The following is a 71,210-nucleotide window of genomic DNA, read 5'->3' as shown; positions in this document are numbered from 1 at the left end:
CGGAGATGGTGTGAATCTTTTTATACCCCAGTGACCCTCCTATTATGTTCGATGTGAGATTCAGGACTCATCCTTAGGTCCGTGACACTAGACCATCCATCTAGGGTTGCCCTTCTATTCCCGACAATGGTGGGAACTCTATGCTCCTTCTGTAATCTTTGTAATTATGTTGATATTAATAAAACAATTTTTTTCTTGTGAGGGCACTAGGGGTCAACCTGATGTATATCCATTATGCCTCGATATTTCGTTGTGTATCATTGAATTAACTTATGGCTTGTTGCATGTTTAGATTTCGAGTTATTTTGGTTGACTTATGTGGAAAGCATCCATTTAAGTATCACACCGTCTATTGCTTCATCGAAAGAAAACTTAGTTCATAACACTTTGCCTAACCCATTCACCAACCAAACCAACAAACTAAAAAGAAAAAAGAAAAATGGAAATTCTTTCAAAACCCTCAGTTTCTAAATCTATCAACACTAAAACTAACATTTTCCCCGGTGCTTTCTTCTTGTCACTTGGCCAAATTTTAGGTTAAGATATAACGCTTATGTGTTTTAGATTTTTATTCTCTTATTAATGTTATTTATATTTTAAAAATAATAGGTTAGTGAATAAAAAAATTCTTTTTTAAAAATTGATAATAACTTTTCATAAATAGATAATATGTTAATTTTTATACGTAAATAATTTATCCAAATGGTTCATCCAATTTTTTTAAGAAGTGATTTTCAACAATACGACAATTCAATCCTTGACACTTACAAATTTTCTTTCTCTTATTTTTCTTAGGTTTTGACCTCTTTTCTGTGAAAAAAATAAAAGGAAAGATTATTAAAGTATCGAGAAGAGAAATGAGAAATGCAATTCATGCTCGTACCCCAACTTTACATTATGTGGGTAATCTTGTTTTAATGTGGTCATATAGTTAATTCATTGTATCTAGCAAATCATTCAGTGAATTATCAAGAGAACTTTGCAAAGGTTAAAGTGTTTTTATCATTAAAGGGATCATCCAAATTTATCTTTTTTCAATTGAGCAAAGACATACCAAAAAGTCGTTTTCACTAAAGAACCATAGCTAGTAATAGAGTTTAACACACATGCTTAAGAATGTTCTTGACCTTTTCAACAATGCTTTCTTCTTTATATAATGTTACAAACTTCATTGTATGCAAATAAAGAAGACCTTTTTTTAGTACAAAAATTTTAATCACATAATGCTAATTCATCAATTGAATGCCTTTGAAAATGTGCTTTTATGCCTTAAAATTTTTGTCCATCCAATTTGCTTTTCAATAAAATTTGTTACAGCAAACTATATGATCTGATTGGTGGTAGGAATAACATCTTACAGTGTGGGAAGGAAAAAGGACAATGGAACTTGGATTTTATTTGAATTATCGCTTTGAAACTTGACTTTTTTTAGACAAATTCCATTCAAGCCTACTGATTTCAATAACAAAAAAACCTTATAAAATACAAAAACTCAATTGATAAGTTGAACACAAAATTCCTAACATACCATCCTTAGTTCATTACCAACAATTGAATGAAAAAATAAAGCTTTTTAGCAACATTCCTCAAGGTGGTATCAAATTTTAGACAGATAAAATAAGCTATGTATTTTACAAAATAGCGTACAAATATATCAATTTTTAAATTCAAAAACGTTATTAGAAATTTCTATGGAATAGTTTATAGAATATATAGTCACAATAGGGCATGCCTTTCTTGATTACTAAAGTTTTTGAAATTCTTTTAAGTTATTAGTGTTTGCCTATATTTTAAGTTATAGAATGATAAATGCCTTATCATTAGTGTTTGGAGTGTGCTCAAAACTGCCTTATCATCTATTTCACTATAAAAAAATACCAAAAAGAATAAATAATTAAAAGAACTAATAATAATTGAGCTTGAACAAAGTAGAGGTTCACGAGCCAATGCAACAACTTAAGTTAAATCAAGCTCATGCAATAACAACCATTCGATAAACCTACACCTGCAAATCACAAATTAAGTGCAACTAAAAATAATAAGCGTAAATCAAAGTGCTAAAGCATTTCCAAACTTTACGCACTCAAAAACTTCATTTTAGTGCACAAATTAACTAAAAATTTATAAACAAATAATAATCAGTAAACATTAGTATTTGAAGCGAAGTTTTAATAATAGTTTATTAGGATCAAATTGTATACATAGAGATCAAATTGTATAATAATAGTTTAATATCAAAAGTTTTAATAATGTGGTCTTTTTTTTCGTCAGTGGAGGTTGTACCTGTGAAGTTATATCTCTTTATCTTTGGACGTATTCTTTAAAAGACTCATTTGCCTTTTTCTCTAGATTCTGTAAAGACAAACGATCAGGAGCCAAATCGATAATGTGTCGATATTGACTGATGAAGTCATGAGCCATATCGCTCCAAGAGCGAATGTGGGTCTTATCCAACTGAACATACCACCTGACAGCAGAGCCAGTAAGGCTATTTTAGAAAATATGCATCAAGAGTTTTTCATCATGAGCATGAGCTACCATTTTCCTGCAATACATGGTGATGTGGGTTTTGGGGCATTTTATAACATCATATTTTTTAAATTTTGGTACTTTGAACTTATGAAGAATAACCACATCAGGGACTAAACAAAGTCCAACAGCATCAGTTGAACCATAGAAACTAATTCCTTTCACAGCCCGTAGTCTTTGCTCTAGCATACTAATCTTGAAGCTTTCCTGAACTTTCATTCTTATCTTTTCTTTTTCCTTCTCTTTTAAATCATCTAGATCAAAAATTGGTTCTGCTGCTTTTTCAGTGAAGACAAGATTTACATAGCTATTATACTGCCTTGGGTTGGAAGCTGATGGCATTCCACGATATGTTAGATATGCGAAGTGTTGTGACAGGACCTCTTGAGCAGACTGGGCTTGAGGTGGGCCAAAATCGAAAGGATATAAATCAATCACCTCTTGCAATGGGGGAACTTGTTGGCTTGTATCTTCTTCAACTTCTTTTCCCTTATTCAGCTTATTAAGAGTATCCAGAATCTTACTCAGCTCACTTTCAATCTTCTCTTGTGCTTTTTCTATCTTTTCAAATCTATGAGAATTTTTTTACTCCATTTATCTTGCTCTAGATCTTGTGTTGTATCGATGGATAAGGTTCTCACTAGATGGAGCTATCTTTGAATCTTTAGCACCATAATTATGATTAGAAATGTTATGTTATGCTTTATGTATGATGCTTTGATGCACGAATGAAATGTACATTTTTTTGAATGAAATCTAATATGAAATGGATGCAATTGATTGTGTTAAAACATGATCATGAAAGTAATGCAGATGCATACAATCAAACAAACAACCTAGTTAGTTCCATGGATGAAATGAAAGTGATGCTGATGCTGATGCATAATGTTACATATGATAATGAAAATAATGCACAAAGTTAAACAATCAAAACGATTAGATAAACACCCTTTTTGTATCTTAATTTCAGGGTATATCTATCATTGGGTAGAAAGGGCTCTATCATAGGTTTAGGCACTCTTAAGGTTCACTATATGCGGTTTAAGGTCAAAGTCTAAAGGTCCTCAAATTGTTCCTTACATCCTTGTCCATCACAGACTAGTAAGGCACCCTAATCTTCACCCATTACAGGCTACAAACGAAAAAGGTTCAATTTGAGTGGGAGTATTTTGCTAGCCACTGCGGAGGCATTAGACCTCACGAAAGTAATAGGTATTTTACTCCCTCCTAAAGGGACGAAGCTCGGGTGTAGAGCTCATATTATGCACATGCATATGAATGACATAATTAACAAAGCAAATAAACATGAATGAATAATAACACATATATACAAAAAGGTTCAATTTTATTAGGCTTTTGGATAACACAGATTATTTGCTGGCCTGACTCTCAAATTCTCCAGCGGAGTCGCCAAGCTGTCATAACGTCTAGATCCGGAGATCTATCGCTAGACATTGACTTTTAGGAGTCGTCACCAATCTTTTTTATCTAGGTGCGATTGGCCACCTAAGGAATCTGTCCCTTCAGGGAACACCTAAGTTTAAGGGTCCCTAAAAGAATAGGTTCAGGTCTACTAACTAGAACAGGGTTCGGGAGTTCGGTTACGTATAAGGAAGGTTATAGCACCCTCACAACGCCCATTAAAAGATGGTATCAACTAAAATTTGTATTATCCAATGAGCCTTAAAATTTTACCAAGTAGTTAATTATTAGAAATTATTTTCAATTGACTCTAATACTTCTAGCAGAAAATTGAGAAAATTTCTTCACCTCAACAGTATGCAAGAAAAACTACTGTTTCACTTGCAGAGGTTCCGTCGTCAGATTATTTAAAGAAAAATCAAAATCAAAATCAAAATAAAAAGGAAGAAAAGAATGATTGTTCTTGTGCAGGAAAAATTGAAACTTTTAACTTTTCCCTAAAAATATTCTTTTGAAACTTTAATTTCGAGGAAAATTGATACTTTCAACTTTTTCTCAAAAATTGATTTTTTTGAAAATTTATTTTTTAAGAAAAATTGATACTTTCAACTTTTCTCCAAAAATATTTTTTTGAAAACTTTGATTTTCAAGGAAAATTGATACTTTCAACTTTTCTTCAAAAACCTTTTTTTTGAAAATTTATTTTTAAAAAAAATTGATACTTTCAACTTTCTCCCAAAAAAATTTTTTTGGAAACTTTGATTTTCAAGAAAAATTGATACTTTCAACTTTTCCTCAAAAAATCTTTTTTTGAAATTTTATTTAAAGAAAATAAAAATAAAAGTAAAAATAAATTAAAAAAATAATGAGAAGTAAAACAAAAATAAAAATAAGATAAAAGAATATTAACTAAACCTAATCTAATAAATAAAAATAAATTAATTAATTAATTAAAAAAAAAAACTTGGAGCGGCTCGGAGTATGGCTTGGCTCGACTCGGCTCAAGAAAAAAAAATGACTCGGGGAAACGGCTCGGGAAAGCAAAACAAGCGCGGGTCAGGAAGAGGGTCGACGTTCGGGTCGGATCGGATCTCAGCAAAACGCGCGGATCCTCAAGGTCACTTAAGGCAAAAACAACGTCGTTTTGGAAAGGTATATAAGGCTGTTTCCTTCGTTTTTTGGTAGAAACCTTCTCCCCTCTCTCTCTTTTCCTTCTTTTTTCTCTCCCTTCTCTCTAAAACGGCCGAAGAACTCCGGTTGAATGTTCATCGAATTCTGAAATTTTTCACCGAAATCTGAGTTTTTCGCCTGAAGTTCGTCGAAAAGTTGATCGATTTCTGGGATCTTTCATCGAAAACTGGGCAGCTCACCGTAAATTTCAAAGTTGGTCGAAATTTTTACCGAAAAATTCAACCTTCGTCGGAAAAGTCACCGGAATTTGAAAATTTTTCAAAAATTTTCAGAAAAAAAATCTCCAAAAATCTCTAAAAAATTTTTGCTAATTCTTAGAACACTTCTAAACATTTTCTTAACTTTCTATAATTTTTTATCCGCCTTTTTTCTCTCAATCAGTAGCTTTTGCTTGTTGTTTTTCTCTCTTGCTTCTGTTCCAGAGGGTCCTTTTTATAGAGATTGATCAGAAGAATTTTTGATCAATCTCAATTCCTTTTTGGATCGGGATTCAATCATTGAATCCAACATGGACTCTTCTGGTTGAATCTCAATCCAATTTTCAGTCAGATAAATCAAAAAAATAAAAGAAAAAATCAAACGAAAATAAATCAGAGAAATTAACAGATAAATTAAAATTAAATAACAAATAATACATAAATATTAACAGGAAAAAAAGAAGAAGAAAAAAAATAATAATAAAAATATATACATATTAATAGATACCTAAATACTCAAGATAAAAATAATAATAATAATAATAAAAGAAAAGAAAAAATATTTAAAATAATAATAATAAAAATAAAAATAAAATAGAGATAAAATAAAAATATAAATACAAAAAAAAGTAAAAAAAAATGAAGAGAATATATATATATATTTATCTATTTGGATCAGACCTAATTGATCTAGGTCTGGATCAAATTGGGTGTCTATACTTTTTTTTTTTGTTAACATTTAAACAATTTAAAAATTATATGAAAAGGAAAACAAATACATGTGCTAAGCAATTGGACCTGGACACGTGTCAAGTAAAAATTCAGTTTTAGGAGACTTCTATTAATGATAATTATAGAAGTTATAGATACGTGTAAAAAAAGAAAAAAGGAGTATTTGAATTTAAACAAATAAGATCCACACAATTCCTTTCCACAATTTCATGCTCGTACCCCAACTTTACATTATGTGGGTAATCTTGTTTTAATGTGGTCATATAGTTAATTCATTGTATCTAGCAAATCATTCAGTGAATTATCAAGAGAACTTTGCAAAGGTTAAAGTGTTTTTATCATTAAAGGGATCATCCAAATTTATCTTTTTTCAATTGAGCAAAGACATACCAAAAAGTCGTTTTCACTAAAGAACCATGGCTAGTAATAGAGTTTAACACACATGCTTAAGAATGTTCTTGACCTTTTCAACAATGCTTCCTTCTTTATATAATGTTACAAACTTCATGGTATGCAAATAAAGAAGACCTTTTTTTAGTACAAAAATTTTAATCACATAATGCTAATTCATCAATTGAATGCCTTTGAAAATGTGCTTTTATGCCTTAAAATTTTTGTCCATCCAATTTGCTTTTCAATAAAATTTGTTACAGCAAACTATATGATCTGATTGGTGGTAGGAATAACATCTTACAGTGTGAGAAGGAAAAAGGACAATGGAACTTGGATTTTATTTGAATTATCGCTTTGAAACTTGACTTTCTTTAGACAAATTCCATTCAGGCCTACTGATTTCAATAACAAAAAAACCTTAAAAAATACAGAAACTCAATTGATAAGTTGAACACAAAATTCCTAACATACCATCATTAGTTCATTACCAACAATTGAATGAAAAAAAAAAGCTTTTTAGCAACATTCCTCAAGGAGGTTACAAATTTTAGACAGATAAAATAAGCTATGTATTTTACAAATATATCAATTTTTAAATTCAAAAACGTTATTAGAAATTTCTATGGAATAGTTTATAGAATATATAGTCACAATGGGGCATGCCTTTCTTGATTACTAAAGTTTTTGAAATTCTTTTAAGTTATTAGTGTTTGCCTATATTTTAAGTTATAGAATGATAAATGCCTTATCATTAGTGTTTGGAGTGTGCTCAAAACTGCCTTATCATCTATTTCACTATAAAAAATACCAAAAAGAATAAATAATTAAAAGAACTAATAATAATTGAGCTTGAACAAAGCAGAGGTTCACGAGCTAATGCAACAACTTAAGTTAAATCAAGTCCATGCAACAACAGCCATTCGATAAACCTACACCTCCAAATCACAAATTAAGTGCAACTAAAAATAATAAGCGTAAATCAAAGTGCTAAAGCATTTCCAAACTTTACTCACTCAAAAACTTCATTTTAGTGCACAAATTAACTAAAAATTTATAAACAAATAATAATCTGTAAGCATTAGTATTTGAAGCAAAGTTTTAGTAATAGTTTATAAGGATCAAATTGTATACATAGAGATTAAATTAGTGTCATAATATATTTTAGTTCAGAGAATTAATCATTAGACAAAAAAAATTAAGAGTCATCACTAATTTTTTAAGTGTGATTGCTCTCAAATCTTATCTTTAAATAAATTCTAAAATTAATTAATTTTTTTTAAAATTTGATCTATGAATCAAAACTAGATTCAAGAATACAATTATATATAGAGAATATTATAACATCTCATGATGTCTGTCTGAAGACGGTACCAATTGATCTTATATTATTCATTAAGCTTGATAAAATTTCTAAAAAAAATTTAAGAAAATTTAATATAGAAAATTTTTCTTAAATTACTCTAATATTTTAGCATAAATTTAAAAATATTTTTTTACATCAAGGGTATTCAAGATATTTACCAACACTATTGAAGAAACTTTGTCGTTGGACTTAAAAATATTATTTATTTATTATTTACTTATTAGAACCTTTTATATTGGATAATTTTTTAAATATTTTAATATTTTAACAGCATTTAAAAAATAATGCCTCACCTAAAATTTTACATCGAAATTGCTATTGTAATTTTCTAGTAATTCCATTATTGGAAGATTCATAAATTTTAATTTTAATTTTAAGAAAAATTGACATTTCATATTTTTCCTAAATATTCTCAAATTTTAATTATAAGGAAAACTTGATATTTCAATATATTCCTTATCATTTTTCAAAATTTATTTTTTATTTCAAAATTTAAATTTTCAAAATTTTTTGAAACAAAATTTTATTTATTTTATTTCATGCTTGTTTTCAAAGAATATTTTTTAAAAATTAGATATTTCAAATTTTTCTTAAATATTTTTAAAATTTTATTTAGGAAAAATTGATATTTTAAGTTATTCCTTAGTACTTTTTTTAAAAAAAAAAACTTATTTCTATTATTTTTATTTTTTAAAAATTAAAAAAATGACATTTCAACTTTTTATTCTTTTCTTTCAACTTTCTTCTAAATATTTTTAAAATTTTATTTAAAAAATTGATATTTCAATTTTTTTAATATTTAAAAAAAACTTTTTTTTATGATTTTTATTTTTTAAAAAATTAAAAAAATTGACATTTCATCTTTTTATTAAGTTTTTTTTTCACAATTATTTTAAATAAATTTTAAACTAAAACATTTTACTTTCCATACAAAATTTTAAAATATTTCTTAAGCCAAACCTCATCAAAATTCTACCAAAAATATAATAAATAATCACAAAATTGGAATAAAGAAATATAAAAATATACAAAAAAATCAAGTAAAAATAAACAAAAATAAAAAATTTAAGAAAATTAAGAAAATGCCACTGATCAATGCGATCAATTGCGGCTTGATTGGATGGTTTGTAAAATAAGACGGTTCAAACAGCTCAGCTCGTCTCTGAGAGCTTACAGACCCATGGTCAGGTTGGATCCTATGCGGGTTGGGTTGACGGGTCAACATGATATTTGTTTTTTTTTTTTTTATGCCTAAAAATCCAAAAAGAAAAAAAAATTTAACTCATTCCATCTCCTCCCATCTAAAGAATATTTACTCTCATCTTCATAAAAAACAGCAGCCACCGCGGTTCCCACTCTTTGGCACCGGCGCCCGCCGCCGTCAGCTAGTCGCCGTTCTACCCCACATTTCCAATTTAGCTTCATCTCTTCATCCTCTTCACGTTTTCGAGCTCGGATTTCCCTAAAAATCAACCAAACTCCCTAGATCTAGTCTTAGAACAGGCAAATTTAAACCCAAAAAACACCGATTTCCACTACTCCAAATGATTCCAACTTTCACTATTTGTTCCCCCAATTGTGCTCTTTATTGGCATGGGCTTATACCCTACCAAATATTCTCACCGCGGTGAACCGCCACCTTTGCCGCCTTAGCGGCCTCTTTATTTCCTTCCCCTGTTTACCTTTTTAGCTTTCCTTACAACCTACTCCTCACTAACAAAAAGAACAACACCAGAAACATTCAAAACCCCAAGCTGCCGAATCACAGCGCCCTTCTATGGTTTCGTTGTTTGTTCTTCTTTTTTTTTCTCATGCTTTCTGGTGCTGTGGTTCCCCACCTGGGGATGTGGTTGTTTTTTTTTTTTTTAACGTTTGTTTCTTGTTTAGGTGGGTCTCGGGTAGACGGGTTCGTGGGTTTGGGACTGAGTTGTGAGTAGTTTATTGGATTTCTTTTTTTGTTTTTTTTTTGGCTTAGCAGTAGGCAATGGTGAAGTGGCTGGAAGGTGGCCGTTTGGGTGATGGGGGTGGGTTTATCGGATCGTGGAGGAGCTTTGGCTCTGTGGTTTGTGGTGGTTTTTTTTTTGGCAGAGTGTTTTTCCGTAAAATTTGGCCTCCAAAAAATTTTCAGAAAAAATTCCCCCCCTTCTCCACTGCTTCAATCTTCAATTTATAAAAAATACTCAGCAAATGGACAATCGTCCTCTTTACATGTTAACTGTCCAACTTTTGTCAATGGAAGAGGAAAACATTCGCAACCCCTCAACTTTTGTCAAAGAATTCCATGCACATGATTTAATAATTCCAACTTTGACAGTGATAGCATAGGTTGGTTATGGACTTTTCCACCATTAATTTTTATAAAAAATAATATATAATAATTGAATCAAATTTAAAATAAACATAATCAAAATATCAATGTATGAATGAATTTAATTTGGACGTATCAAATTTACAGATGAAATTTGAGATTTATTATAATTTATTCGAATAAAATTAAATGTTTTTATAGAAAAAGAATAAGTTGTGTTTTCAAACTAAACACGTATTCTGATGTAATGGTAGATTTAATATTTACCAGAAGAACGTTATTAATTGATTTGCATTGTTAGTTTTTGGAAATTGAAAGATCAAAGTTAATGGAATATAAAAGCAGATCCACACAAAAAAGGACGAAAATATTTAGCAACATAAATTTCATTAATGCACACCAACTTCTGCTCTCGTTGACATAATTTTTAATATCAAAACCAAAAAAAAAAAAAAAAAAATTTTAAACTCACTGTCATACATGTAGAAATCTTTTTTACTCAAATTCCATAGCCAACATTTCAAACCATCAAAAAAAATTTTTTTTTTTTGTTTCAGCTAAAATTTTCTTGAAAAGAAATAAAAATGAAAAATTAAAAGCAGTATACATACAAATAGGAGTAACAAAAAATATGAAAAAAATAAAATTATATATATATATATTTTCTTTTCACTCTTGATTAAAAAAACCAACAAATAATGTGGATATCAACAAAGTCATAAAATCTCATGCAAAAGGCAAAAGAAAAAGTTTAAAAAGAGAAACATTAAAAACTTACAAATTCAATCAAAACCTTAAAATATTGAATCTTTGAAGAATATAAAAGATTAAATTGAGAAAAAATTATATAAAAATAAAATTTTCAAATTGAAATCAAATAAAATTCTCAACAATTTTTTTTTTAAATTAAAAATTTCATTTAAAATTTTATTGTTAAAATTGAAGGAAAATTAAAAAAGAAAAAACATAACTTTGTAAATCGTCTATACTTTGCCAAGGCTCTCCAAAGTACTTCTCTATTTCATCCAAAAACAAAAACAAAAAAAAAAAAAAAATGGCGTAAGAATAGAAAACATGGAAAGAAGAAAGAAAAGTGCGTTCCCTTGAACCTTCTACTGATCTTTCTGCGAAATCAAAAGACTTAATGTGAGTATGAGGACAAAGGTCGGAAAAATGGAAAAGAAATGGAAGAAAAAAAAAGAGAGTAATAAAGAAGCAAAACATTTATGGTTTTGAGAGAGGTTAGGTGAAAATGAAAAAAATTTATCTTATAGACTTTTCAAACATTGTCAAAAAAAAAAAGACAACTATGACTTCCAAACATTTCGTACTCCTTTTCTTCTTCCTCGTTTGTTTCTCTTCTTTCCCATCTCACGCTCGCTTCATCACCGGCCGTCCATCCCCAACAGATTCCGTTTCCGATGGAATCTCCACCGTCAAAAACAACCCACCTTACCTCCTCCTCAAACCGCTGGTTTCGGCGGAGGAATCGTGTGAACAGTCGTATGGTTTCTTACCCTGTACAACCACGGTGTTGGGGAACTTGTTTTTAATCATCGTTTATGGATACCTTATGTTTTTAGCTGCTACTTACTTGTCCAATGGAAGTGAGCTTTTGCTTCAGATCCTTGGTCCCGGGATTGTTGGAGGATTGTTCTTGCCTATTCTTGGAGCTCTTCCTGATGCAGTGCTTATTCTTGGTAACTTTAAATTTTTGTTCGTTTTTAGAAATCTTTTATTGGGCTGTTGGGTTTGCGAGAAAATGTGGTCATGCTCTGCTTGTTTGAAGAGAAAGTTAAAGTTTAGTTACACTTATTCATTATTTGATTGATCAGAAAATGGGTTAGAAAGAGTTGAAAGTTAAAAAAGTTTAGGTCTCGTCTTTTTTTCGTATGAAAAAATTGAAAATTTATATCTTAATTTAGTTAAAATTAACCACGTATGATTACCAAATTTCGGGTTTAGTATATGATTTTTTTTAGGAAGTCAAAGTTGAATTTTGTGTTTTCTATTTAGTGTCTTGTAAAATTTTTTTGGAAGGATTATTCTTCTTTGAAAGTTTGATTCTTGCCATATTGTATGTAATATCATTTTCTTGTTTCTTTTTATAGTTGTCTGCTTTTATTGGAATATCCTCGTTCTTTGATCTTTGGATATTGTTATTATTATTTGCATGATATTACTTATAAAATTCTGCTTCTTGATCATGTAATTTAAACTTTTTTGTATATTGATCTGGATGGACAGAATCAATTATTAGTGATTCTCTGCCATTGCCAAATGTCTCTTAAAAGGGGGTTTCAGTTGCCTTTTTTTTTTTTTTTTTTTTTTTTTTTTTTGTGTCTTCCATATTTTGGGTTTATAACGAAAAGAAAACATGTGGAGATTGAAGTTATCTCCAACAAGTTCCTTGTTTTCTGTGTTTGATAATTTGTGGGAGTTAGACATTAAAAGCACTAGACATATGCATGAGTCACGCATAATTTTTATTTTTAAAAGTTTATTTTAATAAATAAATTTTTATATAATAATAATAATTATGATAAATATTAATAATTTAATTTTGATTTTGGTATAATACAAGTAAATTTTGATAATTTTTTATATAATTTTGATTTTGATAATTTTTAATATAATTTTAATAACCTTTGATATTAGTTTGGTTACTTTTGATATAATTTTGATAACTGTTGATAAATTTTTTTATATAACAATATTATTATTTCATTCAAATTTAAAATTTTTTTAACTAAATTTTTTGTTGAATAGGTTCTTGTTAGGTTTATTATAGTCTTCCAATAGTAAATTTCTAGTTTTGTTTCTAGTAGTAAACAAGGCTCAAGTTATAACAACTTTAAATATAAAAAAAATCAATTATTGATAATTAAGTTATTTTTGATTGACTATTATGTTATCTATGATTTACTACTAAACTATCAATGATATATTACTAAATTATCAATGATTTACTATTAAATTAGTATTGATTTGCTACTAATTTATAAATGATTTACTATTAAGCTATAAATGATTTATTACTAAATTATTAATGATTTACTACTAAGTTATCGATGCATTGTTATAAAGTTATAACTGATTTACTATTAATTTATCAATGAATTACTACAAAATTATCAATAATTAACTAATTTACTACTAAATTATCATTGATTTACAATTAAATTATTAATGATTTACTATTAAGTTATCAATAGTTTACATTTAAATTATCAATAATTTACTATTATGTTATTATACATTTACTATTATGTTATCATTGATTTATTGCTTAGTTTTTAATTATTTACTACAAAATTATAACAATTTTATTACTAAATTAACCGTGATTCATTATCAAGTTATCAGTAATTTAAATTAAATTATCCATAATTTACTATTAAATTATTTAACTATTAAGTTATTAATAATTAACTACTACTGTGTTATATTAATTTACTTTTTAAGTTTTCAATGATTAACTATTAAATTATCATTCATTTTATTATTAAGTTATTTATGATTTACTATTAAATTTACAATTAATTATTACTAAACTAAAACTGATTTACCATTAAGTTATCATTAATTTACTATTTAGTTATCAATAATTGACTACAAAGTTGTTACTTGTTATTTTTTAACCTATTATTGATTTACTAATATATTGTTATTTATTTACAACTATGAAATATGGAATTTAAAAAGTCTACTAATAATATATGGGACAATTTTCTTTTTATATGATAACATTATTATTTCATTCAAATTTAAAATTTTTCACTGATTTTTTTATTGAATAGGTTTATAGTAGGTTTATGATACCCTTCAAAATGAAAGTTTTGACTTTATTAATGCTAGTAATTAGGGTTTAATCTTTGGCAACTTCAAGTATAAAAAAATTATCAATGATTGACAATTACGTTATTAGTTATTTACTTTTAAGTTATCAATAATTTATTACTAAATTATCAATAATTTATTTCTAATTTATGAACAATTTGTTATTAAATTATGAATGATTTATCATTAAATTATTAATAATTTCTATTAAATTGTTGGCAATTTACCACTAAGTTATTGATGGTTTATTATTTATAATTGATATACTACCAATTTGCCAATAATTCACTAAAAAGTTACAAGTGTTAACTAATTTACTACTAAATTATCAATGTAATTTACTATTACGTTATTAGTGATTTACTATTTAAGTTACTAATTTACTACTAAATTATCAATATATTTTTATATATTTACTATTATGTTATCATTGATTTACTACTTAATTTTCAATTGTTTACTACAAATTATTATCGATTTACCACTAAATTATTTATAATTTACAACAAAGTTATTACTGATTTATATTAAATTATGCATGATTTATTATTAAGTTATCACTAATTAATTATTATGTTATCGATGATTTACTATTAAGTTAAATTGATTTACTTTTAAGTTTTCAATAATTAACTATTAAATTATCAATTATTTATTATTAATTTATCATTGACTTACTATTAAGTTTTTATAATTTACTACTGTCAATTAATTATTATTAAACTAAAACTAATTTACTATTAAATTATTACTAATTTAGTATTAAGTTATTATTAATTTATTTCTAAGTTATCAAAATTAACTACTAAATTATCACTTATTTTTATTAAATTATCCTTGATTTAGTACTGTGTTATTATACATTTACAACTAAATTATAATTGATTTATCATTAATGTATTATGTATATATTATTATATTATTACTGATTTACTAAAAAATTATCAATTATTTACTAGTAAATTATTATTTATTTACTATTAAATTATCACTAATTTAATACTAAGTTACTAATAATTACTATTAAGTTATACTAATTACATTTAAGTTTTTAATGATTAACTACTAAGTTATAAATTATCTACTAATATGTTATCATTGATTTGTGTATATCCACACCAAAAAAAAAAAAAAAAAAAAACACAATATATACTAGATGGTGTAATTTGAAAAAAAAAAAAAAAAGAAAGAAAGAAAAAAGTTCAAGTTTAAATGACTTGAAAAATATAAGTAAATATTTTTAATTTACTATCCGTAGTTTAATACTTAATAATAAGTTAAAATCATAATTTTTTTATATTAATAAAAGAATTAAAATTAAATTAAATAAATATATACAATATATATTAAGTCAATATTTCTAAGATATTCTTTAAAATTTTTAGTTCATGGAAAAATAGTATATATTAAAATAAGTTTTTTTAATGATTTAATTAAATTATTAGTGTATATATTCTCATACTTGTTAGCGAAATACAATTGCACATAAAAGATTAAAAATTTTGAAATGTTATGTCATCAATGGAAGTAATAAACTTTATCTTATATTTTTATTTTTAAGTATATAATTTTGGATAAAAATTTAGTTATATGTATGATAAAAGTAATGAAAACTAATTTGATAAAAAAAATTATAAAAATTAAATAGACAACAATTTTAAAATATCAAATTCACAATAATTTCCTTCTTATTCTTCATAAAAGATTTCTTTTTCTAAATAAAAAAGGGGCATATTTTTAATTGTTGGTTCATTCTTATTATCTTTATTCAAATTTTTTTTTTTGATATATTGATGCCATTCAACTTCTCTATTTAGAAAGAGTAAATAATGTTTCGCATTCTCCATAAAATTTTTTTTTAATTGTTGCTTCATTCTTATTACCATCATTCATTGAATTTTTTGATATTTTGATATCAATTAACTTCTCTATTTGGAAAGAGTAAAGAACACTATAATAGGTCATAACATTTCAAATAATGTTTAATTATGTTGTTTTCATGAATGAGTTTAAACTATGAAATAATAACTTTCAAATGAAATGTTAGAATTATTTTTCTCAACCCATATAATAGCAACTTGATTAAAAAATGAATTATTATAAACTCATTTATTTAAATTAACAATTTTACAATATGAATTTCAAAATTCTAAAAAAAAAACCCTTTAATCTCTATAAAATTTGGGCATAATGATTTTCTTTTAAAACTATCATTAGTATATCTCCATCACTTTTACACTTAAATTTTCAATATGTTGTATTCTTATTCTATTTTTAAATTTATTATCGGCATCATAAAAGTATAACTAAATTAACATGGATTAAACAACTCAAACTTGAAACAATTCAATACTCAAATTGAGTATAAATAAATTTTTTTACTCATTTTAAATTTTAATTTAATTAAAAATAATATAATGCACATAATTATAAAAATGATCTAATTTGACTCAATCTCAATTGATTTTAAGAAGTAATAACTTAAAGTTATTTAAAATCCAAAATGATTGAACTTAACCAAAATCCAAATTGAAATAGTAATTCAATCAAAATCTAATATTAGTTATTCATCTTCTGTAACAATTTAAAAGTTCTTTATTTAATTTTTTTCCCTTCACCTTCAATGTTTTATTGTTATTGTTTTTGTGATTGAATTAGTTAATTAATTTTAAGAGTATTTCTAAAGTGAAATTGTAATTATAAGTAATTGAATATATTTATAATTTATTTGAATTTAGGACTATTTGAATTCAACTTTTTAAACAAATAGAAACATGTATTAATTCTTAAGTCAAATTTGCTCAGGTGCATAAATGAATAATTGAGTACACTATGAATAAAAGTAAATAATAAAACGTAACTCAACCTAATTGGTCACTCGTTCTAAGTCTAAAATTCAACTCAAAATTATAAAACAATAAAAAATCAAAATAATTAAAATACTAAATACACAATTAAATAAATATTTATCAAATTAATTTTGTTAATGAATGTCTTTAAATCATTTTTATGTTTACTTAAATTATAATTTATAACAATTATTTATTTTAAATGTAAAATAATAATTAATTTGATAAATTTCAGTTCTTTTGAACAAATATTACCTAATATGATAAGCTTAAAATTTTTTATAAAACAATAAACATTCTTGAATTGATATAAGAAAGAAAATGAATGAGTATACAATATTTCTCCAAATAAAAGATTTTCATATTAATCTTAAAGAAATTTGAAATTAATACATTTGTATATTTTTCATTCAAGTATCATATATCACTAAACTTTGTCATATGGAGAAAATAGAGTTAAGTATAACTAATTAAATCTTCGTCTCATTTTTCTATTTAGAATAATCTTCTATTAGTGCTTCCATCAATTGCATGTAATTGTACGTTCCATCCATTAAAAACTTATTTTTTTAAAGAAAAATTATTATACATAAATTTTTTTATCTAAAAATATTAAAATACATAATTTTAAAAAATAAAATAAAATAAAATAAATTCCTAACCTTGTTACTTATCATGTTTTCCTAAGAAAATTTCAATTCTAAAAATAACAAACTTATTATGTAATACCTATATAATTTATAATAATTCATTTTCAGTATTAACAACATAAATTTTTATAAATGAATTTAATTTTGACATAAACACATTCATAAGATAGTTTCAATGAATTTTATCACACCTTCAAAGAAATCACCAAGATAATTAATTTTACTTCACTTGATAATTTTTTACTTAGAATAATTCTCATTAGGTTGCTCAATCATCTGGATAACAAAAAAAGTGAGTAATTTAATACAATTGAGAAAGATTAAATAATCTTGAGATATAAATTAATCATATATATGCACATTAAGATAAAAGTTAAGAGAAAATTAAATCAATTAATATTTCAATAAATGTTAATAATTTTTATGTTAATTTGACGGGACTCAATTTTGAGCTACTGGTAGCTTCACCATCTCTTAAATAATCTAATTCTATAAATGAAAAATCCAATTAAAGTGTTCAATGAATCTTATAGTGATAATTGTTAGAGGATGGGATGTAATTGATTTGCATTTGATTTGATATTAATTTTTATTCATGAGAACAACGATTGTAAAATTTTAGAGAAAAAAAATACAAAATAAAATTATTATAAAGGTTAAACTAAAACTATAAGAATGGTATATTAAAAAATTATTTCAAGGGATTAAAAAGATTAATTATGTTATCAATAATCAAATAATCAACTTATAAAATATATAAGTAATAAAATCATTAACATACATATATATTTAATATATTAAAACAAAAAAATTGAAAGATAAAAAATAAAAAATAATATGCTTCAATGACTTAATTATAGTTAACTTTAATAAATTTATTTATCGACATAAACACCTTATACAATTACTTTTACAACAACTAAATAAATGAACTCCATATAATTGTTTTATTCTTATGCACATTAAACTTTTTTCTTGTTCTATTTGCACTTTCATTTGATGCAAAAATTTATTTTACTTATAAAAAAAGAGTCTAATGATAAAAAAAATTATTTAAATTAAAATTTATAAAAAATTACTAATGGCATTTTAGTCAATCACGTTTAATATTCTTTAAATTAAAATTTTATTAAGGGTATTTTAGGTAATCATTTTTAGCACCTTTTTAGTCTAATTATAAAATAAAGTCTAATAATAAAAAAATTTATTTAAATTAAAATTTATAAAAACATTTACTAAGTATATTTTAGTCAATCACTTTTAATACTTTTAGAATTAAAATTTTAAATAGTTTAATTTTATATAAACTCTTTTCAATATTAATTGATTTAAATTAAACTTAAATAAATTAATAAATTAATAAATTATATAAACTCTATTTTTAATTTTAATTGATTTAAATTAAACTTATATAAATTAATAAAAATTATATATTTAAAGATAAATTTGTTAATTTAAAAAATTATAAAAATATTTAGATCGATCACTATTAATACTTCACATGGATTTTTTTTTTATATAATTTTATTTATTGGCTTCTACTACTTCAAGAGACTTCGGCTGAAACATGAAAGGTTTGGTGCCCATTTGATTAGTTGAGCTTGTTTGGACTTAAGCAAATTCAATTTTAGACTTGGATGGAGGATGCTGGAAAAGAATTTAAGTGCTTCATTCTTCTCAAATTCAAGACTAACGAATTGAAGTTCTAAATTGTATTTGAGTTTATGAAAATTTAGATGAAAGATATTTCCTTTTCTATTGAAGTTTTTCTTTGCAATGATTTATCCGATATAAATATTATATAATTTCTTAAATATGAATTAAAATTAAAAAAAAAAATTTCTTTGTTCTCAAATTTTAAGGGTTCTGTAATTCCAGGAAATAGGCACTTCAGGAGTCTTTGATGGTTTTTATGGGTTTCTTCAATTTTGACAGCTAGCTGGAAATGAAAACTTTACTACCCAGTTGTGTTCATTTTCTGGTTACGACGATTTAAGTTTAAAGTTGCACGACTTACACAAATTCAACTTCAACCTTCTAGAGAATGAAAATTCTTAATTGCTCATTCTTCTCACAACTAAGTGATTTGAAGTTCTAAATCATAAACGAATTGCAAAACTTAGCTGAACGACTTTTAAATTTTCTCTTGAAGATTTCTTTGTAATGGTTTATCCAACTATAGAAATGCAATATGATTTCTTTAAATAATATATATGAATTTGTTTTATTTTGGTTGCGTTTATAAGTATGTGCATGTTTGGAAGTTATCAGGCCATATCATCTGGTTCATGTATTTAATTGTTTTATGTCTAGAATGCTTTTAATTGGGTTGTCTCTTTTTGTTCCCATTTCCCAGTATCCGGACTTTCTGGAACCACAGAAACTGCTCAAAGTCAGGTCTCCATTGGAATGGGATTGCTTGCTGGGTCAACTGTGATGCTTCTCACGGTGATATGGGGAACGAGTGTTGTTGTTGGCAGGTGTGATCATCGTGATTCCGTTGCAGTAGATGGAACAATTACAAAAGGATTTAGCCTAACAGGTGCACACCTCTGCTCAACATTATTCTTAGCTAATTACTGCTATGAGGGGTTTAGAAGTTGTTTTACCATGCCTTATGCTGCGGCAACCTTCCCTTGGATTTAATAGTGAAAACTGCTACACGAGGAAAAGCTAGAGAATGGACAGATGCCCTTTTACTGTAGTCAGTCCCAGTAACCACTGTTACTTTTCTCTATTAGTATGTGTTATCATGTAAAGTGTGTTGATTTTTTTTCCTCTCCTTCGGTCAATGTCTGTTAGCAAATTATAGCTTGTCATGCTATATCTTCAGAACCTTAAATTATTAAGTGGGGAGTATGCTAGTATTTTAAGGTCTGAAGTTTCAATTATGGTCAAAGTAACTTCGGTTGCGCTGGAAAATTGAGGGTGAGTATAACCTTCATATCATTCGCCTAAGTACATGTGGTACTGGTAACTTTGTTTGAACTAGTATCTTGAGATGTGATTTTATTTTTAGGTGGATGCCTAATCCAAAAGCTTTTGCTTTTTCTGTCTCTTTTTTTTTTTTTCTTTCTTTAATTGTCCCTAATCAAAAGTTTGTCCAATATTGCAGAGACTGGTGTCAGTACTGACATATGGACTTGTTATGCTGCAAGAATAATGGCTGTATCAGTTATCCCATTTATTATTGTTCAACTACCACAAGTTCTAAATTCAACTTCAGGAAGAAACTTGGCAGTTTTGATTGCTCTTATTGTATCAGTCTCAATGTTGGTTTCTTATTGCCTTTATCAGGTAATATTATCTTACAGAAAGACACTCTATCATCATATGTTCCAATAGGTTTTTTCCTTTTAATTTTTTTTTTTTTTTCATTTTCTTATGATACGTATATATTTTGCAGGTCATGCAGCCTTGGATCCAGAGAAGACGACTTGCTTTTGCAAAGCACAAACATTTCATATCAGGAATATTAAAACACTTGAAAAAGCATGCTTTGGGAAAGCTTCTCACTGATGATGGTGAACCCAATACAGAGATTATAAAAAAGTTAGTTTTAAAATTTGACATTTAAGAGAAACTTGCCTCTTCTGCTGGTACTTTGTGTCACATTTCATATACTCTAACATATACCGACTCTCAACATCGGACAGGTTATTTGAGACAATTGATGATAATCACGATGGTGGTCTTTCACATTCTGAACTGAAAGCATTTTTAATCGGAATCCGTTTTGAAGAAATAGACTTGGATAAGGAAGATGCTATGAGAAAAGTAATGGCAGATTTTGATACCTCTGGTGATTCTCTTGTTCAGCCGGACGAGTTTGTAAAAGGAATCACAAAGTGGATGAATGAGGCAAAGCAAACTGGGGGTGCTTATCTTGAACCTACGTTTAAGATTATTGACCAATTTTACCAGGTAAATTGAGCATGGATGAGTTCTCTAGAGATTATAACTTACACGACTGACTTCTTCGAATTATTTGGCAGCAAACCAAGAGAGAACATGATTTGTTGGGGCCGGCGGAACAAAGTGATGAGGTTGTTGAGCGTGTTGAAAACCCTGGGTGGATCGCCTTCAAAGCAGTACTAATGTTACTGCTGGGTACCATTATTGCAGCTGCATTTGCAGATCCATTGGTTGACGCTGTTGATAATTTTTCTGATGCGACAAGCATTCCATCTTTTTTCATCTCATTTATTGCATTGCCATTTGCTAACTCCAGTGAAGCTGTATCAGCCATTATCTTTGCTAGCAGGAAAAAGCAGAGGACTGCATCTTTAACATTTTCTCAGGTCTGTTTCTTGTTACTCCACTTATTTGTTGAGTTGATAATCGTTTGACTGATTATCAAGCTAGCATATGAATTCTCATCTCCAAGTTTCTTGATGCAGCTTTATGGAGCAGTAACCATGAATAACGTCCTCTGCCTGTCAGTTTTCCTGGCACTTATTTACATCCGGGGATTGACGTGGGACTTCTCATCTGAAGTGTTGGTAGTTCTTATTGTTTGCATTGTGATGGGTGCCTTTGCCAGCTTCCGCACCACTTTCCCGCTTTGGACATGTTTGGTTGCTTATATCCTTTATCCATTTTCCCTGGCGCTCGTTTATGTTCTTGTTTACGTCTTTGGTTGGTCATAGGTTCATAAATGTGATTGACTAGTCTAGCAGGTAAACAATTTGTTCCTAGCTTCATGGGTTTCCCTATGTATAAACTACTGCTACTCTTTCAATTTGACATTGCATTTCAGAGAGACTATTCTGGATTATTGTTTTGTTAAACTTATGATGTATCTGTATTTTGGAGCAATGTTCCTCAGTTTACATGGAATGCTTGTCTAGAACAAATCAAACCAGATATCAGTTTCGTTCCTTGAATCAATCTGTTTCTAGAAAAATATCATCCCTTTGCATGTGTAAATGTAGTAATATTGTTATGTGTATGAACGAATCTGGCTTCTAAGAAAGCAAAATATGTAAAACAAGTTTTGAGGTGGAGATTAAAGAAGCAAAATTTGGGTAATGCAATTAAGGGTAGTTTTGATACTCTTAACAATGGGGAGAGACATTGCTATTGATGTCTGTTGACCGATAGAAGAGATGGGAAGTAGCAAAGCCATGTAATGTATAAATGCTAATTGCTACATAACCTTTCCTCCTAAAATGACTTGAATCGATCATCTCAAACTCAAATTTTTTTTAACATTCACAAGAAAGGATCATTGGATTCAAACTTTCAGGTATAGACTAAATTTGGGTCCAATTAATATCTGCCTTTTGTCCCCTAACATGGAGCAAAATTGCATCTTCGAAATGATTTTTTTTTTTTTGACAATTTTATCAGTGGTAGTCCATTTTTTTTTCTCTCTACAATTAATTCAGTGTGGACCCTCCCGACGTCACCTACCTGCAACTTATTTAATGAAGGGTCAGATTTGAGGGACCCATCTTACAAAGACAGGACGAAGTATAATCAGATCCACACAAAGCCCACATGCAAAAGTTTGTTACTAATAAAAGTGCATGACCCACTCACCAACCAAACTAACAAATGAGAAGGGGAAAAAAAAAATGGAAATTCCTCCAAAACCCTCAGTTTCTAAATCCATCAACACCAAAACTAACATTATCCCCGTAGCTTTCTCCTTGTCATTTGGCCAAAATTTAGGTTGGGATATAGAACTTATGTGCTTTAGAATTTTATTCTCTTATTAATGATATAAATAATTGGCTGTTATTTATATTTTAAAAATGATAGGTCAGTGTAAAAAAAAAAATTCCTTTTTATAAATTGATGATAATTTTTCATAACTTAATAATTCGTCAATTTTTATATGTAAATGATTTGTTTAAATGATTTTTAATGAGATGAGAATTCGATTCTTAGCATTTACAAATTTTTTTTCAATAATTTTTCTTAAGCTTTGATCTTTTATTCAAAAAAAAAATTATTAAAGCATCGAGAAGAGAAATGATATATGCATTTTTTGTTGAGAGTACATGATTTTTTAACAAATGACTCAATAATTCAAAGTCTTAAGATTTGAATTTTTTTTTTCATACTCAATCATACATGGGGAAATTTTAAGATATGCGCAAGTAAAAAGAAAATGAGATTCTTGGTATGTTCTGCATAAAAGAAACTTACCCCTTAAAGATACAAAAGAAATGGGCATAATAAAATTGATTTGATCTCTTTTAAATATTTTTATAGCTTCAAATTGAGATCAACATGTCCTACTTCTCCACCTTTACAACTGGTCATGGTTATTGTAGTTGCTCGGTCAATTTGCATCATTGCTGGTGGAAAGAAACTATAGTAAGGTCGATATTGATTTAATCCACTACCGCCTTGCCGAATAATTGAATCTTCAAAGCTTGCCTTTAAACACATTTACAAAAATATATGAGCAATTGAAGATTAAAAAAATGATCAAACAAAAGCGTAAAATTAATGAAAATGGTGGAGATGGTATAATTTGTTGTTTAAGCTTACTTGATAATTAGCTAACGACTCGAGGTCAGGCAAATCACAATAGATTAAATTGGATGAAGGGTGCTTGAAATTTGAGTTTGAACACATTGAAGTAGTTGTGGGAGGGGCTAATGTGAGAAAATCTCCATCAAAGACCCCATTCTGTTTGATGCTCTTCTTGGAAATTGACTCCAAATTTGAGGTTGAACATGAAGGCCCTTTCCTGAAAATAATTTTTTTGATACATACGAGAAAGTACAAGGAGAAGTTGAGATTTGAATCTTAGATTTCTCGTTCAATATCTCCAAGAGAACAAAATTAAAATCAAACCTGAAATTCGGGGTGCCGGGTTCGAAATTGAATGTGCTACCATTGCTACTTGAAGCTGCTTCAACTTGACCATTGATGGAATGAACAATGGGAGGATATTTGCTGTGAATAGGGGGGCCTGGAGCATTGTCCAGAGAGAACGGGTATGATCTCTTCATGCCAACCATCTACAATTTATTGTAATCAAATTCACACACAAAAAAGCTTACTATTACATAATTTCATGGTCTAATTAAAAGAAAAAGATTGTTGCATTCCTAAGACTTCTAGGAAAGAAGAAAAATAAATGAAACCTAATTCTTTATTGATCTCTTGATTAACTGGAGTAAATCTAGTTTTTCTTTTTTAGTTGAATTGAGCAGTCAATTTCCCAATATAAAAAGTGTGTTGGCCTTTATAATTAAAAAACAAGAAGGAAAAAGGAAAATGGTGTAAAATTCATACCAGAAATCACATTAATTTTCCAAGGTAAACATGATAGTAAATGAAAAACAAATGGAAAGAGATATTTAAAACTAAAATTTCCCATTGGATCAATAATAAGCTATATACCTTCTCCTCTTCAGGCAATAAAGGTGTAAAATTTCCATAATAGCTTTGGTTTGAAGGGGGCTCCATCTGAAAATTCAGTACAGATGTTGAAGTTCTTGATGGCAAATTCACCTTCATAAAAAAAGTTCCATTAAGTCACCCTCATTCCTTTATCTATCAGCAACAACAGAAATGAAGTATTTTCCAAAAAATAAAAGACACCAATTATATCGATTACAAAATATATAAATTTTCTCACCAATGAAGAAGAAGCATGTTGAAATGGTTGTGCCCTTTGCATCAAACTAGGCAAAGGCCAAATCGGTTCAGATTCATAAGGCAAACTTAAATTCGTTCTGAAAGCCAATCTTGGATCCAGCCCTGAACACTCCTTTTCAATGTTATACTCATAAGAACTCCAAAATTTATGAACATTATTAACATTGCCATTCCCTGAAGGAAGTACTGCTGAACCAGGAGGCCACCCAGGAGAACAACTGGTCAATGGAACAGTGTTTACGGTACTGACAATATCAATATTTTGAACAGGTAAAGGTGGCCTAAAGATTGAATTTGGTGGTGAAACATCAGGAGGAAATGGAATTGAAGAAGCAGAAGAAGATTGGAAACTTTGGATTGGCAAACAAAGATATGATGATTTATGATGAGTAGTTGGTGGTGAAACAACAGATGATGGAGAAGGCAAAATTGCAGCGGCTGCAACAGCTACAGCTGCATCTTTCTTTTGTTGTTCTTCTATTCTTATCTTCTCAAGCTGTGCTACACCAAGTCCTCTTTGGGGTACTTTTTTAGGCCTTTGCTTTTTGGAAGATCTACCATTAATATTGTTTCCAATTGCACCACCACTGCTAGTATTACTATTGCTACACCTTTGGGTTTGATCTTCTTGACCCATTGTTTTTACTACCTTCCATATATATGGCAAACACAAAAGTTTTCCCCAAGAAAAAATTTCAAGAAAAACCCAAAGATATCAAGCTTTAGAGAAATACCCAAATCTTAAAAACTTATCAGAAACAAGATTTTAACAATTCCAAGCTATCCTGGTTCTCATGCATGTTACTATTTATATAAACAAAGGAACAAAGCTTTTTTTTTTTTTTTTGAAAATGATGAAAAGAGATTTAGAAAGAGAGAGGAAATCTTTGAAATCAAGAAACAAGGAATTTGAAATCAAAATATTGAGGATAACAAGAGGAAAATCTAGAGAAAATATACAAGAAGAAGCAACAAAGTTCAGAAAAAGATACCCAAAATCTCGCAGATATTGGAAGTCAAGAGAACAAACCCATAAGGCCAGCCAAGTTTTAAGCTACAATATTGAAAAAAGAGTGGAAAGAGAAAGATCACTATATCTGAGAGGTTTCAGATTTTCTCTCAAAAGCCTTGTTTGTCTGAGAGACAGATAAGATCAAAAAAATTATATACTAAAAAGTTGCACAATATTCAAATTTTCTTTAATTTCAAAATTCAAAACCATGCAAATCTTTAGCTTACTATGAATATATTTTTTTCTCTCTCATTTCTCGCCCAAATCCTCGCTCCAACTCTTCCTTGTTTCATTCCTAGACCTTCTCTTTCTGCTTTATTTTTTTCTCTCTCTGAAATTATGTTTTCAAAGTTCTAAAAGAAGCTAAAGTTCCAATTTTACTTGGCAATGTCACCTTAGTTTTGTTTTATGTTCATTTTGGGTGTATCTCTTGCTGGCTTTGCCACTTTGGGACATATATATGGGACCCTCACTTTGTTCCTTAGCACATGCATGGAATTTGCAACCTATTTTGTGCCTTGCAAGTGCATTGGCCACTTGGGATTTTACTTCACTTTGAGAGTTTGGCTGTCAACATTTTAGTTGTATTCCCATTTCTCAATCAATAATGCATTTCTTAGTTGAATAAGGAATCCAACTTGTATTGCATTATATGGCTACTAGAGTTTGCCAAGAATGCCAAGCTAAAAAAATTTGTGAAATTCGTCTAGATTCCAACCTGATCCAAATTAATTTAACAAGAAAAATCAACAACAAAAATTAACTTAAATTCAAAATAAACTTAACTTGAATAATAAAAAAAATTAATTCAAAATTAAATTGTTTCAATTGTAAAAATCAATAATTCGAATTCAAAATTATCCGAATTTTATAATTTAAATCCAAAATGATTTAAATTTTTTCATTTAAAATAATTTGACTCAAAATGACACAATTCGAATTGTGTAATTATTGTATTAAATTGGAAATACAATTTAAATATGTACTAAATAAACATAAGAGAGGGAGAGATTGGATTTTTTCACATTCAATCTCCCTTTCCTATTAAGGATGTTGTTTACATATGGACTACAAAAGGTGGAGATGGAGTTGATTGATAAGTTTGGCTTGAGTTAGGCATAGATTTTCTCAGTTTGAATGATGGTTTATTTTGGATTAGGTTCTTGAGGTCCACCAATCAGCTAGAAAAAATTGGTAAGAACAGAAAGAAAAAAAGCTTAGTCTAATATGAAAGAAGAACAATCATACTCACCCACTTCCATGATATTGAAAAGTTATTTTGAAAGAGTAAGAGGAATTTCAAATTTGAATGTAACCTTCTCCCTTTTCCCGTCTCCTTCTCTCCAAGCCTTTCTCCAGAAACTTCTATAGTTCTTTGTTTATTTTTTTTTCAATGTAATTGATTTCTGTAGCACCAATCAAAGTATTTTAACTTTTAAACAATTTGAAAAAACTATATTTCAAGTTATTAACTTAACGTGTCAAGCTGGATTGTAATTGAAGGAGATTATCATCTTTTATTACCAAAATTACCCCTCAAATTAAGTTTAAACAATTTCAATTTTGAATGCAAAAGAATTAAAAAAAAAACAAATATTAAATGATATCATGGAATCATACCAAAGGAATTAGGAAATAGGAAGTGAAATGTTTTTTTTTTTTTTGGGAGGTCCTTAAAATATAGCTAAAGTTTGGAAGGAGCTTCTTTTTATATATATATATATATATATATATATATATATATATATATGAATATATAGGCTCCTAATCAAATCAAGCTTGTATTAAAATTATTGATTTTTTTATTTATATTTAAGACTATCAAATTGAATCTTAATCATTAAAATTAAAAATTCAATCAATAAAATCACCAACTTTTTTATTAATTGTTAAGCTCCTTAATTTTCAAATTTTAACTATCTAGAGTAATAACACATACATGAAATAATTTTTAAGAGGCCTAATTAATAAATTCAAATTGAATATATAGCCGAATAAAAGGCAAATTTGTTTTTGATGTCTAAACTAATAACGTATATATCAAGTAATCACTCTCACTCAAAATTGCTTTTACAAAATAACCCTTATTAAGGACTTCTATTAGAAATCACAATTGTTAAAATTTTTCTAATAAGGAAAACTTTACATTCAAGGAAGAGAAAGAAAGATTTGATAGTTCGTATATTTATATTATATCAAATATTAAAATTTGTATATTTATATCGTTTTTTATATAAAAATTACGTATAATAATTTTTTATCAACAGAAAAATATGAAATTAAATTTTTTTGTTTTGTTAAATTTATATATAATTATTGTTAAAATTTTAAACCATATTACTTTTATATCTTTTTCATATTATGTTTGCATTGGATCATTATATTATGTTTTAAATTGTAAAATATAAAGAAAAGTAAAGAAAAGATGAAAAAAAATTCACAAGTTAAGAGGTCAAGACGTAGATAGAAACCTGAAACCTTTTATTATTTATACCGAATATGCAAAATCCTATCTCTACCTTTCCATTTTGGACCCACCTTAGCCACAACAAACCCTCTTTGAATTTATTGTAAAGAAAGCAAAATTTTTGTCTTCAATAAACCTATCCCACTCTATCCTTAATTTCATGGATGACAACATCCTTCTTATCGTATAACATGCCAAGATTTTGTTAGATATGAAAAATATAAGGACCCCATACAGGGCATCTATCAATAAGATTCTCTTTCACCATATTTCATTTTAACTATGAGTTCTTGGATATTCATTATTATCTTTTTGATAGAAATTGACAAGTGTATGTGAGTTGAAGACATCAAAGTTTCAACAATAATTGAGGGTTTCTTGGCCCCTTGAGCTTTTAAGTGCATTAATTTATGAAGTATATGTTGATGCTGTAATTAACTAAACTATTGGAGCATTAAGGACAATATTGAAGTATTTAGGGGAATGTGAATCATTTTTCTTTGTAATTCTTCTTTTTGTTGTTTTAAAATGAAAGGAAGATAATTAAAAGTATTCATGAATTTGATCTGATCAAACTAAGCTCGATTGATTATTAAAAATCGTCACTCAAGACTCCGTTTATTTTTACTCGTCAAGTCCATTAGACTTCAATTTTTTAAAAACTATATTAAAATATTAATAATATTCAAATAAGCATTTTTTTGGGTAGTTATATATGGGTAAGATTAGGTTAAATTTAGGGAACAGCAATTGATTTAGTTTGTGAATTTTAAATACCTATTATATCACATACATACATATATAAATTGATTATTGTTAAAAATTTTAATTAAGATGAAATATTCACATATATTTTTTGTTGATATTTTCAACATATTTATTTTTGATATGATTTATAAAACTTTTGATAAGCTCCAATGTTGTTAGAAACAAATTTATTGGTCAGTCGGACAGGTTTAATCAATAATAGATAGTAAGGTTATTAGAATCGGGTAAAGGTTTGACTGGTCAATTATCAAATCAAACTGAATTAATTTGAACCAAATTGAAATTGAATCGGTTTTGAATAATTATATTATTATTAAATCTTTTAAAATTTTTTATTTAAGTTTTTAATTTTTTTATTAACATTAATAGGAAAGGTTTAGATGAAAATTTTTAAATGTAATTGGTGAAGTTCTCTACTAAAAATTATTAAATAAAAATTAAAATCTAAAATTAAAACAAATAAATTAAAAGGTCTTGCTATGTAAATTAAGTATATAAAATTTTTAAAAAATTTAATAAGATTTGATATATTTTTTAGATAAATATTTTTAATAAAAATTTTAACAAAATTTTTTCGATTGAATAAGTAACAATCAATTTGAATTATAAATAATATTTTTATATTTTTTATATATTATTAATCTTAATATTGAAATATATCATTTTATAAATTTGAATTTTTATTAAAATTTTTATTAAAATTTTTATTAAACCAATTTTAAGAAAAAAATTTATAAACATTATCTAAAAAACTTCAGCTTTATCCAACATTAAGCCAAACACGAGTTTTTTGTTTAACAATATGATCATTGATAAGTTGGAAATTTGAAGTGATGATCAATATTTTTGCTTTTGTGATTAATGTGATTCTTTTTTTTTTTTGGAACAGTCAACACTTTGATTCCCTTATTCTTCACATAATCACATTCCTCCCATCTTCTAAGCAATCAATGTGTACCTAACAGTTATATGACAATTAACTATTACTCTTTGTTTTGCTTGTTCATCTTAAATATATGTGAGGAATCATCTGATCAGTCTGAATTTTTTTTTTTTTATATTTGAAGTTATCTGGATTCAAACTTTAATCACCAAAAATAATAATTTAATATTTTACTAATAAATCATGCAATTGTTAGCTAATCTAAAATATTTTGTTTGTCAGGTTTAGTTCATCAGTTTCTAAACTATAGTTCTGCTACTTGATGATCATCTATGGGTTCAGGAAACTGGTTTAGATCAATCATTTGTATGAAAAAAAATCCAAGTCAAGCATATCCAAACAAATAAAGGCAGTATATTTAAACACTATACAAAAGCCTATATAACAGGAAACTGCTAATGCATTTTCAACAAGAACAAAATATCTGAAATGACTTTCTTTGGTTCTCCCCTTCCTTATTTTCTTTTGCTTCGCACATAGTTCACTCATAAAATGACGTGATGAAACAGTAACAATCCCTTTTCATGGTGATCCAGATGAAGCATTTGTAATTTCTTGAACTTCCTTTTTTTAATTATTCTTTAATTTGTAGTGTGAACATACTATCACTGTCAACATAATATTAAATATTTTTCAAGTCTCGCAGGCAATGCTGCAGCCTGTACTCCAGGGGCCGATCCAAGTGGTGTGATGGAATTGGAAAGCAAGAAAATTTTCCTTTGCACACCTCCAAAAACTTTCTCTTTACACTTCAAAAATTAGAAAAAAAAATGCATAAGGAAAATTTTCTTCTGGACATTTTTTTATTGATAAAATTGATAAATTCATCAACAATGTTTTATACATATTATAAGTGGACACAAAAAGAATCCTGAATCTGCCACTGCTATACTCTAATTTTTTTAAATGGAAGTCTTCATCTCTAGTTTGCTCTCAGACCCCATCAACACAGGTTCCTTCAGAAAATGAAAAATCAAATGGTGGTGAAGGTAATCATGATCATGCTCCTGAAGAGGAAAGGAGTCCAGCATCTACTGGTGGTTCACAAAGCACTCCTGGTATCCCTGGAATGGCAGCTGAAGAGGTCATGGCTGCCGCTCTGATTCACAAGGCTTTTCGGGCATACAGGGTATATTGATTTATCGCAATACCATTCATATCAACATCAAAAATGCATTGAGCTTGTATAATATGGGCCAAAAAAATAACTTGTATGATAATTTATGGAGACCTTTCTGTCCAGGTATATCCTACAATTAACTTGAAGCTGTTGCTTGAATTTTATGATCATGTTTGGACCAAAACTTGACATTTATATCTAATCCATATCGCCTGGTGGGTTACACCCTAAGAAGAACAGAATTGCTAATTTTGTCCCTTCTCTATATAAGAAAATGAGACTCATCCACCTTTGTTTCTTTGTAATTTCTAAGAAAAAAACAACCTAATATTTAGCCATAAAATGAAAAACTATGACTTCTTATAGTCTAGCTAGTCTATTGCTATATGGTTGTGACAGAGAAGATAAATAGCTTTTCAATTTCATCCTATTAAAACATATGGCTATTAAATTGTCTTGTCTGTCATCCATGATGAAATGATAGACCTTTTTTTTTTTGCCTAGAACAAGTTAATTGAAGGATGATCAAGTAGTTTTCCAGGCTTTCTACTTTGTGATTATTAAATATTGAGGTGGATTAATTTGCAGATAAATAAATGCAACTATAGATCATTCATAAAGTTGCAGATAGAACCGTTGGGTCCTTTATAGTAAAGGTAAGATTAGATCACTACAGCTTAATAATGATTATTTATTAAGGGAGCAAAACCCAAGAATCAATAATGTCAATTCCTTCGGTTCAGATTGAACAACCAATGCAAAGTGTTTGGTTTTTCATTAATGCAACTAACCATGAGGCCCATTTTTCATTTACATCTTCATTGCCATTTATTCGGATAGCATATACCAAAAGTTATGATGCAAATTGTTAAGCATATATATGTAAGAGGGAACTTGGATAAGAAAGATAACAATTCTCCTTAAGTTCTTCTGCTGCATGCCATTAAGAATTTTCAAGCCTACATGCTATTTATGTACAGTACACATGCATACGTATTGATCATTTGAGTAATACAGATTCCAGTATTGTTATTAATAGTCCATGTCATCTCTGCTGTTTAATGATTTGATTTTTCATTACATTTTTCCTGGCAAGAAAAGCAGTTCGCCGGCTGATCCCTGGACATGCAGTCAAAAAGCAAACATCAATCACACTAAGCTATTCACATTCCTGGTGCAATGTACAGTCTCAAATCAGAGCCCGAAGAGTACGTGTTGGTTACAGAAGGGAGGCTTAAGCAAAAGAAAATGGAAAATCAGATGAAAGTTGAACTATGAAGATCTTTGGACCATGGCAATCAAAGTTAGGAAAATGTAAAAACATTTCTATTTCTATCTTGGGAGGCACTATTTTCATGCCTAATTTCATTGGAGAAAAAAAAGAATGTCGAAGACATAGCTGTAACAAGTATTTTTCAACCAATGTTGGTGTGAAAGCTTTAGGTTATGGCATCTGCAAGTAGCTGTATGGAGCAAACTAGCTGCTATCTTAGGCTTTTTGCCGAAATGCCCGCATAGGAGTAGCTATAAAGTGTGAAGAAGATTACTTAAACTTGTAAATGTCTCCTAATAAATTGAGCCATTAACTAGCAAATTGCATTAATCTTTTTACATTAATGGAGAGTTAGGACCCGATGATCAGCCCCAGCGATTCAGGTTTGTAGGATAATAACAGCGTCTTTACTCACGAAAAATTTTATGGCATTCTGATTCTTACATATCAAGCCGTTTCAAATAGAGTAGAGTGACTCCAATGATGAGTGATTATACCGGCTTTATTAATTTTTTTTTTTTATTTTCCAAAGGAAATTACAGTCTAAAAATAAGAAAATAGATTGTAGATGTCGGGATTTAAACTTCAAATTTGAATATCACATTTTAAGAATAACTGCATTAAGTAAGTCATAGGTTCGGTTTTATTAGACCTGTTTCTTGATAAAGTTTTCTCATAAGTATCTGTTTCTGTTTGCCTTTTAACTAGATATTTGCAATTCAGAAGATGAGGCTGCCTAAAACTGACCCTATCTATTGTTTGGCAAGCAAGAAAGGAAACGGGAAGCTGATAACAGTGACTAAATTAGCATTTCGGCTGTTTCATTTAACAGTAGATTGGTTTATATAGGTAGAATGGGATGGTGGCTATGAAAGTAGGGAGGAAATCCTTTGTGGAAGAGTTAATTACACTTTTAGTATATGAATATTAAGAAAATTTATAAATTGATATTTAAAGAAATAAAATATATAATTTATATCCTAAACTTTTAAATAATGCATAATTTATATTATGAATTTTCAAATTATGTATCATATTAACTCAAACTCTAATCTTATTAACCATATGAGCTTCTATATATAACTTTTGACTAATATTATCAAATTAGGAATTCACCACATACTATCAATATTTTTTTTTAATATATATTAAAAAAATATATTTTTACATGAATTGTAAAAATTATCTAAAATCAATAAATTATTTTTATCACGTGACATTCACATAAGAATTTTTACAAAATATTTTAACACTTTTATTTAACAAATAACATATGTATAATAAAATTATACTAGATAAATTAACAATATTAGAATATGAATTAAAATGATACATTATTTGAAATTTTGTCATACAAATTGTATATTTTATTTTTTAGGTATCAATTTATTTATTTTTTCAAAGCTCAAGTATCAAAAGTATAATTAACTTTTTTTTTTTTTAAATTCAACAGAGAGAAGCAGCAGCAGTTAAAGGCGAATGAGCCATGGCTTATGCCTTCTCTCATCAGGTTACAAACTTTGAATTTCATGTTTGATACTTTGATGTTCTCATGTTTTGTTGGGAATTAAAATAAATTGTATACTGATTTGCAGTGGAGGGCAAAGGAGAGCCAATATCTTGGCCAAGCATCCTAATGTCTGGGCAAAGAAAACTGGGGTTGGAGCTGGATGGAGCGACAAATAGCTGCAAGTCAAGGGTTCTCAGCCCATCCACCCAAGGCAAACTCATGCCAGGCAGGCAAGCAAATCAGAGAGAGATGCTCCGCCAAATGGTAAAGTAGCTCCAAAACTGACAAAAAAATTGCCCCAACCGACGGCTGAAATCAAGATATCCAAGGAGCTTGCCGATGATGGATGAATGCTTAGCAATTCAATGGAGTGATTCAATATGATTTCTTCTGTGTGGATTTGCAATGCATTGTATACATACAATAACAGACAGGTTTTGTTGCCTCGGCAAATTTGAGGATAAAACACAAAAATTCCCCTTTTTTCTGCTTTTTTTTTAATCCAAAGGTGAAAAGCACAAACCCCAGAAATTTTGTTTTCTTCCATGACAACTCGTCAATGTAACTTCTTCCAGAAAGGTCCAAACCGAAAGATAAAGCCTTAAGAGCAGCAACCATAAAAACTAAAAAGCAGGCTATTTTTCTTTTCCAACTTTCATATTATTATAACATTTCTACAATCACACAATGCTCCAACTCATTTTTCCATTATGCACTAATTATCATACAATTATTCATTGTTACATTACATTATGCAATTATGCATTCATAGGTAAGCTCAACTACATGCCAACAAGAAGCTCTACAGCCCAACCACCCCTCCACCTCAAAATATTTATTGAAAAATCCCAACTTCAACTATCCACTATACATAATTTCTTTATTATATTATGTTATAAAATCAGGTGAGAAAAGGCAGAGTATTTATATTTCTTATGTTTTTATTGGTGTTAATAATCATTCATCTAAAATATTGTGCAGTGTTTAATGTTTATATAACCTGTGGAGTTGTACTCCTCAACCAACTATAAAGATGCACCAACAACCATAAAGCAAATTTCCATAGAAGCCAAAGTTGTTTTTTTCTTAAATGAGTTCATTTTTTCGCTATACTTGAAAAGATGACATCTAGGTCTATAGTTCAAACCCCAACATCTACAACTGCTTCTTCTATCCTCAAGCTGCAACCTCTTTACACAAAAAAAATAAAATAAAAAAAATAAATTTCCGGCTCTGGTCAAGAGATTTATATATATATATATATATATATATATTAGGCACCGAGATTTACAAGGCAGTGGCGGGACCATTTACAGATGAGCAAGTACCAAAATTTTGGTGGTATCTATCCTGACTGTGTATTCTACTATTCTTCCATAATTGAGTTTCTTGTATTCATCCCTTTCCCCTTTCATGGTTCCTCCTGCAGATGTACTCCACTTAGCCCCACTAAGTCTATCTGCTAAAATTTAGCTAACATGCTCATTGATTGCAGAAGGATGACCTTAGCTATCCTTTACAACCTGGTCTCGATGCTAAACCATGCTTCAGGACTTGTAATTTAGACCAACCCCATCTTTCATACTAAAGCATATGGTAGCTGAAGTAACATAAGTCCAATGGCTACGTAAATTCTGCTAATTTAGGCAATTGAGATTTCTAGGATGGCGATCAATTGATGCATTCCCATTTTAACTAATACAGTAAATCGGGTTCTCAATTTCTATCCTTGTTTAGCATTCTTTGTTACTATCAAGATCTTTCCATTCTAACTAGGTCAACTGCATACTGAGGCATCTAAAACAAAGCAATATGGAGCAAAATGACACTAAAAGAAAAGGATTATAACTTAAGTGGGGGGAAATTATCCATTCTTTTCAGCCCAGGGGAGACTGGACAGCTTTAATCAGCTACTTCTATTTCTATTCAACAAATCCTACTGTTCACAGAAAATGACTTCCTTTTCAATGCCCCCAAAAATCGAAGCATCGATAGAGATGTAAAAAGATTAGTTATTCTTTCAAATTCCTTTTGCAGGTTTAAGTTAGTTGTGGCACAACCTGTTCCATAAGAAAGCAATAAAGCAACAAAACAAAATCAAAAGCAGAACTTTCTTTTTCATCTACATGAGAAATTGACCATTTCTAAACAGAGGAAAAGACTCAGGATTGCTTCTCTAATTCCATATCAGATCAAAGGGATGTAAGATTGAGAAAGACTTTTGCCATATTAGTTGATATGGGATACCTTATTTCATGAGAATTTTCAAAAGAATGCCAGCCTCTGCTAACCCAGTCTGTCCTAATTGAGGAAAAATAAATTCTGAATTAGAACAAACTAGGTTTGCATCTCAATAGTAACTGTAGAAAACAGTAGCAACCAAACAAACATCACAGACAAAAGTTTAGTAAAACATGAAACACATGACAAGTTCAACAAAAAAGAGAAACCATAGTTGAGCTCTAAGAGCCCACTCAAATGCAGAATTAAAGCTACAACACAATCAAATGATAGAAACTAAACAAACCGGGGATCAAATAACCTGAAATCCACCCAGATTTCTTATTCCCACGGCATAGGCCATTGATTCAAACTAATCAAAATCTTCCCTCAAACTGGTCTTGAATCCATCATAACATCTCCTCGTCGACTTCACAGTCCACAATCAACTAATCCTGAAAGACCACTTAAACAAGTAGACATAAGGTAAAAATTGGACTGTTCATAAAGAACTAAATAAGGAAGAGGTACTAAAAGTAAAACCTGATGGAGGGTAAAGACTTTGGCTTTTCTCCAATTTACTCGATCAATGGTGAGAATCAGAGGAAGCAGAGGACAGCTTATTGGCAATACCGTCGTGCTCCTCTTCTTCGCCCTGAATTCGTGCTGGAACGCGAAATCCAGAGAATACACCAGACGTGGTGAATCCAATGCCAGATAAAGCAGCTTGATGATGGATGTTATGTGGGATTTGACGGTGATGTTGATGATGATGATGGTGTTGGTGTTCGTCGGTTGTGGAAATTGGCTGGTCTATCGAAGCACGAACCAAGGGCGTGTTACTGGACTGAAGGGGTCCCCTCTGAGAAAACAACTGGCTGTTTTGGCCAAAAGCCGTTGGCAGTGGCTGTGGTGATGGAGTGCCAAAGAGAAATCCTCCGACTCCACCGCTATCGCCACCAGCACCACCGCCAACGCCACTACCACTACCAGTATCAGCACCACCACCACTACTATTCCAGGCAACCAATCTCTGAAACCTTCCAATCTCCGGCGGATGTTGGTGGTGGTGCTCCCATCCAGAAGAAGACCCATCAAAACCGGTTAATGGGCTGGTTCCAGAGAATAAAACAGGTTCACTATGGTGTGCCTGAGCTGTAGCAGCTTGACGGTGGTGGTGCAAAAGAATTGGCTCCGGAAATGACTGAAGCGAAAGCCGCAGATCTTGACTTTGGCTGCTGGTCCTGGACAATAAATCTGGTGGATAATTCTGAAACTGTATAGAAGAAGACGGCGTCTCACTTGAAGCTCCCAATGGAAAAAAAGACTTAATTGTATCCGCTATCTCATCAGAAACTAAATAAGATGGAAGAAAACCCGAATTATTATTCGGATTATCTCCCATTTCTTGTTGCTGAAGACTTTGAACTTCGTTTCCCATTATTGTAGCGGTTCTTCTACGAGTACCAGACCCAACAGCAAGGTTTTCCACCAGGTCTCCACTGTGGTGGATGTGAAACTGATAGGCTTTATCATTGTCTGTTGCTGTTGTTGTGTTTTGGTCTTCTTGGTTATTTGGTTTTGAAGCTGAAGTAGTTGCAGTTAAAGTTTCTGGGTTCCAAGGAGGTAGTTCAGCGAGTTCGTCAATGGCAGATTTGGCTTTTTTGATAAGCCAATCCACAGCTTTGCTAGGACGGTCGTAGCCAAGGCGGTCCTGGACGTCGTAGAACTGAATAGCGGTGTGAGCTGAGAGACGAACACGCCGGTCTCGTGGACCTTTGGCAGTACAAACTTTGCTGTGACGGTCTTTTCTTCCAGTTGACCGAACAATGCGACCTCCTTGGACCTCAACGATCTCACCTTCAGTGTGCCTTATCCCCAATCTTGACGATGTTGCAGCTTGGTGGTGGCTATCTCCCATTTTTCTTGCATGTTCGGTTGATTTTGAACCAAAGGTTGAAGAAGAAAAGGATGGGAAATAAGACCTTTTCTTTGGTGGTTGTGGGCACTCTTGTTGCTGCTGTTGAAGTACTTGAGTTTCCAGACTTGTATACAAATGTTGGCTTTCTTGTTGTTGAGATTGGGTTTCTTGAAGATATTGATGATGGTGAGAAAGGAAACTTTCCTGTTGGTTTCTTTGTAGCTGCTCTTCTTCTCCTCCTCCTGCTACTGCTATATGACTTGAATTTAGAATTGGATGATGCTGATGATGTGGTTGTTGCTGATGATGATGACTCCTTTGAGGATCCAGACTCAGGTCCTTGTGCTTTTCCTGTTCCAGCTTTTAACGGAGGACACCTTTTTTTGTTAGTGGGTTATTGGTTCTTTACCTCTCTTTGCTTCCTAATTTCCTCTTGCTGTCTGTGCTTCTGCCACCACACTGAAACCTGATACCGTTGCCTCTCCCAAAAGGCCCTGCCATTCAATATTTCTAAATCCATCACCATAATAACACCACACCAAAAAGACCCCCCACTCTCCCCTAACAAAACTTAAACCAAGCCAGAAAAACACCCCCCCAGAAGGCCAAAAACCAGCTTCTATTCCCACGCTAACCCATCTCTTTCCTTTATCCTTCTCTCTCTCTGAACTCAGCTTTTGCCAATTGGGCCTCTTTATGTACTATACTATTCAGTAACCAAACTATTGAAATGGGTTAACACTTAACACTCACTTGGCCAGGACAACCTAACAACAACCAGAAACAATTAATTTTCTCAGCAAGGATTTTCTTGGGAAAAAATCCCAACTTGAATGTTTTTCATTACTGCTACTGAAGTGAAAGAAAGATTTTGTTAGAACAGTAAATACAGAGGGCTTAGCATAGTACAGGGATGAGGAACACTTTCTTGGCCTATAGGAACCCTTGAGGATGCCACTGGTAAGGGTGGCAGTGTTTGGTCAGATAAGAGATTAAAGATCTCTTTGGTCTCATCACTGCATCTGCTGCTGTTCTTGTACTCCCTTGCACTGGACAAAAAAAAATAAACTCTCCCCTCATTCAATCAAAGCCATGAACTCAACTGGACTCCCTCCTTTTCCACTTCTTCAACTTACCAGTATAAGCCTTATCCCATTTTTTTTCCTAATTATAGATTTGATCTCATGAGTTCAAATTTTCAATTTATCTTACAAATTGTTAATTTGATAAGTAGTAATAACCTTTTTAGATTTTTTATTTTCAACTTACTTCCTAGTTAGAAGTCAAGAAATGTTGGTTATAGTTGAAGGGATCCTCTGGATGCTTTGTTTTGATTAAATCAGACGGATGGATAGATCCTCTTTATATGCCACCATCACAACTTTTGACAGTGACCCATTCACCAGCTTTTTTTCTGCTTTCTTTTTCTTCTCTCTCTTTTCTCTTTATTGCTTCACTTAAAAGAAACAACATCATCTTTCCCACAAATTTACCTTCTCCCAAACACCCTTTTTTGGGATTGTTGGATTACTCAACGTGACATCCTCAAGAGGCAGCAGCCCATTTTACATTTTCTTGGTTTCACTGAGCAACATGAGCCAAAGGCAGCAATTGCCTTTCATTGTTTTGGAATGGAATGGTTGTCCTCCTATGTGCTAAGCTAAATTACTTAGCTACCCTTTTATCATTTTTAATTTTCATGGATTCTTTTTTTTTTTCAATGTCAATTTTATTTTCTTTTTCATCAATTAATTAATTTTGATTTTTACAAAATTGGAGATTAGACGTGATATTTAACCTTTAAATAAAATATGAAAGTGATCTAATTATTGTAAATTAATGCAAATATTTTGTAATATCCAGTTTTTTATTAGTAACACATAAATTTTTTTGGCTAAAATATTAGAAAAACTGAATTATTTTATTTTTTTAATAAATTTTTATATTTTTATTATATTCATATAAATCCTTATATTTTGATTTGAATTCAATAAGTCTTTTATTTTTAATGAAAGAATGATTTATATTAAGAATTTATTTAAATATAAATTAAAAGTTTAAAGATTTATTTGAATATAAATTAAAGACTAAAAACTTATTTGAGTGTAAATTAAAGATTAAGAGTTTATTTAAATGTAATAAAAATATAAAAATTTATCTAAATAAAATAATAAAATATAAGGCTTTTCTTGTTATTTTAGCCACTTTTGTTTCCTATATAATAAATTATTAATAAAACTACTCAAATTTTTTATTTAAACACATAAAAAATTTATTAAAAAAAAAAGAAAAAAGAAAGGGTATATCTATAAATTTAAGAACTTTTATGTGTAAAACGAGAAAGTTAGATGCAAATGATTAGTGTAAAATATTAAAAGGTTAAAAAAATATACTTTCTTTAGACATGATTTAATTCAATTCGAAAAAATTATCACATTTATTAACAATAAAATTTTTAAATTTTACAAACAAAGTTAATAAATCAGTGACACATATTACTTAAATATAATAAAAAAAATGAATATATAATAACTTTTTAATCCTTTTGTGAAATTAAAAAATTTCATTTTTAGTATATAAAAAAATCTTTAATTTAACAAATGCATAGAAATGAATTCTTCTCCTTGTGTTTTTCTTTTAAAGAAATTTCTACACCTTATAATACAAATTAAAGGTGCAGTGACTTTAAGCCCATCCACATTGCTTTAAACAACCTTTTTTCCAACTGGTGCACGTCTACCTTACAAGAGTCACAATCACATTCAAGATTCTCAATGTAGCATATTGGGAAGAAGACTCTTCTTCACACCTCATTTTCATAAGGTTTTAAGGCATGATAACACAGTTTCAATTTGCCTTATTCAATGAGTCATTGAAATTTGAAAACTCTATTTCTTTTTCCTTCCCATTATTCTTGGAGGAGGACAAATTTCTAATTAAAATATCCATCAAGAAACTTACATAATTGGCAAGAAGGGAAGTCCTCTTTATTAATCAATCAGGATTCGATTATTACGAGAAGCATTTCGAAAATAAAATTTTTAAATGCATTATGTTGAGGTGGGAGGATTGCGCTTTTAAAAACATTAAAAAAAATTAAATTCAAATAAAATCTAAAAATATCCCTAATCAATCATAAAAAATTAAGTAAATATGTATTGCACGATAATATTATAAGTCGTTAACATATTTATTCAAAACACGATATTAAAATTTTAAAAAGGAAAAAAGGAAATGATTGATTAGCACAAGAGAAACAAACAAACATAGAAAAAAAATCAACATCAAATTAAAAGAAAAAATGCATGACGTGAGATTTAAATTTGATACCTATTATTTTAAGCAACGATAGAAAGATCCATGAAGCAAAACTCAAACAGTTACTTTTATTTCCCCCCTTTTTTTTTTCTATTTGATTTGTCGATTTGAGATTTTTCAATTCTTTGTTGCACGGACCACAACATTCTCTTAGTTTGCACAAAGTGTTTAATTTCATAAGTTTCATTGTTGGGGTGAAGCAACCATTGTCTCTAAAGGGTGATGGAATTATTTTCTTTTATAATATATATGTTTCCTAAAGGGACTAAGATAAAGACTGATGATAATCTCTAGACAGTGATTACTGTGACTGATGATTTTGTTCTTAACAACAATATTAACTGTTACAACTTTTGATTATGTTGGAACTTAGGGGGGTTAGGTTTATATAATAATATTATTATTATAATCTTTTGATAATCAAAGATATTTTATTGTAGATTTGTTGAAGTATATATTATATTATTTATTTAATCCTCTCTTAATCAACTTTAGACAATGGCACATCTGTCGTGTGTGTATGAAGCCATAATTTAAATTAAACAAATATTAAATTAACAAGTCCCCATTAAGCATAAAGTCTTCTTTTAACGGCGAAAAGGACAAAAAAAATTTTTGAATAAAAATTTAATAATTATTTAAGTTTTTGATATTTTATTATAATCAATTAAATTTTGAATTTCTTATTTTTATTGATTGAACTGTTAAACATTTATCTTCATCATAATTGAGCTCTCGGTTAAATGAAAATAAATGTTGATGGATGCCAATTTTAGTCTAATAAAGATTTAATTAATGAAAATGAATGTTTGAGAGTTTAATTGATTACAATAAAATGATAGGAGTTTGGATGATTATTAAAGTTTTATTCATAAAGTTTTTGACCTTTAGGCTTTTTTAATGTTAATAATGAAATCAAGTGTACATTAAAATATATTTAGATTTAATTCACCATTATAATCAGCACAGAGATGAGCAAGATGAGCAAACTAAAAAAAGAAAAGAAAAAGAGTTTAATTTAATTAATTAGATATATGTGGACAGCTGATTATAATGCAAAAAATATATATATATAAATACTTCCAAATAATTAAAACAATAAATTATTTAAGATAAAAAGCAATATTAAAATAAGTTTCCAGCGTAAATTCAAGCGATTTATTTACTTCTTTTAATAGGTCTACCGACATGGTTTTATTAATTGTTTTGACTTCAATTCAAAGTTTTAAATATATAATAAATTAATATTGATTTATTTGGTGTATTTGTTGGATTATTTTTTAGGATATATGCCAAATGTTGTTTGATTATAATAAAAACACGAAATTTTATTTTAAAAAATGAATGAAAGGAGAAAAGAGTTTTTTTTATTATTATTATTTAAATTTTAGATATGTTGAATGTTACCTCTAAAGATGATTATATGAATTAATTAAAATTAACTGAATTAAATTGTGAATTCATATTTGAAGCCATTTACTTTATAAAGTATTATACTTTGAATTTAGAACTTTTATTTGTAAATTCTCATTAATTTCCTAATGGGAAAATAACATTATAGTTTAAATAAAAAATTACTGTTAAACACAAATACATGAGTAACATCACTAGTGAGCTCATTTAAAGAAATTGATCACTACTTTTTGCATTTAATTAGAATGTAAATATTCATGAAGAAAATGTCACTAGGAAGTACTTCTTTGAAAGCTCAATTTTATGCATGAATTGTGAATCATAGGTTAGCTTTCAATGAGAAATATGATAATCCACAAAGTCTACAATGTCAAAGAAAATTTTAAATTAGGTTAAGATGTGGTCTTAATATATTCTTTATCGGGTTATTGTACTATAATTTGGTTTATAAATAATTAATTTATTCCCATGGTGCTTTCTCATTATTATGTTTGATTTTTTTATTGAGAAATATTGACAATTATGTTATGATTTGGTCGGTTCTTTTTACATAAAGAATCTAAATAATTAAGTGCTAATTAATATTGCATATAAATTTCAATCTCTTTATACTTATATATTTGTTTATTTGAGATGGACTTATTGAAGGAACTTTAAAAAAAAAAAAAAAAAAGGCAAGAAAAAGTGAGAAAACCCCAAATCTATTGCCTCATTCTCCTTGTTATTCTTAATAATTAATTCTTAATTATTGCAACCTAAAATTAAGTAGTTGTTTCATGACAAGTGACAACAAGAACATGACCAATTCTCTTCTATGATTGCTCTTAATAATTTCTCTTCCATCTCATTGGTTGGATAGATGCTTCTTAATTAGTTTTATTGTCATACTAAAAAGCATAAATAATTTTTTTTTGGCCAGAAGCTTAAATAAATTTTAATTAGTCTAATTATTTGTAATATTTTTAGTATATATTACATTTTATTAGTTTTATTTAAATCTAAAGTATATTGAAAGTAATTTACAATGAAAATTATCAAAGTATATTTTAAAATAAGATAAAAGGTTTATAAGGTTTTTTTTTTTCATCTAAAAATCATATGAAAATTATCAAAGCAACCTAAGATAAGATCATAAAGGGTTCTGAAAGATGTATTTGTCTATCTCAAAATTATAAAAAATAAGAAATAAATTGTCAAAAATTATAAAATCAAGTAATTAACAAAAAGCATATATCATAAAAATTAGATTAATTGATTTTTTATATGTAACACTTGAATATTTTTATAATTTTTATGCTAATAATAATTCATAAAAAAAATCCAGCATGCACTAATAAATTAAGTCCAATTAATTATTTTGCTTATAAGATTTTCAATATTTTTCTTTTTTTAAAAAGTATTGACACATGGATGACGTGTGGTTTGCTTCATCTGGCAAAATTTTATACCATACAATCACTTTGAATCATTTTCTCTTTATTTATTACTTTATATAGTGTTCATATATTTTTATTTTTTTTTAAGTTTAAATTGCATGTTTCAATAAAAAAAAAATATAAGTGTGAGAATTTTAGCTTGGATTTTCGGTGATGACAATTTTGATAGGAGTGTGGCTTGTCATATAGTAAATTGGAAGCGAATATTTCCTACAAGGCAGCCATTTAGAATCAATTGAGATTTCAAAGAAAATTATAATAAATAAATAAATAAATAAAATAGAAAGAGAGATTTTTAAGAAAAAGAACAAAAGAGAGAAAAAGGGAAAAAAACAAGTTCGGAGAGACAAAATTTCCTTGGTCTAGAAGTTGTAAGAGAATAGATTAAATAGAACAATTTGATTGCGAGGTGTGCTCCAATCCATTTATTTATCTAGAAAATGGGAAAGATGCATGATCTCTAGCATAATTAAGATGTTGAAATTGAACTAACAAACTATATATTGTAGTACAAATGGAACAAATAATTGAGACAAAAGTATCTTTGAAACAACTAATTTTGAACTAAAATAATTATGAAATCTAGGTCAAGCAATTTTCAAGGTTATACCCATTTACCCTAATTTTAGATTTATGCAAAAATTTTGCAATGAAATAGTAGTAATAGTTTAAAAAAAAAAAAAAAAAAAAGTCAAGGAGGACATACACCATGTAATGAGCAAATAAAATCCTTTTGGTTTAGGTATCGTTTTCCTGTCTGACAAAAATGTCAGCAGTTGTGTGCGACGCTGTTATGTGCAGTCTCTTTCAGTTATTCGCCGCCCATTCATCTTTTGCAAAAGTTGTAGACCAGATCAGGCCACACCAATCTGCCAATTCTTGATTAAAAGAACTGCCAAAAGCCTTGTAAATTTTCGTACAACCTTTTATTTTGTTTTATTTTTCAAATTATTTTTAAAAAATTAAGAGAACTTGATAACTGCAACAATAATGGATTATCTGAATCAGGATATGTTCACGGATTGAATTATTCAATCGAAAATAATTTAAGGAAAATCGTTAATTAATATGATTAATTTTAAATAATAATATATTAATTAATATATTTATAATTTAAATATTATATTTTAATTTTTAAAATTTAAGTGTAAATTAAATATTTTATTATAATTTTAATGATAATTTGTAGTATTATTTTTTAAATTTTGGTAGAAATTTACTTTGGTTAAGTTTAGTTGGTTTGTAATAAAAAGAAAAAAAAAAAAAAAAGGGAAGTTTTGTCTAATTTTTGAGACAATCATATGATTATATCTGTCTTCTTAAAGAGAACACGTGGGGGTTGATTATACGCGTCATGAAATATGCTCCATTTTGGCTTTGGGCCCCTCAGGGCATGTGACTAATGGCCCCACTAAGAATGATTGCTACAGTTTTGTTAATTATTTTTTTTACTTCCTTGGTCCCATTTGTTTGTTTTTTTGTTATCATGAAATTAGAAAATGACTTTTGTATTTAATATTATAATATCAAAAAATAAAAAAGTTTAAATGTTCAAAAAATATATATAATTTTAAGATATTTTAAAAAAATAAATAAAAGGCAAGAGGACTAAAAAATTTTTTCAAAAAAATATAATTTTAAGATATTAAAAAAAAAAAAAAGGCAAGAGTATGCTTTTTTAAGAGCAAAGTCAACTGCGGTAGATATTGTTAAGTTTGTTTTTGCCTAATGTGATTTGGTAAAAAGCATAATTATTTGATTTAATTTTAAACTCTTTTTATTTTACTTGAATTTGTATAAATTATAATTTTTTTCCCAATTATTTAGGTTTTCTTTTTGGTTTGGACACTACAATTTTGGTCGAAATTTGTGAATGAGAAATTTTTTGAATGCTCGTAATGACATGAATTATAATTAAATTAAAATTTTTTATTTAATATGTTATTAGTAAATCAAATGATAATAATTTATTAATAAAATAAATTATATGATAATATTTTATTAATGAATAAATTTTATAAAATATATTAATTTATATATATTTATTTTAAATATTAATATTTATTCATTAATAAAATATTATTATTTGATTTATTGATAGTATATAAAATTTATATATTTATAATCTATCAAATATAAATTCTTAAATTAATATGTAAGTGATTGAATATATTTTTTAATTAAAAAATTTTGAAACTAATAAAACAATTTAGATTTTTCATAAATGTATATTTGAAAAAAGAAATAAAAAGCTTACCTAAACTTTTTGGTAGTAAAAGGTAACAAATTGACAGTGATGCTTCATACTTTGATTTTTGTAAGTTCTTCTTTCCCTTTGTTATTATTGAATGGATGTAGGTTGACTAATGATGGTTATCAGAGAGGAAGGGAAAAATAAAGGCATGAAAAGGAAAAAGAAAAAGAAAGAAGGAGAAGGAAAAAAAAAACCAGAAAAAGGGGGCAAAAGTATAAAGAAAACAAGAAAGAAGAAAATTAAAAAAAATAAAAGATTGGTTATGGCACATGCCGTGGATATTTCTATCTACTCGATTGAAAAGAGCTGCAAAATGCCCGACATTGAGAATGAAGAGATTAGGGCTAATCGCAACAATTGAAAGGTTTGTTGTGGGGGAGTGGGTACATTGAATAATAATAGTAATAATAATTTTTTAATATTTAAAATTATCAATAACTTAATTTTAATTACTAAAATTATAAGTTTAACATTTCATTTTTAAGATGAAATTAAACATTATAAAAAGTTATATCAAAATTCAAATTTAACATGAAAAAATATATATAATTATTACTGTAAATATTCCTTAAATCAACTTTGATCACCCACCTCACTTGTCTAAAAATTAAGCTTTATACTAGGTTCGGAAAATTTAATATAAATGTATTGATTGTATTGATGAATTTATGTGATAAAAAATAATTTATTCGTAGATAAATACTAATCTTATAGATCAGATGAATGATGTGACAAATCATCACTGTTGAAATTAGGACCCACCAAAATTTGATCCAACAAATCAAGGCACGGATTTTGAGCAATTAAAGAAGAGATGTGTTCATCGACTTAAGAGTTTGCTCTACTACTTCAACCATATCCCTTTAATATATATAATTAAATGAATAATTAAATTATTTATTTGGTCCTAAATTGAAGATATACATTATTTTTATTAAAAGAGATTAGTTGGAATCTCTTATTTTGAAATAAAAATAGAAACAAAGAATCATATATCTACTTAAATATTTAAAAATCTAAAAGCAAAGAAACATTAAAAAAAATTGCATATGAAATCCTATCATCATATCATGAGAAAAACAAAGGAATGTACCACATGAAAAGGAACACATGTAACCCCTTTTTCTCATTCAACTTGTTGCTTTCTATTTGGATTTCTCCAGTTTTATTGCTTCTTTAATTATGAACTTACCAGGATGATATTGTACACATACTTGCAATAAATTTATATTTTTTACAGGTTTTTTCAGTTCATTTATTTTTGAAACTTCATATTTTTCATTGAATGGCAGGTAGTACTGTTATGTAACGTAAAGCAGACTCTGAATCTGATTCAATTTTGTAGGGAATAGTAGTAGAGATAGTCCCTCTAACGTATTAATTGTGGCCTGACGCTGACCGATCAAGCTGCATATATTATAAATGAATTCCTGTTTAAAGTTTTTATGACATGAATTTAAGAAAATGAGATGAGATTCACAGAACTCTGCTGTACAGTTTCCCAAGTCTTATTTTAGCTCACGACCTTTAACGGGTTAATCGGTGGATTTGATCCGATTCAGGCCGGTTTTTTGTAGAAAATTTTAAATCTGAATTGGATTCCATCTAAGAAAAAAATATTATTAATAATTTTTTTTAAATTTAAAACTATATTTATTAATATTTTAATGATTTTTTAAAGTTTAGAATCAGTCGCATTAGACAGGTCATGTCGGACCTTGAATAGGGCCTTTATAAAGCTAACCAAACCTAGCCGGGCTCAATTAAGCCCATGGAAAGTGAGAATAACAAAGATACTTTTTTTTTTTTTCCAATAAAAAGTGAGAATAATAAAGATAAAAAAGAAAAGAAAAACAAAAATATCAATCAAACACAATCTTTCTTAAAACAATGTATGGAATTAGTCCCTTTATCAGATTTGTGAGTGGTCCATTAATTTTCTAATAGAGTTAGATCAATAATGTTTGTAATTCATCATAGAAGGAAAAATTAAATAAAATTATCTAATTAGAAGTTTCATTAATGAATTTTAGGTTCCTACATATTATTATAATTTATATATATATATTTTTTTTAATACATGTGATATTGAGTTATACAGTAAAAGATAATCTTCTATCATTTCATAGATCCCACTTCGCCCATATCAAAATTTTAGGCTTTAACCAATACTGAAGCAAAGCTTTGGGAACAAATTAATTTTGATGGATTTGTTAAGAATATGCTTGGTGGGTGAAAATCAACCATTAATATACCTTAGTGACATTTTATAGGTTCATTGAAATTGGAAAATGCAACTTCATTCTTGAATTATTTTGCTGGCTTTATGAGAAAAAAAAAATCATTAAATTCACATTAAAGTGTAGACAAAAGATAAGAGTTGAACATTTATGAATTTGGTTGGTATATTCAAAACTACAAGTGAAAATTCCAATTGAAATGAGACAGTTCCTTGAAGTCATCCAAATTGACAACCGTGCCTACTCCATTTACTGCTGACATGATTTCGAATTCAATTTTTTCTCATGCAAATGAGGATTCTTCATTTCTTGGTATAGAAAGGGCCTAATTATATTAAATTAATTGACTATACAAAGCAGAAAAAAGAATAATGAGGGAGGATGTGAATGATTTTTTTATAATGTGATTAGGGTTTACGGGTATCCTATAAAATCTAATTCCTTTTATTCCTTTTTCTAGTGATCTTAAGGACTTATTCATCCATGTAGATTTGGTTTGAAGATTTTATATTCGAGATGTTTCACACTCTATCTTTTTACTGACGGAACTAATTTTTGTGAATGACAGGAGTGATAACGGTTTGAATTAGATTAAATTCGATTTGATTTTTTAAATAATATATATTATTATAAATTTTTAAAATTTGATCTAAATTCAAATTGATTTTCTTTTAAAACTGTTTTCATCCAAATTGAATTCTATCAATTTGATTAAGTTTCATTTATCGATTTTTAATTTTTAATTTTTTATATATTATTTTAATAAAATTTTTATATATTTAAATAGGTTTATATATAAAATAATTATTTTTATTTTATAAAAATTTAAAATATATATAAAAAGCTAATAAAAATATACAATTTGATTTATTTTTTTTTACATCTCAAAATTTGATCCAAATTTAATATATATATATATTTAATATTTAAATTTGATTCGAATCAAATAATAAAAAAATTGATCTCGACTAAATCAAACACAATAATTTTAAATGGATATTCGAATTTTTTTCACTTCTAGTGGGTGAATATCAAGAAATTTATTAATTATTCATTGAATTAAACTTAAAAAATATTCTGGTGATACTGGGATTGTTCTTTTCTTTGGTCTAGACAATGAGTGTGAAAAGTAGCTCTCAACCATCAAAACGAAATAAAAATAGGCAGCAGTAAAGCTGTGGAAGCTGAGCAATTGTCCTTTCTACTCATCTTACCATACAGGCTCGTGATCCAATGCCAAAAGATCAGCAAAAAATAAGAAATCACGATTACAAGATAACATCAAGGGATCGAAACAGACGATTTCCTAACTGTTTTCTGATTCTTCTTACTGGTGCAAATGACTGCAATATATTTGCTTGAAACCTATTGTTTACAAGTTCCAAAATATGAGACAAAAGGAAGTTATTGCAGTAACTTCATCTTCACTCTCTCTCTCTCTCTCTTTTTCCTGTTTCATCCCCTGATATTGTTAAGCCATTAAAATAAGTTGAATGTTTTGTGATTTTGAGGCTGCTATGGAGGGTAAAATTCTGGACTAGTAAATTTTATCGAAGATAAAATGAGAAGATGGTTTGTTTGTCTGTCTGTCTGTCTTGTAATAAAATAGCAATACCATTAATCTTAACAACATATGTTGGAGGATATAAGAATAGGTTAAGCCCCAATCTATGCATATATCAGTTTTAAAACTTGTAAATTGAAGTATTGAACACTACTTGGCTATTAATATAAAAACTGAAACTGTTTTACTTTCCATGCACTCTCCCGTTCTATTCAAAATTTAATTTCAGCACTTTTTAATTTTTGGTAAAATTATTAGTACATATAAAAATTACAGTCATAATCAAGTATTATATCCGACATAAAAAATTAATGAATTAAATCATACCAACCAACTAATCAACATATAGCTGGATAAATCTAACGTAAAAGTAGACTAAATCCATCCAGTTTGTTTCAGGGTATCCTCCTTATCTAAGACAAAGCTTCGTTGGAAAATTCAGCGTATTTGGACAGAATAGTTTGGCTGTCACTATGCTATACAGAGTTGTACGCACTAGGCTATGCAGTTAATGACAGTTTTTGCATAATTTCAGCAGTAATTAATTGTTTTGTCCAAGGCTTTTTGAACACGAGTTTGAAAAACTTGTGGAGAATGACTGATTACTCATAGGATATAAATCACAGAAAAGTAGCACTATCAATTAAAATCCTAGTTTGGTTTCATCGAGCTGCCTAATCTAATTAATTTTTGAACAGTAGTTTTCAAAATAAAATGGGGTCTCTTTCCAACACAAAAGGCTAAAAGGACTATCAACTTATATCAGTATAATTTTTTTTTTAATTTTACATATTTTAATTATTAATTTCAATAGAAAAGAGAGAGACAAATTAAAAAAGAAAAACTTCCCTTAGATTTGATAAAATTAATGTTTAAAAAAATATAAAAGAAAGAAAATTTTACAGGTTGATCCGTTTTCTCTCTATATATATATTCACGCGTCTAGATGATGCCTTGATGTTGCAATCAATGGCGGTCTTCTTCATTAGAATTGCATAGTTGTCATAACATGCCTATTGGAAAACTTTATCTGATTGTTTGGTTGTTCCAGCTGCTGTTGTAAAAGTTAATTCCCCATTTCACATGGCATTGAAGACAAAAAGTATTAACTTGAAGCCTACGCATTAATGAGAGAGCTTCATCAACAACTATATATGTTGGAAGAATTGCCTATATTGTTGATAAGGTAAGCGGAGGCTGTCAGCGATTGAATCTTGATCACTGAAATTAAGGGTTTGATCATGAAAATTTTGAGTGCTTGAACTCTTTCTGATCCAATTACTTGATGAGTTTGGATAATCATAATTGGGTGAGTAAGAATAGCATACCAACTTGTCAACTAGACTGACTTTGTAGGGAGCCTTTTAGCAAGAAAAGAATTTATAATAAGCTGTGATCAAACTATGTGTCAGAAATTGAAAGACAATCTAGATTTTATTCAGCAAGAAAGGAGAAAGAGCGAAAGCTGCAAAAATGTGGGGTCTTAAGAAGGATGTGTGTGGTACTGAGGTTGATCAATGGAAATGTTGCAATCCTACTTTTTTGGTCATGGTAAGAGTTTCTTCAAAAAGGGTATGCAAGTAATACTCACATCAAAGGTGCTTGGTCATTTTCATGTGCTGTGGGACAGTGACACAAAATACCCTTCACACTTTATATTCAATTTTTGTTGCCCTAATTCTATAGTGCCCTTTTTTTTGCAATTATTGTTCTGACCCACCCCTCCCTTCACAACCTGGAATCCACAACTCTCCTGGATGCAATGTTTTCATTGAAAGAGATGTGAAATTATGTAAAAAATGTCACATAAGTTGCTTCATTTGCTCGTTTTAAAGATGGTATATTATCATAGCTTGGGACAAACAAGAAGCTTGCTCCTAACAGTGACAGATTTCATCCTGTCCTTGCCGTGGGTGTTTTTCCATCTGTTTTTCCCACCGAAAGTGTGATTTTTTTTTTATTTGAAAGATTGTAACGCTTGAGCAAAATCATAAATATGGAGCTGGAAAAGTTTGGTGTTATAAACTGTAATGTTCTTTTACATTTACAATATGCTCTAGACAAAAAAAAAAAAGTGAGTTAATTATTGACATGTAACATTGTGACAAAAGAGTTCCTACCAGAAAAATATTAAGTTAATTTTTTATTTGAAACATTACCTCGAAGAGAGGATTAGTTTAGCCAAGATCAGGTGACATCTCTTACCATATTCTTGATATCTATAAATAAGAGCTCTTACAATTCATCGGAGATCTTTTAACAAGTTCACAAATTCTCTTTCAAATTCCTTTTCCGATTCTCTCATCTAATATATAAATATATATATATATATATATATATTATTTCTTTGCATTATCTTCTCTCTTTCTCTACCTTGCTCCGTCTTGTCTACCATCACCTGTCATATCACTTATTTTTCCAATCTTCCTTTCCCCCTTTCTCATAATTTTTCATTTTTGCAATGTCTCCTCCGCCTACTCAAAGAACCCTGCACAAAGTGAAAGCTAGTTTTTGACATGAAACACTAGTTCTTATATGGTAGTACTATAATCATAATAGTAAATTAATTACTACTATTAGATAAGCTAATAGGCAGCATTCAAGAACAATTAATTTTACTGTCTAACAAAATATTGGCCCAATGAACCAAGCCGATACTTGAATGAACATATAATTGTGGGACCTATGAAATTAGTATTTCCCACTTTTTTTTTCTTATTTTTAGTATGAATAAAATAAAATCATTAATACGTCCCAATGAGGTCTCAATTGCTATCAGTCCTTTTATTTTCATACTGAAAAATCCGGAACAATGGAAATTATCAAGCAATGTTCCCTCTCTCTCTAATCAGTGTATGTCCATATCACCGGCCATGAATATATACACATACCTAAGGATGTTTGCTTTTCTTCTCTTTTTCTCCCCCCTTTATATGTCTAGAGAATTTGAGAATATCAGGTTGTCATTAACATGTAACAATCTAAATTAAGATTATGACAGCCAAGAAAACCTGTTTGACAAGCAGGAAAACATATATATATATATATAAAGAATTACGTACTTTTCTTGAAAACATGCCTACCATAAATATCAGCTGCATGTTCTTTACAAATCTTTACCTTTTGGTTAGTCCCAAATTCAAGAATTAACATGAGTGTTATTATAGACTGGATTGCTCTAATTCTTAAAACATTGAAGATTATTTTTTTTTCCCTCAATAGTATTAAAATAAGTTATCCCCTGCTGGTGAGTAAACCAATTAAATTAAAAAAAAAATCTCATCGATGGATTCAATTTGTGAACGGTTCCATATAAAAAATTATTAGAAGCGAGTTTGGTTTAAGTAAACTGATCATTTTCACTGTGTTACATCTTATTTTTTATTGAAGGCTTAAAGGGTTCAGTGAATTTCATTGCAATCTTCATTTTTCATTTTACCTTTGATGCTTCATTTTTTTTTTCATTTTGTTATTTTTTTATTTTAAGATTTTTAATCATGTATTTATTTAAAGTGATAAATAAGTTTATATATATGTAAATTTATAACTATTATTTTATATTTACTACATGTAATTATTAAATGAATCAGTTAAAAATAAGATACTCAAAACTTGATTTAAATAGTTTGAGTGACTCAAGAATCTTTTTCATTTTCTCTCCTTTTTAGTATTAGGCCAAGGCCCAATTTTACAAATTGAAATGGGTTTCTCTCCTATGATAACCATCATCTCAAGGCCTATCTTTCATGGATTTTAATTGTGTGGTTAGGAAAAGTTCATTCACATGAAACCTATGATCAAAATTCGATTAAAATTTATGAGCATATAAATAGGTTTCTTCTTTTGTCGGTTTTTCCCTTATTTTTTAATACATTAAATTTTGTGGTTGGTATGTTCTTTGACTCTGTTTATCATAAAAAAGAAAATAAAAAATAAAACCGCAAACAACAAAAAAATTCCCATATTTTTTTGTTCTTACTACTAAACTAGAAAGAACTTATGAAAAAATCATTTGCAATGAAATAAAAAGAGGAAAAACGGAATGAATCCACTGAAGCACTGTTTTTTTTTTCCGCCAAAAAAGAAAAACAAACGAACTAAAAAAATGTTCTGTTTTTCTCTGTTTCACTATTAAACAGAGAAAGAACTAAACAAACGAACTCTCAAAATTTAGAAGAGAACACACAGGTTTTTACTTAAATTAATTTTATATTTTTAATTATTTATTCTTCCCTTTTCAAGTGAAGAAGAATGGTCCATAAATTTGCAATCAATAGTTAAGAATTAATGGTTCAGATTTATTTGTCTTGAATTTTCATTTTTTTAAACTGAGATTCCAAAATAGTTTGTTTGATTAATCATAGAAAATTTTAATTTTCACTGATTTTATGTTTTCTTAATGCATTTGATAAATCATTTTTTAAAAATCACTTACCAAAAAATTTTTAATGAAAAAGTATTGAAAAGGTTATTAAAGGATAAAAATATTATTCAATTATATTAGTTCTTTATTTATTCTCTTTTTAACTATTTATTATTTCTCTTTTAACTTTATAAAAAATACACTAAACATTTAATTTTTAATTGTATATCATACAACATTTCTATATCATAAGTAGTTCAACTTTTTAGAACTAAAAGTTTCACTTTAATATAATATTCTAGAGTAACATTTATATTTATAAATAAATATATATATAAATGTAATTTAATATTGATAAATAAAATATTGTGACATTTAAAATTTTGGCATTATAATAATTCAAAATTTTTTTAAATTTAGAATTATGGTTCAAACCAAGACTTTGATGATTGCTTTGGCCAAGCAAATTCATATAGTTCCATTATCGTATGCATATATATAAGAAAAAATTGTAAGATGGAGAAGTGAATAAACTTTGCAACAAGCATCGGCAAGAAATTTTTTATATTTTGAACAAAACATCAACAAAAAACTTAATTTTATTATATCTTGAAGATAATTACAAACTAGGCATTTAGCTTAAGGTAGAAAAATTGAACATTGCTTTGACATATCAAGAGCGTTTTGGTGGTGAAGAGGGCGGTGGATGGGGATTGGTCTGAACAGGTCCACTGTGGCTCTCCGGTGGTCTTGGAGGATTCCATCGGAACTATTGCAGCAGCATTTTTTTTCTATTAAAACAAGACACGAAAACAAAATGAGGTCTTGGAGACCTCATTTGAATGCAAGAAAGTCATGAACACCTGAATTGAACAATATGAATAATTGGAGAGAGATTGCCAATAACAGAATGAACCATTTAGAATCCATCATCACAAATGAAAGTGGTAATAACCAAATGTTTTTTTATTTGGAAGTAGACAAATATTTCTCTCTTCTTATAGCAGTCGGGCATATGTGCATTTAGGAAGGTAATAAATCAAAATTGTATTACCAAAAGGAAGAAATCTGTTGGAATAAGCCGTCCATTCACGGGTTGGATAAACCCCAAATAAATGTAAACTACCTTGGGCAGTTTTTATTTGTTAGTTTTGAATCAAAATTGCCTTAGGCAGTTAAAATGGTGTGGTTCAATTATGCAAAAAGGCAGCCGCTCCTCTCCAAACTCCAGTGTATGGCATTTCGACCATAGCAAACAAGAGAGAAAAGAATGGCATTCGACTATAGTATGGAGATGATGAAAAGGCTGTTGTCGTGTCTCATCCTCTCTTAAAATGAAGCATGATATTTGATAATAATGAAAAAGGATGAAAGAGTATTCATCCAAGTATGAGAAAAGTCTCAAATGTGTGGGAATATGTGATAACTCACTTAGAAATCAAGAGAGGAAACAAGAAAAAGATTGGCAAAGCAAAGGAATAAGACATTCCTTGCGAATTTTATGAGAAATCTCATGCTTCGGTGTTTAAGAACTTACGTTGTAGATAATGGATAATTTTTGAATATATAATCTTATCCTTGACCAATGAATCAAGTCGGTGTCATTTTGCAACAGTTCCGCAACAATACTTTCGCTGTGCTTATGCAAATCAAGTAAGTCTTTTGCATTATTTATGATACATGATGTTGTTCATATATTATTATATTATCCTTCATTGGTATCAGAGTCAAATTGGCTTGATTTTTGGTTGTTTTAATGATTGTTTTGAAACATCGAAATTATACATGTTATTGAATTCTTATCGGAATGTGTTTGGAAATCTATGGAACACAAAAGTATGTAATTTTGTTGTAAAAAGTTGTTATGAATGTTTTGTAATATTCAAATGTAAGTTGCCATTGTCATTTGGATTATTTTGATTTAAGTTTTCAGTTTTCAAAACTTGAGCATTAGAATGCTCAATAAGACATCTGAATGCCTTAAGCAAAATGTTAATTTTTAACCTATTTTTTGAATAGGCATTCAAATAATTTTTTAGAGAATTCGAATGCCATACGTGATTTTTCAACAGATTAAAAAAATAAAAAATTTTTAAAAATAAAAAATAAATGTTTTAAAATTTTTTTAATGATACTTGGTTAATTTTAGAAGGATGAAAAACAGAAGAATGATTAAAATATGTTTTAATCATTATGAGACTTATGTGTGTTTGTGAAATTTCTTGTATGTGTTACAGAAAATCATGAAAATGATTGTGAAAACTTCTATTATTATAATGACCTAGGTGTAATTGCTTAAAGCCATGAGGCTATTTACTAATTTAGCACAACACGAAATAGATCTAAATGATGATGATATTGTGTGTCATATCATTAAGAGTTAATGACAAGATTAAAAAGTTAATCTTGTTAGGCAACATGCATATAAGAAGGATCTAAGCATATAAGAAGGATCTAAGCATATACATGATGTTGAATAGAAATGCTACTTACACTTAGATAAAAGAATCTTTTCAAAGATATTTAGATGTTTAATGAAAAGAAACGTCCTAATGTTACAACGTTGATAAAGAATTTTATGATTTTGTGAGAGAAGGATAATGAGGAATGCGACTTTCTTTATTGGCCCAAGTCTCCATAATGGCACCCACAAAATTTTTGAATCTATATGAATGGCTAATAAGAATGTAGAACTATTATAGGAATTTATAGATTCTATTCTAGTCATTAGATAAGTGATATGTACTGATTAGGAACATAGTTTAATAAACATTACATATGTTTAATGATGGAATTTGTTCATGTGTTCAGTATGTACATGTTATAAGAGGCTTGCCTATATGAATTTTAATTAATGTATATCATTGATTGAAGGTAACCTTATGGTTAGTACAAGTTCTAAAATGATTGATTTGTTTTATCTTAGAATGGTTGATTTTACACAGTGAAATAAATTAGTGATAATCAAATACATTAAAAATGGAATTTGATTGTGAATATATTGACCTTTTGGTTTCATTTTTATGTGAATGACTATCATTATTTTATTTGTAACATTATGGCAAAATAAATGTGTGTAATTCTTAGAATTAATTAGTGCATGAGTCTCTCAATATTGAATTATCTTTTGAATTAGTTTTTGTATTTCAGTATATGGTTACTAAATGGAGATAATTAAATCTAGAGCATGAAAATCTAATACGTACTAGAAGAATAAAAAGTTCGTGAAATTCTAAATATTATCCTAGTTGAATCTGAGTACAAAAATACATCCGAATATAGAAAGGACCAAGGGCTTGTGAAGCCTAGATAGATAAAACTTCACTGCTCGCATTATGTTGCTAAGTAGTATAGAGAATAATATTATACATAAGTTAAGGTTGCATGATATTACTTAAAGAGATGTGGAGTGCCTTAACAACAAAGTTTGTATAAAATTGAGGCTGATCACACTTTGATAGATGAACATGAGGTTTAAGCTATAATTGGGTCATTGTCACATAATTAAGAGCATATAAAAGTGCATATGACCCACAATGAAAGTATAATGACTTTTAATGATGCTTCTCTTCATCTTCAATTAGAGGAAGGTCGTATAAGAAGCATATGAGCTTACTGTTGATATGTATATTGCATACATATGTTCAAAGAAAGTTATGATTTTCAAGCACAGGCCACATGGTAGGAACGAAGAAAAGTTTCTAAAAGACCAAATAATGGTCAAAGTGGCAAAAAAAATGGTCCCTAAGCTTAGTCTAAGAAGAATAAAGCTAAAGTCAAGCGCATTAGCTGTGGTAAAGAGAGTCACTTTGCTTGTGAATGTAATGAGACGTATAAGACTTATGAATCACAAACTATATATCACAAGACATGAGAAAAATGTATTTTTGTAGGAATAATCAAAAGATTGAAGTAAAGAAAGTTGACATTTACAAGTTAAGTGTGTAAGGAAGAAAAGCTTTCATCTTGTATAATGTCTTATTTGTTCTTGATATTTGATAAAATTTAGTTTCTATCACTATTTTTCTTTGTCTAGGATTTGTTATGAATTAATAATACTAATATGGATTTGTTTTTGAAAACAAATCATTATGGTTTTATATGTTTATCATATGGTTTTGTGATGCCAATAGTAATATGAATGTTTGGCATGCTAGACTTAGCGATATGGATCAATAAAAAATGGATAAATTAGCAAAAAAAAAAAAAAAGATTACAATGACTTATATGATAATGTTAATAAGCCATTATGTGCAAACTATCTAACAAAAAAATTGACAAGAAAACCATTTGAAAAAGAATCTAGAGTTAAAATTCCATTATGACTGATACATTCTGATATTTGTGTTTCAATATAGGTAAGGACACACAGTGAAGGTTGATATTTCATTAAATTAATTGACGATAACATATGTTTCAGTTTTGTCTATTTGATTCTTCACAAATTTAAAGCTATAAAATGCTTTAGAAAGTTTATGTACTTTGTGAAAAATGAATTAGATAAAAGTATTAAAATGTTAAGAATTAATCATGGATGTGAATACTTGTTCAATTAGTTCAGATAGTTATGGGATGAAAATGGTAGTAATAGGCAGTTAACAATTTCACTAACTCTATAATAAAATGGTGTTGTAGAGAGAAAAAAATAAAACTTTTCTAAAAATGTTTAGGTCAATATTAGCCTAAGTGAGTTTGTAAATCACTTTTAGAGTGAAGTATTATTATTAATTGTTTATATATTCAATTGAGTATTCTCCAAGTTAGTTGTAATCACTCCTTATGGATTGTGAATTGATAGAAACCTAATCTAAATAACTTAAGAACTTGAGATTATACTATCTATATTGTCTATATTAACATGACAAGTTTTAGGTCCATAATGCAAAAAAAGTACATTTGTAAGATACTCTAAACATTTCAAAGAAATATGTGTTAATAAATGAATAATCAAGTGAAAGTGTAGCTAAATTTTGAATCTTAAAATGTCACTTTTTTGAAAAATGAGTTTTCAAAATAAAAGTGAAATATAAATGTCTCTCTATGAGATTGAGGATGTAAGTGATTTGGTAAGTTGTAAATCAGTTAATGCATTTTCTTAATCAATAACCAACAATATCTCATCTAAGTGGGAGCATGACTAAAGATGATGAATTTTTTGAATTTGTTTCACAAGAATCACAAATCAGGCAAAACAAAAAAAGTGGATGAAAGTAATGCAAAAAGAAAGATGGAGTCTACGATCAAATAATATATAGTAATTGATTGATTTATCAAACAAACACAATTCTAGACGTTATAGCATATTTAAATTTGGAGTTACATCAAATTGACATGACAAGTGCATTTCTGAACGAAAAATTGAAAGATAAAATCTATATAAAATGATCTATAAGTTTCATTGACAGAGGTCAATAGCATAAAAGTGTGCAGATGATTAACATCATTTTATGATCTTAAAAAATCTTTCAGGCAGTGGTATATTATTATTCATCAAACGATAATTTCATGTCATTTTATTATGATTGATGAAGATCGTCGTGCATATGTTAAAAGAGTTATAAACATGCTTGTGATCTTGTCACCCTATGTTGATGACATACTGTTGGCTAACAATGATAAGGAGTATTCCATTATGATGAAAATTAGTTGTCTTAAATTTAAAATAAAAGACATATGCAAGCAGTTGACATACTTGGTTTAAGAATTAAGAAAGATTGTTTTAAGAAATTTTCTCTTTCATAAGAGTAATATATTAAGAAAATTCTTGAATGATTTAAGATGCAAGACTACAAGCTAATTAATACTCCTATGGCAAAAGATGAAGGCTTGAGTAAAAGAATATATCTTGTGACTTCACAAGATAAAAGAATAAATGAAAAAAGTTCTTTACTCTAATGCTATTGGAAACCTTGTGTATGCTATGATGTACATAAGATCGAACATCTGCTATGCCATGAGCATAGTAAGTAGATATCAATCCAATCCAAATCAATCCCATTAAAAATCCATGAAAAAGATATTAAGGTGTCATAAAAGCACTATGGATTATTGTTGTATTATCAAAAAAGTGGTCTGCATTTAATTGGCTATATGAATGCTAATTGGAGAGGAGATTTAAATGAAAGAAAAATCTACCTCTAACTATGTTATCTTATTGAATATTGGGCTATATTTTAGATCAATAAGAAAAAGACTTGAATAGCATTATTTACAATGAAAATTGAATTTATATCATTTTTAGTGATAATGCAAGAGGTTATTTAGCTTATGAGATTTTTAAATCTTTTGAGAATTGGAAAAGATGAGTCTAACTTAATGTTAGTGACTTGTGATAGTTAAGCAATAATCGCATTCACAAACAAATTCCAAAAACTAAAAATAAAGATATCAAACATAATTTTGTGAGAGACATGGTTACATAAAAAAAAAGTCAACAAGTACATTTCTACATATGAGATAATTACAGATCCATTAATTAAACTTATGCCTAAGGATATGTTTTGTAACCATATGAAATCTCTAGAGTTACGTAGATAAGGATCTATCAATTAAGATGTTTCATGTGAACAATCTATGATTTTTTCTATTTAAGTTGACTTATATTAAATGTAATTAATGCTGTTAAAGTTTAGTACTTTGTTTTGTGTAGCATGCACACATATATATGTATATATACATATACAATATGATTTGAAAAATATATTGGATAGATTGGCCTTTTCATACAAACAATCACCTTAATGGTTTAACACCATGGAGATGAGATTAATTTAAGTTATGGCTTGAAAGCCCAAGCTTAAAATAGAATCACCTTGATAAAGGATCAAGATAAAGTCATTTAATATTGAGCTTTGTAACTAAATGTGAATAATCCTACAGTTCACTTTGTTTATCTTAAATGCTAGGTGGAAGTCCAGTTGATTATGTGAAATCAAGTAGAGTTATGGACTTAAGTTAGATATTATGAGTATCTAAACTATCACATGTATGGTATTAATATTTAATGATAAAAACATACGTTTTATGAGAAAAGAAGAGTAGTACCATTGCATGTGTTTCATACCACACGTTCTTTGTTCGACCAACAAGGGTAATTGAAGGATAGATCTCTGCTTCTTGTTGTGTGAGATCCTTGAGATAATAGGATCTCATATTTAGTACCTTTAAGGACTTTTGACTATTTCTTAAAGTTTTGATTCAATGTTAGTTATCTTGGAATATTGCTAATGTTCATGGATGATTCAATCTAATGGGACATATATGAATAATAATTGAATTCAAATAGAGAGATTCTAAAAGAAAAAAAGATCATTCTGGTGTCACATTTGATTGTATTCACAAGCTAGTTATATTCACAAGCTAGTCAATTATGTTTGAGATATCAAATATAATTGTGAATACACAAGTACATCTTGTAATATGATAAAAGAGAGATCGTGAGAAACTTGAAATATCATTGAATATATCTAACATGTTGCATACTTGCTCTATTTGTACTTAAGAGTTACTATACATATCTAACAATTGTATAAATAACTAGATGTGATATTAAGCTGTTATATGCACTTAACAATCATATAGCAACTAAGCTCTCGAAGTATGTTAGTCGTACGACTTATTTCTTGTATGAACCCATTACAAAGAGTAAAGAAAACATTTTCTTAATCGTGAGAGTTTGCCACCCATTTTGTGTGAGCGCGAGATGTTGGAATAAGTTGCCCATTCATGGGTTGGATAAACCTCCAACAAATGTAAACTGCCATGGGTAGTTTTTTGCGTTTTAGTTTTGAATCAAAATTGCCTTGGGCATTTAAAATGGTGTAGTTCTATCATGCAAAAAGGCAGCTACTCCTCTCCAAACTCTAATGTATGTCATTTCGACCATAGCAATAAGAGAGAAAAGAATGGCATTTGACCATAGTATGGAGATGATGAAAAGGCTCTTGTCATGTCTTTGTTTCTCTCAAAATGAAGCATGATGTTTGATCATGATGAAAAAGGATGAAAGAGTGTTCATCTAAGTATGAGAAAAATCTCATATGTGTGGGAATACGTGATGAGTCATATAGAGATCAAGAGAGAAAAAGAGAGAGAGAGATCGACAAAGTAAAAGAATAAGACATTTTTTGCAAAATCTCATACTTCGATGTTTAAGGACTTATATTGTTGATAGTAGACAATTTTCGAATTCGTGATCTTGTCTTTAACCAGTGAATTAAGGCAGTGTTGTTTCTATAACACCTTCGTAGCAATGCTTTTATTATGCTTCTGCAAATCAAGTAAGTCTTCTGCATTATTTATGATATATGATATTGTTCATATATTATTATATTATCCTTCAAAATCAAATCGAGATTGTATTACTAAAAGGAAGAAACCAAACTATTTTTTTTATGCAAAAAAAAAGGCAATTCCATTGGAAATGGAAAAAAAAAATGCCTTTAGATAGTGTTTAATATGAGGTGATTACTTTAAAAATTATGATGATTTATATATGGTGATTAAATCACCGTGTTTAGTAAGCATTTGATGATCTTACGTGACGGTGATTTTAGATTATTAAGAGTGATTAAATAACAGTCTTGGAAGATAATCTAATTCTCATCTAGAAAAGTAAAAAACTCTAAGATGGAATGATATATAAACTTAACAATAGTCAATATTATCCATTTAATATGTAAATTAAAATTTTGTTTCTTCTTAAAATTTGTAATTATTTTAAATTATAATTTTTCTAATATTTTCAAAATGTTTGTAATAAGTTCAAAAATGGTTGAATAATAGTTTAATTGTGTATATTGAAAAATATCTATTTCAAAAAATGGATAAAAAATTAATATTATACAACATTTTCAAAATATGAAACCGCATCAAGGATAATTAAAAAATCTTCAATTATGATTGGATAAAGAATTTTAATTTTTTTATTGCTATTATCATTATTGTTATTATTATTTTTCTATAATTTAGTATATTTGAATTAAACCTCCACTAAGTAACACATAGAATTAGGTTTGTACATCACCAAAGAACGTTTTATTTTCCAAGAAAATGAAAACAAAAAATTTTAGTTTTATAATTCCAAACACTACTTTGATATTTTCTCTTCTGGATTTCAATGACCTGGGTGAACAAGCATAAAGAAGCAAATAATAGAAAAGTAAGTGAAAGTTTTAATACTCCCAATTACCAAATTATGAAAATATTGTGAATAGATTTTTGTGGAACAAAACAAAATGAACGACAATTTATTGCAATAGAAGTTCCTAAAAATTAAGTAAACATTATTGCTCCATGACCCTAATAAATTAGGATAGATAAAATTATCAACCCTGAAGACAGCGGCGCGGTGGTGACGGGGGTGATGACGAAGGAAGTGGATAAATGTGAGGGCCTGACCCTGAGCTGACCGGTGGCCTTGGAGGGTCATGCAGTGGAACTATTACATCATTAGTACCTCCTTTCTGTTTTATAAAAGATATAATTCATAAGTATGTGTGCGTGACAATGATTTGAACTTAATTTTTCGTTGATGATCATTGAATCAAATGTTCAGATATTAAATACGTGCCTATGTATATATATATATATATATATATATATATATGTATATAACAATTAAACAAACTTCTAAGATTTTGTTGATATTAAGTTTCATGCTTCTTTGCATATGTTACACTTCCTCCTTAGGGATCTTTGCTGCACCACGTAAATATTATACGTAAGATGACAATTCTTTAGAAAATAATCAATAGCGAAGTGAGAAAAAAAAAAGAAAATAAAAAGAAATAGAGAAAACAACTATTTGTGCCAAATTCATAATTTTTCGGGAGCATTCGTTATAATATATATATATATATATATTTATTTATATTTATATATATAATTTGTTAAAAAAAAGTATTCAAAAGAAAATTTTTAGATGTTCGAAGAAAATTTTTTTTATCAAATTTTGTTATTTTTTAATTTTCAAGTATTTGTTGCTAACAATTATGTTAAATGAATAAAATTTTCAATTCAAGCAAATCATAAATATTTCTCTAAGATTTTTAGATAAGATTGGTGAGCAAACCACACCTCCCCCGCTTCTCAAAAACAATAAAATAAAATAAATATTGCTCTTCAAAATTTTCTGATGGGATTCCTACGAAATATAATCAATTTTTTTTTTTTTTTGGTGAGAAAGAAACATATAACAAGCAACTTTAGAAGCCATATGATTGAATTCTAAACATAGAAAATAAAGCAATACGAACAAATAACCATTTGATTGAATTCTACCTGTATTACTCAGCAAATATAACTGAGGAGACATCACCAGAAACAAAACCATCCATTTAGAAGCCATGTGATAATGAATTGTTTAAGGAAAAAAAAAACAATATATGAACGAATCATTTATCTAATAATTTGGTAGACTGATTTGGTAGTATGAATCATTTATCTAATAATTTCTAGAATTCGATAGACAAATAATATCTTTACTAATCGAATTCAGTTTCTATTATATGTGATTGTGACTTTTAATTGGTATTAAAGCTTATTATATATTTTTGGTAAGTTGAATATACACATTGATGTGATAGTAATATCTACGGATTATACGTTATAGTAAACAATAATATTTTTCGGTAATTCAATTAAATTTGGTTGATATCTTGCTCTACTTGACTTAATTTTTGCAATTGTTATCATTTGGCTAAAATTAATCATGAAAAATTCTCTCATTCAATGCCTCACTGCTTTCTTAATTCAAAGCTTCTTTCCTCAAAGGATAACACATTTTCGTTTTTAATTTCTTTTAAAAGAGAAATGAATTACAGGAATTTATGTTTAAATTTTAGATTTATTAGATGTCAATTTTTAAAAATAATTATATAAATTAATTGAATTAAGGCTTAAATTTAATTCATTAATTTATTAAAGGTGACCTACCCTTTTTCTATTCATTCATGCGTTCTTTTTTTTTTTTTTTAAAGTAAATTTAATTCATTAATTTATTAGTTTTGACTTATATGGTTCAAAGCCACTAAAAAAAGTATATTATTTATAATTACTATAGTACAATTAAATAATTATAATTTAATATTGTGTAAGGTCCATTAAAAAATTATGTAGAGTAGAGCTTATATTTTTAAATGGAGGTAGATTCCTACATAATTCTTGATTATTATTGGCTAATTATACTATTATAATTAAGAGAATTGCGGTTGAAATGATCCTCTAAAAAAGACAATTTATTTACTATCTCAATAATATATATATATATATATATATATATATATATATATATATCTAAATCGAGTGCAAATGAACAAATCTGAAATAAAACCTAATAACAATTTTTAACAAAAGTTTTATATTATTTATATAGATTATTTAGTTTAATTCATCCATATGGGCTTGATTTTTAAAAATAAATTCGGATCCAAGTACATTTAAAAAAAAAAAAGGGTTAGAATTGGGCATTTTTAATATCTGACCTAATTATCTTAAACCATTTTTTTCCAGCCAAAAACTTGAAAGTATATTCCTAAAAAAAAAAAAAAAAACTCGTGCCATGAGCCATTAAGCTTTTGAAAATTGTACTATGTTCAAAGAAATCATTTACAAATTCTCGAATCATAGCCTTTATTCATAGCTTTTTTATGTGCAACCTTGATTATAAGCACTTTCCAAGACATAAGTTCGTGTTCTATATATTATTTAAAGATTTTCTTTTTTTATGTTTATCATAAATTGGTTGTACGAAATGTTTGTCGGATTTTGAAAATTTGATAGTGATTAAAACAAAAAATTGATATGGACAAAAATATAATACTAATAAATAAGAAAAAGTTAAAGATTCAATTTTGTCATAAAGAAAAAATTATATAAGTCAATTATTTGGTCATAAAGTTGAGAGAAAAAATTAATTAAGTAAAGAATGTATAAATTAATTTAATTAATTCATATAATTATTATTAAAAGATTATATTTAATAAGTTTAGAGGTCAATTAAATCTTAATATTTATAATCATTTTTTCCTATTTTCATATTAAAATTTTTTTTGGTAAAGAATTTACATATCTTGATTCGTAGTTATATCTCTTCAAACTAGAATGATGAATTTCAACATAAAAATTGATTTAATTTTTTATATCATTTTTAAAAGTATGTTTTTTTTTTCTTTTACTTAATTCATGAAATCAAGAATAGATAAATAATTTCTATTATCATAAATCACTTAATTTCTCTTTGTATATTCCCTTTTAATCCAAATTATAATAACTCAATTTTTGCTTAAAATTAATCCCAATAAATAAGCAATAGTTTTTGATGGACCTTTTAGTACCTATCTTGAAGATCATATACCTAGCTAGTACAAATTTGTCGAGAAAATTGAATATATATAGAATTATACATCAAAGTTGACGGTGATTGGTGATTAAAGAAAATTATATAAATTGTTATTTAATAATGGCTATGTCAGTAATATTTTATCTGTCACATTCATCATTTTTTATGTATAATTGTCCAATTAACTATATCACCAATCATGAAATAAAAAATAAAATTCGCATGCAACATTCTCTACTTTACACTCTCTTTGCTTTCTCTCACACTAATTTTTTTTTTTTTTTATTATTCTTTGCTTCTTTGCTACCTTTCCCTCTTCATTAACTTGATTGGTGGAACACGTATCAAAGTATTACTTTTGACATCTCATTATTATTTTTATAAAAGTTTTATCACGATCTTCAAATCAATTTCTAGTAAACTTCTCTCGTCAAAATTAAAAATTATATCAGAATAAATGAATTTAAAAGTTAGAATTTTTATTGATGCTCAAGCAATTAAACTCATTTTTTTTGTTTTTCTTTTTAAATGGAATTTGACTGATGTATGGATAAACTATGGTCTATGAAGATTGTTGTCGACTGCTGATATAAAGATACTAATTTTAAAAAGCCATCCAACAAAAAGGATAAAAATATATATATCATATAGTACAATGTTTTTATCAATTGCAAATTAATTAATTTAATTTTTAGGTTTTGTTGGCTTTTCAATAAAATAATACAATATTAGTGGACAAAACATGTTTAATCGTCGCATCTAATTAAGCTAATATTTGTGATCACTTTGGAATCACTAAATTAATTATAACAACATATTTAGGAAGTGTCAAAGTGCTGATCATATGCGAACCACTAATTAATCTAAGTTAATAAGGTCAAATCCATTATTCGCAAGTATAAATTAAGGCTAGTTGTAGTCAACTGAATCAATATCCACATCATCCAGCCACATGATGACCTATCGTATGGATACACTGCGACGTGGTGAGTTGTCGGTCGAGTGATAGGCTGATTGTGGGATCATAGCGTCCACTATCTCTATGTTTTCCCCTATTTTCCTCTACTTTCATGAGCCAACAATTAAGGGAAAATCCATGATAGAATGATGAAATATTCCATTTTTTTATAATTAAAATTATCAAAAGTTAAATTTTAATAAGTAAAATTAAAAATTACATTAGATGTCACAGTTGTTTGTAATTTTATTAATTTTTACAATAATTGATGGATTTGGCAAATATAGGCGTGAAGGGTAATGAAACATGGCTTATAACGACCAGAAGCAATAATTGTTTTGTTTTGGACAGATCAGATTTTTTTTTTCGTTTTTTTTTTGGTGTTAATTTTCGATAAATAAATATTGTTTATTAGAAGTGAAGAAAAAACTCGTATTAAAATTCAATTTATCAATCAATTTTATTAAATTATAAAATTATCAATTAATAGTAACTCAAGATATGAAAAATTTTAACACTAATGTCTTTTTTTTTTTTTTCGAGAATCATAAGTTCTTAATAAACTACTATATAACAGCATACATAGTTGTTCTTCTGTGAATATTGGGGCATCCATTTGCAAATGAAGAGGCTCTAAAGAAAAAGGTGCGGCCTTTGTCCTACTTATGCTAAAGCTTAGGCACTTTTGAGTGATGATAATATAAATTTTAGGCCCTTTCGTATGCTTAAGTTTGGCACTTGCTAATGAATTTTGAGATTTGTTTGTTTCGTTAGCGCCAAGACTGTACCTATCTGGCAGCATTACTCAGCTAACATTGAACAAGTTAAAAACAGTAGTACCAAATTCAAAAACCACATTTCGATAACTTTTAATTTTTTTTTTTGGTACATGAGGTTGTAATTAAATGAAATAATTACGGAGAATCACATTAGTTGGTATATACCATTAAAGCTTTAATTTCAAACCAATATTAAAATTTTCTTTTTATTTTTTTTACGTAACAAACTTTAATTTAAAAATAAAAATTGAACGCGTTGAAATTCAAACTTTAAATTTACATATCATTCGTTAAGAATAATTGTATGAACTGAATTAAGCTTCTGGTTCCAAAGTTTTCTTTACATACTTAAGAGTTGCATATAAATATTCATATCGGGTTATTCAAATGTAAGCATCATGCTAAATGTCTACTAATTTAATAGTTGAAGTCCTTAGGTGATTATAACAAAAAAGTGAGATTGAAACCCGCCTTTACGATTGATTGCGATTTACCATATAAAAAAGGATATGCTTAATAAACCTTGAGTTTAGTCCAAATAATTTATCCAATTCTCTTGAGAAGAAGTGAATTTTCGTATAACTAAAATTCGGTTACAGCACTTGCATGTTTTCTTTCTCTAATCTCTTTTAGTCTTTAACCTCTTTTGTATATAAAAAGAAAAGATACTGTTCTTACGTGGTCTAAAACAATCGTCATGCTTATCTGTGTCTTTGTTACTATCTTGAAAGGAACAATTAAAAAAAAAAAATTGTGCAATTTGACCTTGATCCAGATGAAAATGGTGGCTCCAAGCTGGTGAAGATGAAGTAATTGATTATCCTAGTTTGCAACTTACAATTATCAGCGGCAAAGCAAATTTTCAGTTTCCTCTCTATATATGGCACTACCCTTTACTTTTTTCTTTTTTTTTTTCAAATTAACATGCACTATGAAGCCTCTAACATGCACAAGTTTTTTTTTTTGTCTTGCTGACTTTCAGGCAATAGTTTATTTGATTAAGTTCAAATAACAAAAGGGTTCCAAGTGCTTGACATTAGTATAAGAAACACAGGTTTCCACAGTGAATTGAATATATAGTTGGACTGTTCAGTGGGAGAAATTAAGTTATTCTTCAAGTAACAGACCTGAATAATATATTGATGATCACGAAAGAACTGTTTGAATAATATGAAAAAATGCATACCCGGTTCACTTGGTAAGGGGAGGAGCTCTCTTTTTTTGGCTACCTGGGTTTTATGAATTTTTTTCAGAGTAAAATCTTAAATGCATCGTGTCGAAGCGGGGAAGTGAGCCTTAAATTTGTCTCGAGAAAGAATTAGGTCCAAGCAAAGCTTTGAGAACACCCCTGACTGTATTAAAAAAAAATGCATTTAGTGCTAAATGTGCAGCCAATTAATACATCCTTAAATCCTTTCTAACATTTTGAGTTTTTTTAAGGGAAATTTGTAAAAAAAATTCTGTTTGTGCAAACAGGTTTTTACCAATCAAACAGTACTTCAACGGTTAGAATTTGAAACTTCCAATTTGAAGGCATCAGGTTTGTCTATTTTCTATGAGAAAACCTAGAAGAACATGAGGAACCTGTAGGAAATTGGACAGGATTCATTAAGTGAAAATTAGAAATAGTATACTCTTCACTACATCAATTTAATTCTCCCAAGATGTTCTGACTCCAATCCTGAAAGCTTCCTCTGCTCAGGAGCACTGTGGAGATTGGAACTAATAGTCCAATACTTCAATTGGACAAATTCAGCTTTTTGTCAAGGAAAATTCACAGCAGCTTTTGTCCTCTACTTCTTCAAGTTCCAACAATTACCAGGCATTCTTAATCTTCCTGTGTCATTTTTCATCAAATTGATAATGTTAAAGCAATGATTAGCTTTATATCAGAATTGGGCTTTAATTCTGTTTTCCAACTTGTTTCTGTATTCTGTTACGAGTTTACCAGGTTTTTTCAAGCTCATTTGATCTTGTACTAGATCTTCCTACTTAATTTTTTTGAAAGAATGAAAATGGGTAATGAAAAAAATGTAGATTGGCATTGACCTTTGGCTCCAACTTAAGACTCAGAATTCGTGGGGTTTTAGGCTTGGAATCATCTCCTTTTAGCCTAAGTCAACCTAATATGCAAGCGTGCGAGTACTAAAACAACTGGAAAGGTAGAATGCACAAGTTTGAGAGAGCAAGAGAATTGCTAGAATATGCATTGTA

The 71,210-nt window shown here is 28.3% G+C and overlaps 2 protein-coding genes and 1 pseudogene across 4 annotated transcripts; 1 reads left to right on the top strand and 2 right to left on the bottom strand.

Annotated features, from left to right (window-relative positions):
* The first annotated feature begins 11,272 nt into the window (after nucleotides 1-11,272).
* LOC111276245 (sodium/calcium exchanger NCL-like) lies at nucleotides 11,273-22,313 on the top strand. Its single transcript, XM_089754246.1, has 7 exons — nucleotides 11,273-11,835; nucleotides 19,831-20,016; nucleotides 20,590-20,771; nucleotides 20,881-21,026; nucleotides 21,131-21,398; nucleotides 21,470-21,775; nucleotides 21,875-22,313. Exons 1-7 carry the CDS (start codon nucleotides 11,388-11,390, stop codon nucleotides 22,121-22,123), a joined length of 1,785 nt encoding a protein of 594 aa, XP_089610372.1. The 5' UTR covers nucleotides 11,273-11,387; the 3' UTR covers nucleotides 22,124-22,313.
* A 1,134-nt stretch (nucleotides 22,314-23,447) lies between these two features.
* LOC111275875 (uncharacterized) lies at nucleotides 23,448-26,400 on the bottom strand. The gene is made up of 5 exons (XM_022861465.2): nucleotides 25,078-26,400; nucleotides 24,840-24,950; nucleotides 24,288-24,454; nucleotides 23,979-24,180; nucleotides 23,448-23,864 (listed from the first exon to the last, which is right to left on the bottom strand). Exons 1-5 carry the CDS (start codon nucleotides 25,732-25,734, stop codon nucleotides 23,691-23,693), a joined length of 1,311 nt encoding a protein of 436 aa, XP_022717200.2. The 5' UTR covers nucleotides 25,735-26,400; the 3' UTR covers nucleotides 23,448-23,690.
* Nucleotides 26,401-36,517: 10,117 nt separating this feature from the next.
* On the bottom strand, nucleotides 36,518-39,473 carry LOC111275876 (transcription factor TCP4 pseudogene; annotated as a pseudogene). Of its 2 annotated transcripts, none has more exons than XR_016333588.1 (2): nucleotides 36,954-39,473; nucleotides 36,518-36,865 (listed from the first exon to the last, which is right to left on the bottom strand). The product of XR_016333588.1 is annotated as a transcription factor TCP4 pseudogene, transcript variant X1 (transcript). The 2 variants fall into 2 exon arrangements; XR_016333589.1 differs by having other exon boundaries at nucleotides 36,564-36,876.
* Between the last annotated feature and the right edge of the window lie 31,737 nt (nucleotides 39,474-71,210).

Source organism: Durio zibethinus, chromosome 25 (assembly GCF_047325235.1).
Source record: "Durio zibethinus cultivar Kanyao isolate XHJ-2024 chromosome 25, ASM4732523v1, whole genome shotgun sequence".
Taxonomy (NCBI): Eukaryota; Viridiplantae; Streptophyta; class Magnoliopsida; order Malvales; family Malvaceae; genus Durio; species Durio zibethinus.
This window is presented reverse-complemented; position numbering and strand designations above follow the sequence as displayed.

Excerpts from the sequence above, each read along its gene's own strand:
- LOC111276245 (XM_089754246.1), top strand. The coding sequence starts at position 11,388 with ATGAAAAAAATTTATCTTATAGACTTTTCAAACATTGTCAAAAAAAAA. Across the intron at positions 21,027-21,130 it reads AATACAGAGATTATAAAAAA|GTTATTTGAGACAATTGATG; the intron begins GTTAGTTTTAAA and ends AACATCGGACAG. Across the intron at positions 21,776-21,874 it reads CATCTTTAACATTTTCTCAG|CTTTATGGAGCAGTAACCAT; the intron begins GTCTGTTTCTTG and ends TTCTTGATGCAG.
- LOC111275875 (XM_022861465.2), bottom strand. The coding sequence starts at position 25,734 with ATGGGTCAAGAAGATCAAACCCAAAGGTGTAGCAATAGTAATACTAGC. Across the intron at positions 24,181-24,287 it reads CCCGGCACCCCGAATTTCAG|GAAAGGGCCTTCATGTTCAA; the intron begins GTTTGATTTTAA and ends AATTATTTTCAG. Across the intron at positions 23,865-23,978 it reads AGTCGTTAGCTAATTATCAA|GCAAGCTTTGAAGATTCAAT; the intron begins GTAAGCTTAAAC and ends ATGTGTTTAAAG.